The sequence below is a fragment of the Vipera ursinii genome, assembly GCF_947247035.1.
Source record: "Vipera ursinii genome assembly, chromosome: 7".
Classification (NCBI taxonomy): Eukaryota; Metazoa; Chordata; class Lepidosauria; order Squamata; family Viperidae; genus Vipera; species Vipera ursinii.
The window spans coordinates 17,177,692-17,249,780 of record NC_139521.1 but is presented as its reverse complement, the minus strand read 5'-3'; the positions used below and the strand labels follow the sequence as shown (position 1 = coordinate 17,249,780).

At 40.6% G+C, this 72,089-nt stretch overlaps 1 protein-coding gene across 1 annotated transcript; it reads right to left on the bottom strand.

Annotated features, from left to right (window-relative positions):
- Positions 1-42,506: 42,506 nt before the first annotated feature.
- On the bottom strand, positions 42,507-59,937 carry GASK1B (golgi associated kinase 1B). The gene is made up of 4 exons (XM_083368079.1): positions 58,836-59,937; positions 48,821-49,035; positions 46,988-47,214; positions 42,507-43,550 (listed from the first exon to the last, which is right to left on the bottom strand). The coding sequence occupies exons 1-4, from the start codon at positions 59,776-59,778 to the stop codon at positions 43,343-43,345; spliced, it is 1,593 nt and encodes a 530-aa protein (XP_083224205.1). The 5' UTR covers positions 59,779-59,937; the 3' UTR covers positions 42,507-43,342.
- Between the last annotated feature and the right edge of the window lie 12,152 nt (positions 59,938-72,089).

The window sequence follows — 72,089 nt, the reverse complement described above, 5'->3', positions numbered from 1 at the left end:
TCAGTCTGAATCTTACAAAGTATTTTTAAAGTTGTTCTGTTCTCTGGACTCACTTTTTTCTTATTTACTAACACAATTTAAACTACAGTAGCAAGCCTGTTTAGTTTATTTACTACTCAACAGGTAAAAGCACCTAGTTGACCTTGCTTAATGTCAAAAATTTAAGCAGAGCTGGATGTTGTTAGTACTTGGATCAAAGATCACCAGAAAATGCTAAGGCTGTATAAGCTACAGACGTTTTAAGAAAAAAAAACACGATGGCAAATCACTTCCCTACTGCTGCCAAGGAAATTACATAGACGTGTTCATGAAATCACCAGAAGTTGAGCTAAATTCAAGGAAGTCTTCCCTTCATCTATTGAATTGATGGACAATGCTTTTTCTGCTTGATTTCTTATCCATTATTAGTCTTTGTAAACACAGCTGAAGGATTCCTAGAATTGCTTCATCCATTGTTTTTTTTAAATTATTTAAAGCCTCACCACAGCAAGTAAGTATATAGAAAATAAGTTTTTATTCATTGACCTCTATTCTGTCTTCTTTGCCTTTGACTCTCAAAGCTTCAGAAATTTTTTCCTGCTCTAGAAATTTCTATCTGTAAATAAGGCTGGTAACCTAGCAACATGGAGTGAATAATACATCTTCCCTGCTGGGTAACACTGATGCATAATCAAATCATTCCTTTCTATTATTTGAAGCAGTAACATTCGTTTTAAGCTCCACTGTGCCTATTACCCATGCCTACTTAACAAGAAGAGAGGAAGAAATAATTTTCATTTATGTCTCTGAGTTTTCCAAAATGTTTTGAACAACAATCAGTACAAAATGTAAAGATAGGTGTATAGACAGAGAGAGCCCTCAAATCCCTTCCTTACCTTCTGGAGCTGTCCAAACATAACCTGAAATTAAGACCACACAGTGCGGCATGTTATGTAACATAAACTTTCAGCTCTTCTCACAGTTTTTGCCAAACATTCTTTGCTGAGCTTTCCTTTCCATATTTTTCCTGAATCTTTTATTTCCATTCCTGTGTGGTCATTTCCAAGGGCCAAAATAGAGTAGTAAAATCCTTTTTTTTAACACATAATATACAATTCTACAGTTTCATTTGTGTATATCTTTTTATATTGCCAACAAGAGAGAGCAGAAGCTTTGCTTATACTCACCTTATTTTAAACAGCTTCTTTCCTGCTTTTATTCTTTCCGTGATGGTCTTCTGAAAAATCCCAAAACAAGTTTTAAAAAAAAGTTTTGGAAACCACTCTTTTTGCTGATATCACCACCTCTCCAGGTAAATAGATACAGGTCTTTGGAAGGTCAGAGACTGAATTATGGCTTCTGGCCCTGTTCTAAGGGAACAAAACTTTTAACTGCATTTCTCAAACAGAACATGTGGTGAACTAAATTGTTCTGAATTATATTCTTTAAGGAATGTCGTCAGACTCAGTATTCAGGTTGTAAATATAAGTACAACAGAATTCTTTCCTGGCCTTTTTAAAATGAGTGATATCACCCACTTTGATATAGATGAATGGAAAATGGCTGATTCTTACAAAATGCTATCACAAAATTCATCCCACTTTGCAAGATTAAACCAGTTATTTTATGAATTTTTTTAGTTACTTAGTGTAGCATGTTAAATTTTAAACAATCAGATATACAATTCCTGTAAAGTCTATGATGGTTATGACTTTGATGGTTTTTAGTAGCATTTGTGATAGGGGTCATGATCCTATCCATTCTGATGGCTTTCTAAAAGCAGATTTAAGTAAATAATTTACTTGTTACTTGTTTTAAGTGTGCAATAAACTCATTTTGTAAGAGTCAATATCACTCTTTCATGGTAGAAGCGAAGGTACTATCATACAGAGTGATCCAGCATGTACATAGGGACAAAAATCAATGTTCTCCACAACTGAATAGTCATATTTTCATTTTTTTAATCTGTTTGTATCTGATTCCTCCAAAAACATCTTGTTTAGTCGAGCTGTTTAACTTGGCTGAGCACAATCAGCACTTACTGGTTAAATATACTTTATTTCTGATCTTGTCCCATTCCAGTTCAAAGCACATGAGGAGGCAGATGCTGTTTCCAGACAAGAGAAGCAGAACACATTTTTTTTACCTTCCTCCATTATATTTCATGATTCTTTGATGAAAACAGAAGGTCATTTGACAACAAAAAGCCTAGAAAAATGGTATTTTAGAATAGGCTTTGCAGACCCTTCCTACCTACTTTTCATTCTTTGAAGAACTCTTCCTGGAAAGTGATCTAATGCAAAGGACCATCTCTTGAGACCAAATGAGAGCATAAACAGAGCTGTGCTGAGATACTCCAAAAAAGCATTCATATCTGACTGGGCCTCCAGAATCATGAAGTTGGAGTTTAAAGAAGCTAAACAAGATAGCTGGAAGTGCCAATGCCAGTGAAGTGGGATTTTTTTGACTTGCTTCTATTACAGTCATTCATTGCACTATAGAGTGTCTCTAAACTCAATTATTTTCCCCAATTATTTTCCATATATTATTTTCCTCGTGTTACAGGCTATTTTTATAACATAATCATTCTTGTGGATAGAACTGTTTTAGGGTTTTTTTCATAAAAATCACAATATTAGTCTGAATTGTAACCTTCTAAAGCCTTTAGTAAATTCTGAAGGTGTCTCCAGAGAGGCATCTATAGGAGAAGTAAAACAACCAAGATGATAGCCACAACTGCATGATTCAAGATTTGCCCTTTTTTACAGGTGTTGTGTACCTGCCATATATACCAAGGGGCCTTACTTTCGATTTCATGGGAGAAGTCACCTTCTTTACTTTTTTTAGTTTTTTTTGCAAATAGCTCTGTGTTGCTTGATTAATTGGGTGTGAACTAGAGGTGTCCAGCCTTGGTCATTTTAAGACTTATCAATTTCATGGCTGGGGAATTCGGTGAGTTGAAGTCCACAAATCTTAAAGTTGCCAAGGTTGGACAACCCTAGTAACCAATATTATTTTGCAAGGATGTTTGGTTCAGTAAATAAAATGCACACTTGAAATAGATAGTTTGTTAGATCAGGTAGAAATAAATAGCCTTGTTTAAAAAACAAAAGATGGCAGCAAAACAGAAGGATTTCAGTTTGTAGATCACTTGCCTATCCTCTTTTATATGATGGAGTGCATAGCCAATGTTACAGTCTTATTATATTACATTTTTGTATTGCAACATGAGGTATTGGGGGTGAATATAAAACACTATTGCACCACTTGTAATTAATTTAGATACTTAACCAGGATGTCAGATGCAAAAAAATCAAGACCATTCATAAGGTTGCAGTATAGTAGATTTATTCAAGCCTATACTCAACTAAAGTTCAGTCCTAAACTGGCACCAGGTAAAGGTCAAAGGAATTCAGTAGTGTTTGTGGGAATGCAATGACCCTAACCTTATGATCCACCTAACTCGGCCTCTAGCTCACCCCCAGCTCTGCCTGCTGTTCTTCTACATCAGATCTCTTTTCAACCGTGCAATTTCTAAATATAGGCCCAGATTGGATGTTCATCATTTGATTTAAACAGTGGAGTTTTAACCACTTTTAAGTAAGTTTGGCACCTTTTTGGCCCACTGTAACTGTTCATTCCCCCGCATTTATATTCCTGGGTTGTAAAGACTGGCTCCTTGGCGTGTCTGCCCATGCCGATGTTGACCTTCAGTGGGAGAGTTGCCCTTCCTACTTGGAGTAGTGGAAAGCATTGGGTCTGCCCTTTCCAAGGTGGGGAAAACTTGCCAAAACTTGGACCGCCACCATCTTCTGGACCCAGGGCTCCAATTCAGGCGGGCCACCTCGGCATCTGATGGTGAGGTTGCTGGAGAAGCTGGAGAGCCATCCCACCCCACGTGCTCCGTGCCGCACTAATGTAGGCCATAATGAAGGGGTGCCACAAAAAAGAAAAGCAGCCTTTCTCATGTTGCTACTGTCATGGCTGCTTTTTAATACCCCTTTTTATTTAAAGTGACCAGCCTCTCACTTCAGTGGATTCTGGACAGTGAAGGCACAGTTGCTGAAAATCTTCCCTCCTCCTATTTCCCTTCCCCCAACAATGACCCTGTGAGGTGGGTTAGGCCTAGAAGCAGCAACTGGTCCAAAGTCCCCCAGTCGGCTTTCGTGCCTAAGGTAGGACTACAATTTTCATTCTCCTGGTGTCTGGACCAGCAGCTGGAGCCTGGTGTCTGCCTCTGTTTCTACTGCGATTTAGAAGCTGCTGGATTTTGCAAGCCTTGAACTGAAAATGACCCATTTTCATATCCTCATCAATGACGTAGATGAGGGAATAGAAGGGAACTCATCAAATTTGCAGATGACACTAAACTGGCAAGAATAGCCAACACCCCAGAAGACAAACTCAGGATCCAAAAAGATCTTGACAAACTTGAACAATGAACCCTATCTAACAAAATGAGTTTTATTGTGGATTTTAAAGTTTTTACATTTAGGCAGGAAAAATCAAAGATATAAGTAAAGATTAGGTGAGACCTCGCTCAAAAACAGTAATTGTGAGATGGACCTTGGAGTCCTAATGGATGATTACTCGCAAATGAGCCAACGGTGTGCAGCAGCAGCCCCAAAAGCTAATAAAATCCTGGGTTGTATAAACAGGCACAGAATCAAGATCACATGAAGTATCAGTACGGCTTTATAAAATCCTAGTAAGACCACATCTGGAATACTGAAACCAATTTTGGTCACCATACTACAAAAAAGATGTTGAGCCTCTGGAAAAAGTTCAGAGAAGAGCAACTAAAATGATCAAAGGCCTGGAAACTAAAACATGAAAAACGGTTGCAGGACTTGGGTTTGGCTAGTCTAAAGAAAAGAAGAAACAGGGGTGACATGATAGTACTATTCTAGTATTTTAGGGACTGCCACAAAGAACAGGGGATCAAACTATTCACCAAAGCACCAGAGGTCAATACAAGAAACCATCATTGGAAACTGACTGAAGAGAGAAGAAAACTGGAATTAAGGAGAAACGTCCTGACAGTGAGGACAATTAACCAGTGGAATAGCTTGCCCCCAGAAATCGTAGATGCTTCATCACTAGAGATTTTTAAAAAGAGACTAGACAGTCACTTGTCTGAGATGATGTAGGTTCTCCTGCTTGAGCAGAGGGCTGGACTAGAAGACCTCCAACATCCCTTCCAGCTCTATTCTATTCTATTCTATTCTATTCTATTCTATTCTATTCTATTCTATTCTATTCTATTCTATTCTATTCTATTCTATTCTATTCTTTACCTTTTTTAAAAAAAAAGTTATGGAAAAAAATAAAGCTCTAGTCAGAACTGGGGTTTTCATTTTAACATGTTTTTGCAAAAAAGTGCTTAAGATTGATATCAATTCAATTAGCTGTTTTTGTTTTGTTTTATCTTATTTTGGATTGAAACTTGTCTTTTGACATAACAGGATTAGACCAAAATGACCCAATATTTCTTGAGAAAAAGAAATGGTGCATGGCCAACAGGGCTGGGTAGAAAAATATTCTCTATTGAAGTACAAAATAATCTGTTTCTTTAAGCAATCTCAAAGAAAAAAAACAATCTAAAGGAACAAGCATTTCTTTTCTAAAAAGTACACTAAAATGAAAAGAGGAGGTGTAAACTGAGCCAAATACTGTGGTTCTCTATTTTAACTTGAATGACTATTTCCTGGTCTAACCTGTGGTTGCTAAGATGGGTGCAACTCAACAGGTATTCCAATCAATAACATCCTTCTCTGACTGGTTTCTTTTTCCTCCTCTACATTACCCCAAGGTTTTTTTTAATTAAAATATTAAACCAAAGGAGATTAAAAATTGGGAAACCAGGATGAGCTTTATTTCTGTCACCTGCACTTGGAGAACATAAAAGTGCTAAAAGAGAAGGTAAAGCTTGTCTTAAATGAATAAGTAATGAATTGTCTTTGTTTATTCATGAGGAGCATCTCCCTTTGTTTTCACAGATGTTCTCTGCTTCATTTTTCTTTAGCATTGTAGTGCCCCCTAGTGGCTGAAAACATCCGAGATTTCCATTGCTCATGAGGTGAACAGTGAAAACAAAAAAGAACATTTTTGCACAGAAAAAAACAACATAGAAGGATGAAATGCTTTCATCTTCCTTTATTCAGGAGTGGTTTCTTTCTACTTTGCCCTGTCAAGTCTATTGTTTTCTTTTTAAGGAAGAGACTGGTTTCCAATGATGAAAGACTACCATTATTACCACAGTGATTTTTTTTCAGGCATGGTAAGTGGGGTCAGTATCTGGGCTGCAAAAATATAAACATCCACTTGATGATGCAGTTAATATTTTCTTGCAACCCATATTGCAGGGGTGTCAAACTCAATTTCATTGAGGGCCGCATCAGCATTGCGGTTGCCCTCAGGGGGGCAGGTGGGTGTGGCCTGGGTGGGCATGGCCTACTGGGTGGGGGTGGCTAGAGTGCATATGGCCTACTGGGTGGGCAGGGCCAGCTCTACATCGTTTGCATCAAGGGTACCTATGGGGGCCTGGGTAGGAGTGGGACAGATCTGAGGGTCTCTGGCAGGAGGAGGGTCTCTGGGCCAGGGCCAAGGCAGTGGGGGCCGTTCCCTCACTGTTTCCAGGATGGCTTCGCGGGCCGCATGAAATCACTTCACGGGCCGGATCTGGCCCCCGGGCCTTGTGTTTGACATGTCTGCCATATTGGGTCACTTTACTACTTACAATATTTCAGCATGTTGTGACTTCCATAAACAAAAGAACCTGAAAAAGTGGAAAAAAAACATAACAGCAATGCATATTGGAATTGTCAAAGCCATGGCAATCTGTGGGAGACTGGGCAACTGCAAACATTAAATTGTTTAGTGCAGACAGCCAAAATTCAAAGAGTTTAAAATGATAATACCTTTAATTAAAGAATTTTCCCTAACCAGTTTGTGTTCTTTCTATGAACCATTTATGTTCTTTCTGAAAAATATAAGAGGGTGAAAAGGCTGTTCTAATAAGACCTTCTATCAATTTTGTCTCATGGTAGAAGAGCCTTATTAAGGATTCCATTGTTTCGTTGAAAGAAAAATCTTCATCAGGGTCCAGTCCAAGCCAGGAATAAACAACATGGAGACTGCTTTAGAAAGAAGGTTGTAGTTTATTGAAGAGGAGATCCAGACAGAAAGACGGCTCTGGAAAAAAAGAAGTGACCACATGGAGCAGAATGGTGGGCTTTTATATCTTCTGGGGCTCTTGAGGTTGTTTCCTGTTCCTGTCTGAGGCATTGTATTTCCTATGGCATGAACTTTAACCTGAGTCTGAGTGTGCCTTTCTGGTATTCTGATGGTGGTGGGTTAATCCTATTATGTCCCCAAGGTCATATCCTGCTTCCCTGGGGCTGTGGCTGATGGCTGTTGGGATTTTTGGTGTGAGGGATTGTTGATTCTAGGGATCTTTCTTTCTAATCCAAGCTTCCTGACTTCAGTCTTTGAGACAAAATTATCACATCTGCATTTCTGCAGACCTGGTTTCTGTCTGGGGCAGAGAGACTTTTGCGGGGGTGGGGGATGGTTTCTGCCTTTAAAATCCTTTGGGTAAATATACTCTGCCTTTTTAATATTTCCCAAAATATTTCTTTCTCTGGATTCTTCCCACAGTTTTTAAACTTAATTTTACACACACACACACACACACATATATATAGTATATATATAGTATATATATATATATAGTATATATATATATACTATATATATATATAGTAAAGGTAAAGGTTCCCCCGCACATGCGTGTTAGTCGTTTCCGACTCTAGGGGCCGGTGCTCATCTCTGTTTCAAAGCCGAAGAGCCAGCGCTTGTCCGAGGACGTCTCCGTGGTCATGTGGCCGGCATGACTATACGCCAAAGGCGCACGGAACGCTGTTACCTTCCCACCGTAGTGGTCCCTACTTTTCTACTTGCATTTTTACATGCTTTTGAACTGCTAGGTTGGCAGAAGCTGGGACGAGTAACAGGCGCTCACTCTGTTACGCGGCACTCGGGATTCAACCCGCCAAACTGCCGACCTTCTGATCGACAAGCTCAGCGTCCTAACCCACTGAGCCACCGCGTCCCTATATATATATATATATATATATATATATATATATATATATATATATATATATATATATATATATAAAGCTAGTGCTTTCCCCCATGATTAGAAATAAATAAAATAGGAAAGAATGGATAATATTTAGAGCCTGCCTCATAGAAATAAAAGCTGATATTTTTAGTAATAATAGAGAGGCTCTTGAGTGGCAATTCACAAGTTAGCCACCATTAATTTCTTCAAATGATTTTCAGTTGCTTTTGTGGACAGTATAGTATGAAAATAGCATTTTAGTTTTTAATTAGTACAATAATATCTATATAATAAATAATTTCAGTGGCAGCTACAATAATGTGGCATGTAAATGGGTGACTTCGGATCAATCTATCTTAGTACAACCTATTTACCTATTTCAGAGGGTTGTTGTGGGAAAAATAGGAGGAAGAAGGATGATTAGATATGCTCACTGGCTTGAGTTACTCGTAAAACAATAATACAAGTGACAGAAAAATTACATAAAATAGCTTAGCAAAATAAAGTGTTTTGATCTGTCAATGAAGAGTTGAAAGTTGCTTCCATTTCCTATTAATTTTCCGCTCATGGATATCAGAGAACAATAAAATCGTTTTAACCTACAAGTAGAAAGCTACATTCAATGTGTCTGGGATACTTTTTTCTGAACTGGACCTGTAAATAAACACTAATGGCAGACTTTAGCCATGGGAAAGAACTCTGCTGGAGAAAATTGTAAACTGTGAAGTGATAATTTAGAATGTCAGTTTAAATTTGATGTCTAAGTTATGGAAATGTCTCACAAGCAAAAAAAACAACAAAAAACCCTACTTTAACTTCAACATGAAGAAAGTGCCAGGAATTGCAGATTGATTGGTTGGATATGGGACATCTGTGGAAAAAAGAACATTATTCATATAAAAAGCTATAATACATTTTATAACAAAGCCATGGATTTGTGCCTGGGAGAGAAACAGCCACGTAGCTATAACTGCTAGAGTGCAAGTGATGGGACTAGTGATCATCATTCTGCTGTATCCTGAGATGTTCGATGAGCACTAAAAATGATTTCTTTTTAACATTTTCATCATGTGCATTCAGAAAGAGTGTGAGAAATTAATTATTTTAATTAGTTCTAGGACAGAGAGAACTTAGGTAATTTAAGTAAAGTCAAGTTAGATGGACTCACAAGTGAATGAACAAACATACGGTATCCAAAGAGCTCTTGCTAATAACCTAATGTCTGCTTGCAGGAATATTTGTGGACCTTTTTTTCCCCAGAAGGCAACTGGACTGTTTTTCTTTGAGGAAGAAGAAGACAATGTTTCACTTCTCATCCAAGAAGCTTCATCAGTTCTGATGGTTGGGGGATGGAAGGATAGGTTCTGATAGAACGGTGAAGGGAGAATGGAAGGAGTGTGTTTCTTTGCAATCATCTGGTCCTTAGCACTCTCTGAAAGCTGAAATGGCCACTTGGAGGTTTATCTGTGCTCTCAATGCAATTGGTTGTGGAAGCTTGATGGAACTGCTGCAAGGCTACATTGTAAACTGGAGATAGGTGGTGCCTTATTCCTCTCCTTTTATTGAGGGAGGGGTGTTTAATTCTAACATAGATTAGTTCTTTTACTCCACTTTTAAAGCAATGGTTTTCTCTATCCAAAATGTGGACTGTGTGGTCTTCAAAAGAGTGACCTTTGTCTTTCAAATCCAAATGCGTCGCTGGATCTTGTCCTGCTAGGTTTGAACACCTATGTTGTGCCATGCGCTTATGAAGTGGTTGTTTTGTTTCTCTAATGAAAAAATCTGCACACATCTCACTGTATTCTATTGCATATGTCATATTGTCTGTTTTATCCTTGGGGTGGACAAGTTCTGCCTTATTTTGGGGTTTAAAGTGTACATGGATGAAGTGTTGGTTGAAAATCCTCCTGAGCTTTTCAAATATTCCTGCAACATACAGAATGACAACATTGCTACATTTGTTGCTCTCTTCTTTGTTTGTTATGGAGGAAGTTTTAGAGTGGAACGTCATGGAGATCTATCCTGACCCTGGGCTCTTTAACATTTTTATTGGTAAATTTAATGAGGGAGTTGAAGAGCTACTTATAATTTGGCAGATGCTACAAAACTGGGAGAAGTCAGCTAACATTGTAATGAAAGAGGGAAGATTTTTAAAAATTTAGATAGTTTTGAGCAATTTTCTGAAAAGAATAAGATGAAATTTAACAGGATAAATGTAAAAAAAATCTAGATAGGAAAAATATAAGCTATGGGATGGGAAGATATAATTTGGCAATAATACTCATGAAAGGGTTCTAGGTGCCCCTGTTCATCACAGCAAGCAATGTGATACAGCTGCTAAAAAGGCAAATGCTATATTGGACTACATTAACACAAGCAGAGAATCCAGACCAGTGGATTAATTGTCTCATTCAGCCTTGCTCTGGTCAGACGTCATTCGGAGTATCATGTCCATTTCAAAAGGACAGAACTGGAATAAGCTCAAATGAGGACCACTTTTATGATGCAAGCTTGGAAACCAGTCCCTATGTTGAATGGCTAAAGGATCTACAGAAAAGGAGATTGAAAGGAGATAGGATACAGATCTGAAGGGTTGTTGTACAGAAGACAGAATGTATTTATTCTCATTTGCCCCAGAGGAAAGATCAGAACCATTAAGTTAAAACTACATGAAAGGAAATTTCAGCAAGAGATCTGAAGGCAGGGGTGTCAAACTCAATTTCATTGAGGGCCGCATCAGCATTGCAGTTGCCCTCAGGGGGCCGGGTGGGTATGGCCAGAGTGGGCTTGGCCTACTGGGTGGGCATGGCTAGAGTGCGTATGGCTTACTGGGTGGGCATGGCCAGCTCTACATCATTCGCATCAAGGGTACCTATGGGGGCCTGGGCAGGAGTGGGACAAATCTGAGGGTCTCTGGCAGAAGGAGGGTCTCTGGGCCAGGGCCAAGGAAGTGGGGGCCGTTCCCTCACTGTTTCCAGGATGGCTTCGCAGGCCACATGAAACCACTTCACGGGCCGGATCCGGCCCCGGGCCTTGTGTTTGACATGTCTGTCTTAAGGAGTATCTATTCTAAATTATACAAGTGGCCAGCCAGTGTAATAGTTTACTACACAGTACACTGACTTCTTTGTTAGAGATTTTCAAACTGAAGCTGATGGTCAGAGATACTGTAGTGCAGGCATGCCAAACTGCTGGGCCTCGGGCTGGATGCGTCACACCGAAACCACACCCACCCCATTGCCGGAAAAAGTCATGATATGTTGCATGATGTCACAAGTTTGACATGCCTGCTGTAGTGGATCCTGCATTGAACACTTTCAGTTATCAGCGTACTTGAGTACTCTCTACTCCCTTCTAACTCTAGAAGTCTGTGATTCAGTGACTCAAACTGAAATCATTCAGCCAGGAGAGAAAATGCACATAATCCAAGTTCCCACCAAAGCAATGAAACTTGAAGAACTTATTTTGGCAACCTTGCATTTAAATTTTGGCTGCAGTATGTTCTTTTTTAAAAATGCTATTTTTCTTCTACATCACTGCCTTTATCCAAGAAAGTAGGCTGTTATTCTGCATTTGGAAAATAGGACAGAATTAGTAATTATGCTTACAAATCCACCGGGCTTTAAAATGGGTCAAGTAAAGAAGAAAAGTTGGAGGAAAAAACCACAGCTCCTGTAGCAAAGGATTTTTTAGTTTTATTTTGGAAGGGCCTAGACCTTTACTGTTGCTGTTATGCTGAAGCCATCACTCAAAGTAGATGTTGGTATTAACTGCATATTGTAAAAACATTCAACTGATGCAGCCTTGTTTGGAATATACTTCAAATATTCCCTTGTGTATTGAACTGTCATACTTGCAAAAGCCATATGAGCTGAACCATAAAATGTTAGTAATACTAGCTATACTGTTCAAGTAAAGAAAAATGTCATGTACTAGAATGTGCAAAACATTTCAGAACTAAGGTTTCATTTGACCTCAGAACATTGTGTTGTTTAGGTTACCTGACATCCTTATCTCTCTGAATGGGGAAAGGGTCAGTACTGAATACCATGCAAAATAAAATAAAAAAAAGTTCTGGTGCAGCTAATCAGAACCGAAGCTTCTACTTGTGAAAATTGATCACATAGACCAGGGGTGTCAAACTCAATTTCATTGAGGGCCGCATCAGCATTGCGGTTGCCCTCAAGGGGCTGAGTGGGTGTGGCCTGGGTGGGCGTGGCCTACTGGGTGGGTGTGGCTAGAGTGCATATGGCCTACTGGGTGGGCGTGGCCAGCTCTACATCGTTGGCATCAAGGGTGCCTATGGGGGCCTGGGCAGGAGTGGGACAGATCTGAGGGTCTCTGGCAGAAGGAGGGTCTCAGGGCCAGGGCCAAGGCAGTGGGGGCCATTCCCTCACTGTTTCCAGGATGGCTTCACGGGCCACATGAAACCACTTCGCAGGCCGCATCCGGCCCCCGGGCCTTGTGTTTGACATGTCTGACATAGACTGTGATAATGAGTCCTGGAAGACACTCTAAGTCTCAGTTGAATAGGAGAAATATGAGAATAATAGTTCTCATATTTAAGTTGCATTCTTCCAAAGCTCTTGCTATTTTGGAACTCTAGGTGATGAGTTTCCAACTAGATAGAGTAGACACATCTATGCCCGATATATAATTACAGGGCTCTAATTTCTTCCTTCTCCATCCTTCCCTGTGGCCTGTGGGAGGTGGTTGGGATAAATAGTCTGGAATTTGGCAGCCTCCTGTATGAGACCAGGGAAGTAAGGCCAGCTTGGTCAACAGTGAGAATGCTGGCTGAGAAAGGAACCGCACAGTGTTGGGATAGTGGGAGTGTCTCTGAACATTTTATCCTTCTTTATATTATTTTGTATTATGTATTTATTTGATATTGTTTTTGTTTTTTAACTAGAATAACAGAGAATAACAGAGTTGGAAGGGGCTTTGTTCAAGCAGCAGACCCTCTACCAGGTGTCCCCAACCCCCAAGATATGGCCTGTTTGAAACCGGGCTGTGGGAAAAATGGGCAAGTGTGCACGCATGAAGCTCTATTCGTGCAAGCACAAGTGCCTCTGCTCAAGCACCCTCCACTCATGTGAGTGGAGCTTCGTGCATGAGCACATGTGCTTACTTCTTGCACAAGTGGAGCTGTGTGCAGAAGCACCCTCTGCTCGTGCACAAAGCTCCATTTGTGCTAGAGGAAGATGCGTGTGCATGCGACTCACACAAAAGGAGCTGTTCATATGTGCCTGCCACTCACATGTTCCCCCCCCGGTACCAGGCTGGGCTGCCAAGCTGGAAAGGTTGGGGACCGCTTCCCTATACCATTTCAGACAAATGACTGTCTAGTCTATTCTTAAAAGCAGTTTGTTGGTTTGCTTTTGCGTAGAGGTTTATAGAAGGTGAATAGAGTGTTTTGTCCTATTCTTGCCTGGCAGAATTGGCATAAGTGTCTTTATAACCAGACTGCTGTCATGGCTAAATGAAATAAGGAAGTGCTGGGGAAGAGAAGAGAATGAAACTTGATTTCCACATTAGGTGGGTTGGGGGTAGTAATGGATTAGGAGATCATGGTTGCAAATCTTCTGGAGGCAAGTTGTTCCACTGATTAATTGGTTTAACTGTCAGGAAATTACTCTTTAATTCTGGGTTGCTTCTCTCTTTGGTCAGTTTCCATCCATTGCTTCTTGTCCTGCTCTCAGGTGCTTTGGAGAATAGCTTGACTCCCTCTTCTTTGTGGCAATCCTTGAGATATTGGAACACTGCTATCATGTCACCCCTCGTCCTTCTCTTCATTAAACTAGACATACCCAATTCCAGCAACCATTCTTTATATGTTTTAGCCTCAGTCCCCTGATCATCTTTGTTGCTCTTCTCTGCAGTCTTTCTAGAGTCTCAACATCTTTTTTTACATTGTGGTGACCAAAACTGGATGCAATATTCCAAGTGTGGCCTTACCAAGGCTTTATAAAGTGGTATTAACACTTTAAGTGATCTTGATTCTATCCCTCTGTTAATGCAGCCTAGCACTGTGTTGGCTTTTTTGGCTGCTGAAGCACAGTGCTGGCTCATATTTAAGTGATTGTGCACTAGGACTCCGAGATCCCTCTCATAGTTACTACTATTGAGCCAGGTACCTCCTATACTATACCTGTACATTTGGTTTTTCTTGCCAAAATGTAGAACCTTACTTTTTTCACCATTGAATTTTATTTTGTTAGATAGTGCCCAATGTTCACGTCTGTGAAGATCCTTCTGTATCTTAAGCCTATTTTCTGGAATCTATCTTCATAAGCCTATATGCTGGACTTTATTTTTACCTCTGAACATGAAAAAGTATTACCATCTGCAATTCATCATATTCAGATTTCTCAGCCAGATATAATCAATTGCCACCTAATGCTCTGCATGGCCTGACACAATTGAATGGCTTGGTCTGGTTTCTTGTGGACAATGCGGTTGATGGCCTGGTTTAGCATTCACAAGAAGTGATATCTCAGGTCCTTGATGAAATCACCTTCAGCAACTTCTCTCTGCTGCCCAGTCCAGATAAATCCTTGATTTTCTGAGAACCTGCAAGAGATGAATTGGTAGAAATGACACCTTGAGCATAAGTGGAGAACCATTAAGGCTGAGGTTGACTAAGCACAAGTGGATACCGAAGTTCAGGCCAATTCCATAGCAATAAGAGGGTCAAAGCACATTGAATATTTCTCTCTTATTTCATTGTCATCCAACAATCCTCTCCCAGATGGCCAATTGTGTTTGGGTAGAAGCCACCTATTGATTTACCACCTGGCTGCTATGACCAGTTTGCTTGACACTTTGCCAGTAAATTTATTCCAAGTTTCTGTAATCTGGACTCCACTTGGGTGCTGACTTGTATGGGGATATCTTGTGACCAAGTTACCTGCTGGACTTATCCCTGGTCACTTTGATCATACCAAGAGAAACAGCTGGTTATCCCTTGTTTTCAGAAAGTTAAAAGGTCCAAAGTTCAGAAGTGAAGTACCAATCTGATAAATAAATAAGGGGTGGGTAACAGATGCTCATTAGAGTCAGTGGGTCTGCAGATATCTTACTTTATTTTGCTTCAATTTGGGGGGAAACTTTTATTTTTAAAAAATAATCAGAAGCTGTAAAGTAGGCCACCAATTTCTGAAGTCTGGTTTATTTACTCTAAAACAGGGGTGTCAGACTCAATTTCATTGAGGGCCGCATCAGCATTGCAGTTGCCCTCAGGGGGCCGGGTGGGTGTGGCCTAGGTGGGCGTGGCCTACTGGCTATGTCTTAAGCTCTCCTTCATTTTCAGCTGGTTTCAGCGTGGAAGACAAGTGCTAGAGTGCATATGGCCTACTGGGTGGGCGTGGCCAGCTCTACATCGTTCACATCAAGGGTGCCTATGGGGGCCTGGGCAGGAGTGGGACAGAACTGGGGGTCTCTGGCAGAAGGAGATGGGACCGGGGCAAGTGCCAAGGCAGTGGGGGCTGTTCCCTCCCTGTTTCCAGGATGGCTTCACGGGCCGCATGAAACCACTTCGCAGGCCGGATCCGGGCCCCGGGCCTTGTGTTTGACATGTCTGCTCTAAAACCACCTAAGTATTATTTGAATTTTAAAATGTGCAAATGGTTGCAGCCCAGAGTTTGTCTCTTTAGTGGTCCTACGTTAATTGCCCTCTAGAAAGAACGTGGGAAACATCATTGTCAAAACTGAAGAACAGCTAAAATCTAGGTGGCTATGTCTTAAGCTCTCCTTCATTTTCAGCTGGTTTCAGCGTGGAAGACAAGCCACTTAAAGTTCCAGTGGCCTGGAACAGCCCTATGTCTTACAAAATTGAAGACTCTGGATACTTGTAACAATAAATAAAGGTGCCTGAGAAAGGATATGACAGCAATTTTCAAGAATTTGAAGGAGTATCACATGATCAAGATAGGCTGAGATTGCAAGACATAAAATAGTGTTAATATCCAGGAAGACAGATACAAGCTGAGTGTTTGGAAAATCTTTATCCTATTATCCATTAACATTTATTCGTATCCCAGTTAGGAAACTTTTTACCCTAACAAAAATCATCACTGAAAAGAGAAATAGTGGGCAACTTTTCACTGAATGTGTTTAAGAAGGGGCAGAACAACTATCTGTTGGGAATGTTTTAATTTGGGTTTTTGTACTGTGTAGAGGATTTATAAAAAGCTTCTTTACTTATATAACAAGGCCTTCCTTCCTTCCTTCCTTCCTTCCTTCCTTCCTTCCTTCCTTCCTTCCTTCCTTCCTTCCTTCCTTCTTTCCTTCCTTCCCTTAATTATTTCCCCACTAGATGGCATCAGATTTCTAAAGAAGGATTATGTTTGCATTGGCCTGAACTGGAAAATTATTTCAGCTGCTCTAAAATCTTTGCCAAGAACTAGTACTTTTTCCAAGTTTGTACTTAGGGAGCTGCAAATTAAATGTTTGCCAATTGTATCAGCTGAAATCACATAATGCTTCTTTTATTTCCTTTAATAATATGCTGTGCACTGATATCTCATAGTTTAAGACTGCTTTCCAAAACATACACAAATGTGGCCTTTTGTGAGTAAACATGTATTAGTTATATAGTTAAGCATATGACAATGTCACAGAAAAAACATATCTCACCATGCACTAACACACTAAAGGTAAAGGTAAAGGTTCCCCCGCACATGTGTGCTAGTCGTTTCCAACTCTAGGGGCTGGTGCTCATCTCCGTTTCAAAGCCGAAGAGCCAGCACTTGTCCGAGGACATCTCCGTGGTCATGTGGCTGGCATGACTAGACGCCAAAGGCGCACAGAACGCTGTTACCTTCCCACCGCAGTGGTCCCTATTTTTCTACTTGCATTTTTACATGCTTTCGAACAAATGCATATGACTCACCTAAAGTGGACAAATGAGAGTTTGTTAAACTGTTTATTTAGTGACCAGTTTTTCTAATTGCTTTTAAATGTAAAACCTACATGAATTTCTTTTGAAGAATTGAAGAAAGAAAACACCCACTTAAATATCTCTGCATTTAATCTTCTTGGTGAAAAGTAAGCCTATTTATACTCTTCCCAAAACAGAACATTTATTTTAAGTTATCGACTTCTGTATTTCAATGAAGGATCCAAGAACGAAAAGCCACGTGCTTCCTTAAAGATCTATATTTTTTAAATGTACAATCAGAATATACACACATCCCTACTTTCCCACATGAAAGTTCATACAAATTGTGGAACAAAGCATGCCACAAAAGAGTGGAGGATGAATGTTCTGAATTATGGACTACATTTAAAGATATAAATCTTTGGAGGAACTGCCTCTCGTGTCCTGAAATCCCCTCTGAAGCAGAATGATGCAGAACAGGACATGTGCAGCACAAATGGGAACTTGTTTATGCCTGTAAGGATCTGCCCCAGCTGAACCTCTCAGGAAAGCACGACTCTTGGCCCCATGGGATTAATCAAAAGAATTTAAACTGAGAGAAAGTGGTTGCAGTAAAGACAGGCAGAATCTAACTGGACACAAAGCCATTCTTCCCACTTTGAAACCCAACCCCACCCCCCAACCAGTCCACTGGCAGCCAATACAGTGCCGCAAGGTTGTTTTGAGAGCACTGAGGTACAAGTTTGATAACGGGCCATCCTTACTTGCCATTTGCCAACGTCACTTTTGGGGCAGAGGTCCCATCATTGTCTATTGAAAGCTTGATTTTTGTTTGCACTCAGGTAGTTACTTGGGCTGCCAGTTGATAGGATGGGAGCACTGAATTGATTACCTTTGTTTTGGAGCAACTGTATTGTGGCATGCATGACAGTGCATCAGCCAGAAGGTTCTTGTCCCCTGGGATATAACACAGGGTGAAACCAAAATGGTTAAAATACTGCGCCCACCACACTTGTTTAGGAGAGAGCTTGTGAGGGGTTTTCAGGGTCTCCAGGTTCTGGCGATCAGTCCACACTTTGAAAGGTATTTTACTCCCTCCTAAGAAGTGCCTCCAGGAAAGGAGTGCCCATACCATCCATTGCTGTCTCAGACAGTTTCTTGGAGGTCTAAGCGGAATGTTGCAGCTGCCCACTTTCATTTTCCTGTAGTAACACAACTCCCACAGCCACATCGCTTGCATCAGCTAGTATAACAAATGGCTTTGTTGGGTCAGGGTGCTTTAGAACTGATTCAGCTGCAGAAAAACACTTAAGCTTTTTGAATACGGCTTGACATTCCATTGACCAGTTTTAATGGCTGACTGTGTTTAGGTTTGTCCACTCACCTTAGTTTTTAATAAGTTCGTAATGGAGATGGCTGTTTGAAGGAATGAACTGCCTGTAAAAATTGGTGAACCCTAGGAAGCTTTGTAGTTGCTTCCTAGTGCGGGGTGGCACCCATTCCAGCACTGCTCTGACTTTTTCAGGGTCCATTTCAGTCCCCCCCATGCAAGACACGGTAACCCAGTAAGTCTATATTGCTCTGGTGGGGTTCACATTTTGAGAGTTGGGCATACAATTTGGTGGCACGTAATTTCTGGAGGATTGCCCACACGAGCTTCACGTGTTCCGCCTCGGTCTCAGGATAGATCAAAATTTCATTCAAATACACCAGTACTCCTTTGTACAGGTGCTCATGCAGGATCTCATTAATGAATTAAAGACTGCAGGTGCTCCCTGTAATCCAAAAGGGAGCACTTTGAATTGGAAGCAACCCAGTGGGCAATTAAATGTGGTTTTCCCTTCCCTGATCCTCACATGGAAATAGGCTCCCCACAAGTCCAGTATGGTAAAAGTTTTGCCCTTAGCCAGGTGGGCTAGCATGTCCTTCATCAGGGGTAGAAGATACACATTCTCTACACACACCGCATTTAATCTATAGCCAAAGAGGGTTAGACAAAGAGTCCTGTTCTTCTTCTCCATGAAAAGAACTGGGGCTGCCACCCAAGGTTACGCCAGTTGAATGAAGCCTCAGGCTAAATTCTTATCAATGAACAATCGCAATTCTTCAGAATGTGCCCCCATCTGCATCCCTATGGGCTCGGTGGTGAAAGTTGCTAGGATGCTCCCTGCAACAGACCCGTTTAATTGGCAGAATGTGACTGGGACTTTTCGCCTCCTCAGACAAATCCCCAGTTTATCCACCAGTTCTGGGTTCACCAAGAACCTGCTGCAGCCCAAGTCTAATAGGGCTCTTAAGTTGGCTTTGAACCCTGACCCAGGGAAGTTCAGTTCCATGGTAACAGCCACAGCATAACTGGGCCACTTACCAGGGGGTCATTGTTGGAGTCAGTGTCCGTCAACCCCTGGTTATTGTCTGCTGGGTTGGAGTTCCCTCAGCCTTCTTGGGCATTGGGGTGAACTCAACAACCTCTCGCCTTTCAGCACCATTTCTCTGGCCTCTGGTTGCATCTTGGTGGATTTCCCTGTAGGGGTAGAGCTCACTTTCTTGGCTGGATGGCCAGTCTTACATTCTGCAGCTTGGTGTCTCTCTTGGCCACAGTTAAAACAGGTGGTGGATCAGGCTTGAGATGCCTGGGGCTTAGTCACTTCGTTCTTCTCCAACGGCAACCTTTTCCATGACTTTGCTGTGTAGTACTTGTTCCAGGCTTGGTCTATTTCCACTTCCTCAGCCAGCACACACCAGTCATGGCGGGTTGCGGCAGGCCCCCTCACAACACAGGCATTGAACAGATCATCATTCAGCCCATCTTTAAAACAGCTCACAAGGATGTCCTCTGGCCAGTCAAGTTGGCATGCCAGATCGCAAAGCTCCTCAGTGTATTCTGCCATGGCTCTGTGGCCCTGTTGTATGGTCCTGATGTAGTCGCTTGCTTTTCAGTCAGGTAGAGGGTCCTCAAACTGCTGACAGAGTGCTGATAGTTTCTCAGTTCAGGCACGTTCATGTTGTGGAGTGTCACCATCCAACAACCTGCCACTCCCTCCATCCATAGCGTGACACACCTCACCTTGGTGCCCTTAGTGGGTATCTCCAGCCAATATTCCTGCATGTAGGTTAGGACATGGACCAGAAAGAATCCCAGTTGTTGGGGGTCCCCATCAAACTTCGCGCCCAGTGGTGGGGCTTTTCATCTTCATGGGGCCACACAGTACTGAGATGCTGGCCCTAGTGGGCCCCTTCTGCACTGCTCCTGTGGCCACGGTGGCACCAGCTGGAGTTGCTGAAATTCCCACAGTACTACATCCGGTTTAATTTTAAAAAATAAGATAAATTGATTTTAATTAATTTAAGAGTCCAGCAAAAGTCATCTGGAGAATCCAATATTCAATGAATCTGCAAGTGTCACATGACTGTTCTCTGGCTTATGAGATATTTCAAAAAAAATGTTGATCTATCATGCAAAGATTGGGAACTGGTTTTAGAGAACATTTGGTTTCCTGCTGCCACAATCATGAGCTAATATAACAGGAAAAGATTAAACATACTTACCCAGGAAACAGCTTAGGCAGAGCACATAGCTAGAAATAACTTTATAGTGTGAATCAGGCATAACTACATTTTTCTGCGGAAGTACAGTTGCTGTAGATAGGAAATGTGTATCCCTAGCAATTGTATGTCAGTTCTAAGATATTATTCTCCATTTTTTGTGTTCTATAATTTAGTTTGGTGAAATAAAAATAGAAATTCTTTCAAATGAAAAACATAGTAAACTAGCTTTTATTTAGTGATGAGGCATCCGGTGGGCTTGTCTCTCATTGTATAATCATCTCTCCGATGATTTACAGCCTCCCTAGCTTCCTAAATTTTAAATAGAAATTATTGGAGAATTTCCCCTTCTCTTAAAGAAACTTGAACATCCATTAAATCTTTTTCCCATGAACTTGGTGGAGAATTGCAAAAGGCCATTTGTATTTAGCTTCATCTTTTTCATTGTTATCACTTCCTCACCCAGCCTTTCCAATCTGACACTATCGAGATGTGTAAGGTCTCCTTCCAGAAATCTCAGTATTTGACAAGCTGATTAAGAATTCCAGAAAATATAGGCTCCTGTTCATGAATGTCAGCTGATAATCATGTCAATATTACTAATATTGTAATGACTGCTATTGGTTGTTTTAGATTATATTCACCTTATGATTATTCATATTAGTAGCTGTAATAATGGTCCTATTGATAAACTACATTACTAAAGATCCTGTGCATAATTATGTGCTATTCAACAACTTCTCAGAATCTATAGAGAGTTGACAGATCTTTTGTGAGAAATTATTAATTTTTTGTTCTATGTCTCAAGGTTGGAAAGTGTGTCAAATGCTTCAATCAGATCCAGGCATCTTGAAAAGAAGATTAATGTCTTCTGTCCTATTTATTTGGAGATAAATCTCCGCTTTGCTTAGTAATAGCTTGCAGATGAGAATTCATCTGTAGCAAAGACTTGACCCAGATGTTCCTTCAGATAAATACTGACAGGTTCCAGCAAGGTCCCAAAGTGGGAAAAATTGCATCATTAACTGCCTAATGGATATTTAATACTACGTTGTAATTTCTCAAGTGGTTTCTTCCTCTGTGAAAGAAGCTTCTGTCTTAACAACCTATGTAAGCTTTGTGAGGATGTTTGTTTTACATTTCTTTTTAATATTCTGATATTGTTTATAAATTTATTTTATGTTGCAAATAGTCACTATGAGTGTTGCATCTTTTTGAATCTTTGCACAGCCCTGGTTAGAAGGTGGCAGAAAATGCTTGTGCGTGTTATTGTTTTTTTTTAATGTCACACACTTCTCAATTGCATTACAGCCTTGTTTACTGCTTTGGAACTGGAGATGTATTCTAGAAACATCCAACCCCTTCCCAGGGCATGACTCAGACTATCTTACACAAGGGGTTGCCCAACTTTTCTCTGAACACCTCCAGTACCCCAGCTCCAGGACGCAGTTTATTCCACAGGTCCTTGAGTTTGTAACTCTTTATGTAACTTTTCCACCAGTTAGTTCTTGTTCTACTCTTGGGCACTATAGCAAATAAATCCATATTGTTTTCTCTGTGACAGGGCTTCAGATATTGGAATATTGCTATTAACCTTCTTTGGCCTTTTCTTCTTTAGGCTAAACATATCCAGTTCTTTTAACTGTTCTTCATAGTATTTAGCCTCCTATTTCTTCACTGTCTTACTTGGTCTTCTCTGTACCCTTCCGTTCCTTATATCATGGCAAATGAAAGTTCTCTCCTTTGGTCATGCTCCAGGAAGAAGAAAAGATTCCTTTCTTTTCATAACTAATTACAGGCATTGCATTTCCCATTACAGCATGTGACTTTATTAATAGATCTTACTTGTCAATTTGGACTTAACGATCTATCTTTAGATACTTTTAATAGTTTGGTTCAATTGCAGATAAATTCTGAGCTCACTGAATGAGTCGGACTCCAAGTCGAATTTCCTCAAAACATTTTCACAAGAGACATTTAATACAATCTAATTTTTGTCTGCTTAAAAGAGTCTAAAAAGTCAGGCGTGTATTGCCACAGATCTATTCCTCATATAAGTGGTTTAAATAATAGTTAGATTATTTTCTCATGATACTCATGGTATACTGCTAAGCTTGTAAGCCGCCCTGAGTCTTCGGAGAAGGGCGGGATATAAATGGAATTAAAATAAAATAAAATAAATAAATTTCCTTTGTTAATCAGAGTTGATAAAGACTTTAGCTCAATCATATACTGTAAGGGTAGCATATTGTTCTAACATGTTAAAAATGTTTTAGCAAATTAGGAGGGAGAAATGTTACTTGTGTGCTTTTCAAATGAAGTAATACATGATAGAATTCAGTCTGGTGATTTCTTAATTAACAGATATCTTTTCCATAATGCTAGAGAATTTAAAAGAAAAATGACATTCTGGGATATGGGAAGGCAGATGACTATTTCAACTGATTAAACCTTTGAAATTCATATCTTGAAACCCAGTATATTTTCCAGAGAAGTAATTGACAACTTCACAGTCTCCAACTTCCACCCTTTTGTATTTCCTTTTTTAGTTATGCTTCCAACAATTAATCTCTTCCCCCATCTTCCCACTGGCATCTTAGCTTTGTGCATGCAGGGAGATTTAAAACACTCCTGCTTTGAAACAGGCAAACTCCTGTATTATGTTTGAAATGATCCAGGCTATATTAAATGCTCTGTTGATTCTCTGAATTATCAGTTTAAGAAATATATGGGTTGAAAGAGAACAAACAAATGTGCCTACCTAATAATTCATATCCTACTTCTAACTATAAATACTAGGTTAATTAGCAATTACTACAGATAAAACTAAAACTGGCAACTACCTTCAGTTCAATTTTAAAAGGCCTAAGGGAAATAAGAAGATATTTACTTGATCCTGAAAACATATAAGACTTGCAACCAGGCATACTTTATAGAGACCATTTCATAGCTATGGGTCACTCTATATTTTGTTCACCATGAAATTTAGTTCCAAGGTGTATAAAGGAAGATTTATATCAAGGCTAAATAATGTTTTAAATAATTTATCTGTAATTTCTTTCCTTGAAAAGGCAAACAATGTAGTCAAGTGACAATGGGAAAAAGTGACAATGATAAAGATCTCCATTGTCAGGACCACTTTGGGTAGGACATAGATAGCAACATAATGGTACCAATATTTCCGGCAAGGGGATGCAGCTAGGGAGATAAGTTTTTTTCCCATTTCCTTAACTGTCATACAGGAACTATATTTTATTTTGTTGCACAAAAACAATCCATGTCTGTTGCCATCGTAGACCTTGCTGGCTCAGAATTGTGGAGTGAAATTTCAAGTCTATTAAGGAGAAGAGAATGTGGTACTACAGCAATAGAAATAATTATTGGATATTTTATAGATAACAACAAGGATCAAGCAAACGAAAGAATCTTTTTAGGAAAAATCTGTATTATCTATTACCCACTCAATTTCTCTCTTCCACAAGTTTTTTTTTACAGCACTGTTTGCTTTTCAAAGAGCCTTGGTGGAGCAGTGGGCTAATGCCTCCTTAAGTAACACCAGCTGCCTGCAATTAGTGCAGGTTCGCATCCCACCAGGCTCAAGGTTGACTCAGCCTTCCATCCTTCCGAGGTAGGTAAAATGAGGACCCAGATTGTTGGGGGCAATTAAGCTGACTTTGTAATAATGCCGCTTGGGGGGTGTGTGAAAGCCCTAATAAGCAGGCATATACATAGAATGAAGGCTACTGCTAAGCACATTGGTTTGTGCTTAGATTGTAAGCCGCCCTGAGTCTTCGGAGAAGGGTGGGATATAAATGGGATTAAAATAAAAATAAAAAAATAAAAAAATACATTGATCTGTCCATGCATGATGAACCGATGTCCCCCCTCCCCCGAAACAAAACCTCAAGATACACTGGACCTAGGTGAGATGTAGGAATATAAACTGAATAAACCCCTGGGTTTTTTTAAGTATTGACATAGTGTAAATTGGGACTTGGAAGGTACTCTGATTATAAAAAAAACCTACAATAATATAACTCTTCGTTTACCTCAAAACACAAATCAAACTAAATTATGCAAGAATGTTGAAGTGGAAAATTCTTTTTTTCCCCCAATATGAAGCACATTCCAAGTAAGGAGACAGGCTGGCAGTTACAATGACAGGCAGTGGGAAAACAGGACATGCGATGAAATGCATCTACCCTCCCTTCCTTTGCCTGTCTCTTTCTCTGAATGTCTTTCTTTTTCTGGATAAACCACTTCTTTTTAGTCCACTTATTTCTTATTTCTATTAATCCATAAAATATGGTCCATATAATTTCCTCTTTTTAATGGACTAACACTTCAGTGGTGTTTATGTGAGTTGAACCAAGCCCTTTTTTAGGCAGAAGATCAGCAAGCTTCCTATCTTTTTTACCATATTATTTCTAAATTTTTGATCGATAGAAATCCTACAGTATTTAACAAAGTGTAGGTCTTTAGATTTTATCCACCCCTTCAGAAATATGGGTCAATACACATGAAAAGACCCAAAGTACTCAGTTATGAGAGTTATTAATTCATTTATCTTAGTCTCTTCTCAGATTTATGAATCCTTGTTACATATAACAGATGTCTCCAGCTATGCAAGACAAAATTAGATCTGATGAATTATGGCCGAACAAGCATTCTTTATGGGGAATGTTATAAAGAAAATAGTGTTGTAGAATAAGGAATGTGGTCTCTGTGTGAAAATGGATTGCATTTTTATAAATACACTTCTGTGCATGGAATTATTTTATACGCCTGATCCTAAAGAAGAAAGAAGAGACAGCCTTCAAATGCCTGACACAAATAAATTAATGAAAAAACAGCTGTCATACATACACACACACAGACACACACAAACAAACACACCACGATGGCTCAGCAGTTAAAGACACTGAGCTTGTCAGCTGGAGACCTGACAGCCCAGGTTCAAGACCTGAGCTCTGTGCAAAAGGGTGAGCTCTCAGTGGAATCACTTGCCTTCAGAAATTGTGGGTACCCCATCACTGGATGCTGTCAAAAAGAGACTGGACAGCCATTTGTATGAAGTGGTACAGACTCTCTTGATCGACCAAGAGGTTGGAAGGTCCCTTCCAACTCTGTTATTCTATGTTCTATGTTCTACTTGCCCCACCTCCTGCCCACCTAGCAGTTCAAAAGCATGCAAACGCAAGTATGTTAATAGGGACCACTTCAGTGGGAAGGTAACAGTTTTCTGTTCACCTTTGCTGTATAGCCATGCTGGCCACATGACCCCAGAAATTGCCTTCGGACTACACTGGCTCCCTCGGCCAAGAAACAGATAAGCACTGTGCCCTAGAGGCAGACATGATTGACAGGAAAACCTTTACCTTCTTACACACAGAGACACATGCATACACGGAGCATACATATTTATACACACACACACAGAGAGAGAGAGAGAGAGAGAGAGAGAGAGAGAGAGAGAGAGAGAGAGAGTATGTGCACATGTGTGTGTATTGCTTTGGTGCAATAGTTAAAGCAGTAGGCTAGAAACTGGGAGTCTGTGAGTTCTAGTGCCACCTAAGGATACAGCCATATGGTTGACCTTGGGCTAGCTACTCTCTCTCAATGCTAGGAAACAGGCAATGGCAAACCACTTGTGAACTCTTGCCAAGAAAACTGCTGGAAGTCCAGGCAGTCACCAAGAGTCAACAATGACTCAGAATCACACATTGCACTTTTTATTGCTTATCTATTTGATTCAATGAAAAGGTTTGTGTCAGCTGATGTTTTCACAAAATGTGAGTGAAAAGCATCATTGTACCATTTACAAAATATATGCAACTGTATCGAGGAAAACTGTATCACAGAAAATGAGAAACAAAATCAACTGAGATATTTTGTTAGATAAATTTATTATATTGTAAAATAGATGTATTTACAGATATACTGTATATCACTGGGTTTTGTTTTTTCTTTACTGTATTTCTTTGTGAGCTTTCCACAGATCTGAGAGTCAGGTGCATACAAATTAAATGGCAGGTTAAGCTAATATGTAATGCAATACTCCAGAACATGGTTTTGTTCAGTTCTGTTTTGTTTGGTTTTGTTTGCTTAATTGCTTGCTTGCTTGCTTGCTTGCAATGGCTTATAATAAGACATTTAGCCACTTTGAGCTTTGAGTTGAATAGAAAGTAGAATACAAACTGAATGAATGAAAAATGAACATTAGTAAGAGAATTATTATTTTGGTAAACACAAGGCACAGCTTTTTTATCAAAGCTATTAGTCATACAATTAGATTAGCTAAATGCATTTTGTATTTCTGCAGAAATCTTGATATCATCTCTTTGCATGAATTGATACCTTTCCTTTGCATGAATGGTCCCATTTTGGACATATAAACAATGGTATTCATCACCCAAACATCAGAAATAAAACAAATAGTATATTCATTAAAAGGCCCAAAAACCACTGTGAATATCACTGCAGGTTATTTGCTTTAGAAAAAAATTATTTCATAGCAATACTATTGACAAGGAAGCCCTAGCATTTTAATTCTCTCCACCACTATTACCATCAAATGCTATTATTAGTAAGTATAAGTACAGGGTGAAAAAATGTAAGTAGTCATTATGACTAAAAAAACCAGAACAAGTTTGTTCCCATTATTCCATTTGCCAACAATATCCAGATTTTCCTTCCTGCCTTGTTTTGCACATATTTTTCTGGTATGCTGTTAGGTTCTTCATAAATTATTTCCATCAACATATTTCAAATAAGGCAGTCTAGTTTGTTCTGTGCTGTGTTAATAAGAGTAGAGATTGCTCAATTCCCCCATAGACCTGAGGTTTAGCCCTTGGTAACCTCATGGAATGTTATAACACAGGTACTGGGTAAGTTAAAAGAAATTCAATCACAAGTACTTGTATACATTATAAGAAGACCAAGTTTATAAGGTCTTGTAAGTGAGCAAGGAATGGGAGTCCTAGCAATGACTATGTCAACGCTGCTAACATCGAATGTTATTGCTTGACAAGAGATGAAGGAGTAGCTATTTCATATGTTAATCTTGTATATTGCTTTAAGACTTGTGTATTGTTTTAGTTTAAAATTGGTGGGAGGGAAGAGTGGGAATGCACTTTGAAGGCCATTTGTCTCTCTAAAGAAGATAAGACTTTGGTGTTTTTTCTAACTGAAGGGAAACTGATTCTTTAAATTAATTAGAGAATATGATTAATGACAAAATTAGAAAGGTGGAGAATTGTGTTTAATTATATTATTCAAGGGGTTTACTTCTTCAGCAATAAACAGAAAACTTTGTAGCTGTTCAGAATATAAAATATGTTCTGCTAGAAATTTCAGAAACATAAAACACCAGTAATGTAAAAAGCGTACTGATCCTTTAGGACTCCTAGGAAATGAAATTAAGATGGGCATAGTGTATCTTATCAGGTTGTGTCTTGATTTTAATTCCAAGACAGCATATTCCTTCAAAGCTGCTCCTTCTGCTAGGCCATCAGACACTAGGAGGTAGGAATGATAGTATCTACTCTAAATGTTATCCTAGACTTTTTTATATTTAGTTTTATTTTTGTCCATAGCCCAGTAACAGCAATAATGACTTGGTGTAACCTTTTTCTAACTCAATGTCTTGCATAATTACTTTTTCTGCACACATCACAGACAGCACTATTGGACTGCTTACTGAGGAAGATACAACAGGCAAGTTGACTAAGCAGCAGGCAGCCCAGCTGTAATTTGAATAGGCATCATGTGCCCTTGTGTGGTTTTTGTCTTATGACACTATATGCCATTTGGAGCCAATGACTAAGTTGCCACAAAACACTGAAAAATAGAGTTGTTCCAACCAAGAAACCCTTTTGTAACTTTTGAAACTTTCTAGGTCACTTAATGTAAGGAAAAGATTTTCTCATTCCTTACGCTGTAGCTTAATCTTATTCATGAGCTGGTGAATGCCAGCACAGAAGTATAAAATATGGACCAGGGCCCAGATTTAGAGAATATGCATCATTGTCTGTTTCACATATAAATAAATGACGCCACATTAATATAAAGTACTTGTTCCATATTAGCAACTGAAATGTTTATAATGAGGTATTTGCAATCTCCTTCTGAAAACCTTTTGTATCCCTTGTTTCAGCATTTGCTTCTCACTCAGGAGAACAACTAGAAGTAATTGCTTTCTTACTGAAATTAGTTAGGCTCATTCCATGCTGAGCTGTTTGTTCCCTTGCAGTTCAATATCAGGAAATAACCAGCAGTAGTTTTGCAAGGACAAAAATAGCTGATTGGGAATAACGTATGTACAACATGTATGGGAAATTCAAGAGACACATAGTGGGAAATTAATGTAAGAAATAAGAAGTAGAACTATGCAGTTCTCAAAATGAGGATTCATCAGATAAACTGCTTTTTGAATATAGGCCAGAAAAGCAATCTTTACAATTTCATTATTACCCAATTCAAATAATGCACCTCATCCTGCTGTGAATATAGAAATATAACTATGCCTTCTGTAGCAAAAGACTAAAATCTATCATTTTCAGGACAGAGCTGGTTTAGCAAATTAACAATCTGCATCAGTGGGACTTTTGGTGAGGACCTGGTGAAACAAAGACATCCCTGAAGAAACAGAGATGATATTACAGCTGAAATTGTTCGGCAGAAGTAAAATCCAAGCCAGTGAATTCCCTATGGATAAAGGAGAGATAGTGAGATTCTCCCACATATACTCTAGACCAGGGGGGTTAAACTGCTGGCCCACGGGCCGGTTGCATCACACAGAGGCTGCTCTGGCAATGCAAAAATAGTCACAATACATCACGACATGTCACGTGACACAGCGAGTTTGACAACCATGCTCTAGACTAGGGTTTTTCAACCTTTTCACCCATTGTACCACTTTTAGGATATGGCAATATCCGAGTACCACCAGTCGCCTAGAAAGGTGTCAAAAACTTGATGACCAAAAAAAAAGTAAAAAAGTGATGAAGTACAGGTAGTCCTTGACTTACAACAGTTCGCTTGGTGACTGTTCAAAGTTACAATGGCACTGGAAAAAGTGCCCCCGAAGCCACAGCCGAGCAAGACACCTGCCTGCCCACCCGGCAACACTCTTCCTCCTGTCCAAGGTTTTCGTTGTTGTGAGCATTTCTGTTGAGGATTGGCAGCAGGGGGGTGGGGGGTGTTTGGTTTTTATTCCACACACTCCCTCTGCTGAGTGATTGCAGCAGGTTTTGGTCACTTCACATGACCCTGGGACACTGTGACCATCATAAATATGAATCAGTTGCCAAGCATCTGAATGTAAATCACAAGCCCCTGGGGATGCTGCAACATTCCAGCTGATTGGCGCTTCTTCTGGGCTCAGCAGAAGCACTGGGATCAGTGCCGAGCCCCAGTTGGAGCCTAGCACTGATCCTGGCACTTCCTCTCAACCCTGACAGTCCTGCAGCTCCAACCATCTCTTGCTCTGGCTTGTGCAGTGCTGCCACCGGTTCAGCTCATTTCCCCTCCCCTGCTACCACTTTTCTAGGATGGTCGTGCACCACCTACCAGGTGCCAATGTACCACAGGTGGTACCCATACCACTGGTTGAAAAGCCCTGCTCTAGACAGTGGCTCCTCATGAATAGGTGGCTGAAGCTGATGTTTTTGCAATCTGCTTGTTAGTTGAGTGTCTGGGAGTTAGGGATTCCTTCAAAGCTCATAGCATAATGTAGCCATTAAGGGCATAAAATTTTTCTGATCCTCATTTCCTATTCATTTTGGAATTAATAGTTTATTGCTTTTTAAAAATTGAGAGACTCCAGAACAACCGGTTTCATGGTATTCACTGGGTAAGGTTTTTTCAAAACTTTTCAGAAGATTTTTTATTTTCTTTTAAGGATTTAAAAATTCAGAATTAAAACAAAACAGTGTTGATTTTAGAAATTTATAAATGGATTAAAGGTCCAGATGATTTTAATAACATTCTGAAATTACGTATAAGAATTTTTCCTATGAGAAAACTATCCATGTTTTTGCATTCAAAATTAAAGCAACGTGATAAATTGGGATTTTAAACGTTGGAAAGTACAAATCATCAGAAGCAAATAAAGATTATAATTAAAGGGAAGGCATGTAAAACTTAATCTGATAATGCAGACTCGAACAAAGTCTTTATCACTGGATAACTAAGACGTATTTGTGAAAAATGGACTCATAAGTTAGTTTTAGATATCTCTGTCATTATTGATAGATGTGATGCCATGGAGGAGAAAATGGTTTTATTGGGCGCTTTTAAAAAGAAAGAAAAAAGTGAATATTATAATTTTTTTAAAAAAAATGTATCTTAATAAACAGCAAATTAAATGTCCTTTAGTAGTTTGTGAGTATGATCAAAGATTTGGCTTTACTTCCTATTTTCCAGTCTTATGGGCATCACAGTGTTTTTATTCACTAACAAACAAAACAGTCCTTTTTATAAAGTGCAAGAAGGAAGAAAAGTTTGAGAACCCAAATTCATTCTCTATGCAAAAAACACTGACATGACAAATAACATCAAAATGCCATACATGTGTATGAGTATGATAGTGTGTGCATGTATGTGGTGAAATTATAAATTTTATACAAGCTAAGTATATTGAGTATGTATGTTGTTGATGATGGTGCTAATCAAATGAGTTGTGGTGTTGTAATGGAGCCAATTTTCATAAAGAAGAAATGTTGGGTCAATGGTAACTGAAAGCTCTACTGTTTCTTAGTTCCTTTTGAGCTCTGCTGTAATCTCAGTAGAAAAAGGAAGGACTGTATATTGTTGAGTAATTTTAATATAATTACAACTGTTATAATAGAAATTCTTTCTAGAGGCTTATTGGGAAAGCCAAAAAGAGCCATTCATATTGTTAAATATCTCTTTAGCTTAGAAGAAATGAACACTGTTCCAACTCCTTGGGAATACTGTATGGCTATGGAGGTCTCCTAATTAGAATATGAATGTCCAAACATTTCATAAATCATTATTGTTTTTTTATACTAGGATAAATTTATACTAGGATAAAATGCACATGAATGTTTCAGGTTATCGATTCATACATTTCAGTGTGCAATTAACTTTCCTATGAATTCAGTAATTTTTGAAAACCTTATTCTATGATTGCTTTAACAGCCACAATGGTTGGAATAATAAATATAGTAAATAATAACTCATCAACAGCAGGATTATCAATGTTTTGTGAACTCATTTATTGCAATTTCTTACTATCACACCCACACCTCAAGAGGTGAATATATATACTCTGCCTCTTTAGCAAGATGTCTTACCTGATTGCCATAACAATGTAGAAGTAGTCACTATTCTGCAGTTTGGCCTAATAATACTTTTGTCTAGGTAAAGAATTCATAGGGCAGAATGAAGGATGTAATTATTGATCCATAAAGATTGGGAGATGTTTTTAAGTTTGCATGCAGAATGCTCCTGGTTTCAATTTCTGGCGATTCCAGAGAAGACTTTCAGGCAACTTGTCCCTGAAATTCTGGCATGCTACTATCCATGTGAGAAATACTTGTCAAATTGATCAATGGTCTGAATCAGTGTAAGGCAGCTTTCCATGTTTCTAAATGTACCATTTACTCCTCTCACGTGGCTTGTTCCCTTCCAAAAATACCAGATGTTTAGAGTAGTTCAGAGTCTCATATTTGAGTCTTTTGTACTGTATGTCTGCATTGCATTCACACTTAACTGTTTCTGAAGTCTGAGCCTTTTTCAGAATTCTTTTGAAATCTTTGAGGAACACAGAAGAAAAGCAGCTGGACTATTAATATATAATTTGATAATCCCCTCTGTATTTGAGAGCTTTTTTGGGGAGAAGTGTTTTTTAGTTAAAACTGCTAGGATTTTATAAAATAAAATTGTAAATAATAATATGTCCCTCAATATGGATTAATTCATCATACTTTAGTGCTTTCTAATGAAAGTAAATTACTACAACTTGCTTAGAAGACATTGCCTTGTCACAACACAAACTCCTCCCTTATGTATTTGTGTATAATGTTGCAATAAAAGATCTTTCATATTTTGATGTCATCAAAGCTAACTCTGGATGCCTGTGCAATCATGCCAGCTGTGTTTGGCTCAGTGAAATCAAATTTGTCTTAATTTGTATGTATTCAGAAGACCCAGTTCAGTGCCTCTTATGTGTGCTTCGGGAGTTTATTGCAGAGACTGAGCTTCTTCCAATAAAATACTTCCCAAATTATTGCAGTACAAGGAAACATTCATGATATTAACCATTCCATTTTATTATATCACTAAACTTATTTCAGGATTGTCAACTTTAATCTTGGATGGGAGGATGCCTATTCCAAACCCCCAGACAAAATAATGAGGCCATTGAATTAACAAACAGTTGAGCTGCATTGTAATAATGCTGCATAATTTTCTTCCTTGCAAGTGGAACTTAAAAAATATGTAAGTGTATTAATATTTAGGAATATGATGAAGATGTCTTGGAACTATATTGGTTTCTTATTCCTCCCTCAGCATTTTAATTACAAAATATTACTTCATTAAAATGATAGCTGATGTTGCGAAAGAAGGAATAAATATAAGAGCCTTGGTGGAGCAGTGGGCTAATGCCTCCTTAAGTAACACCAGCTGCCTGCAATTAGTGCAGGTTCGCGTCCCACCAGGCTCAAGGTTGACTCAGCCTTCCATCCTTCCGAGGTAGGTAAAATGAGGACCCAGATTGTTGGGGGCAATTAAGCTGACTTTGTAATAATGCCGCTTGGGGTGTGTGTGAAAGCCCTAATAAGCAGGCATATACATAGAATAAAGGCTACTGCTAAGCTTGTAAGCCGCCCTGAGTCTTCGGAGAAGGGCGGGATATAAATGGAATTAAAATAAAAAATAAAATAAAAATAGATACAGGAGAGGTAGAGGCAGAGAGAGAGAGAGAAAGAGATTAATACAAATACAGATCAACCTACTTCCTCACAAAATATATAATTGGTTAAAAGTAAATTCAGAAGATTGAACACAGGCATAAATGTGTGCATGCAAATAACTCATTCATATTGAGTGATCTAAGAATGGAAATGTCTATGTTTGAACATTTTGAAAGCTAAACATAACCCAAAAATAGGATGAAAAAACATGCTGCATTCATTTTGTTTTCTACATCTCTTTTTTTCTATCACAATTAAATTTCCTAATATGTATATTTTGTAAGTAGCTCTTATTCCTCAAGAAAAACTGTTTAACACTGTCCATCTAGTCATAGTGAATAAGAATCTGTGAATCAGAAGCAGGTTGTGGTAAAGAACAGAAAAAAATAAGATGGTACATCTACAGGTGTTTTTGGTATAACATTTATCTGAGTGGGCAGACAAGCCCTTCTTTGCCTTATAACGGATAATGGTACTGAGTTTACCAATAAGCGTTTTGTAGCTCTGTTACAGAAGGCTGGCATTGAACATAGGTGTTCAGCTCCTTACAGACCACAACACAATGCGTTTATTGAGTGACAAGGGCAAACGCTGCAGGCTATGGCTAGAACAACGTTGTCTGATTCTGGGTTACCCAAAAAACTTTGGGGAGAGGCGACAATGTGTGCTAACCACATCTTAAACATTGTGGTTAATTCCACAACCGGTGAATTACCATATACACGCTGGCATGGTAGGAAACCTGATTTGGGTTACTTACACACATTTGGAGTCCCAGCATGGGTTCAGATTCCATCACCACTGAGGCAAAAGGGACAACATAGAGCAAAGAAAATGTTTTTTGTTGGCTATGAGTCCAACCATAGGTCATTTAGGTTTGGGGAACAAGGTACCACTAGCGTGTACTGTAGTGCTAGTGCTAGTGCTAGTTTTCTAGAACACGTTGGTTGGAGCAAGCTGGAGCAGGAAAGTGTTGGTGTTGATCCTCTCGTTTTTAGTGATGCCCCTGATACTGAAAGCAGAAGTGAGGATAAGCCTTCTGTAACCGTAAAAGAGGAGGACTCGATAGGGGAGGTAGAGGAGGTAGAAGAGGAGAGTCCAACACCAAGTCCTGTACTACCTAGACCAGGGGTCGGCAACCTGAAAAAGGAAAAGAGCCACTGGGAACTGGTTCCATCACACATAAAAAAAGTGGGAGCTGCGTGCGTGCGTCCATGCACGTGCATGCACAAAAAAAGTTTTGTGCATGCGCAAAATGGGTTTTTCTTGTGCATGCACGGACGCGCACAGTTGCCATATTTTTTATATGTGATGGAACCGGTTCCCAGTTGCGCGACGGCGACGCCCCGTTTGCAGAGCTACCGCCTTCGGCAGCCTGCAAACGTGCCACAACAGCTTTCCCAAAGAGCGGCGCCGCTGCCCGTTGGCGCGGAGGTGCGCGTGCACCACTCCAAAGGTTTTGGGAGGTGCGCGCGCACCTCTCAGAATGGGCAGCGGCGCCACTTGTTGGGAAAGCTGCCGCGGCCCGTTGGCACAGCTGCAGCTTTTGGCAACCTGCAAACGTGCCGCGGCAGCTTTCCCAAACAGCGGCGGCGCTGCCCGTTCGTGCGGAGGTGCGCGCGCACCTCTTCAAAGGTTTGGGGAGGTGCGCGCGCACCTCCGCCCATTCGGAGAGGTGCGCGCGCACCTCTCCAAACGGGTGGTGCCACTCTCCATTTGGAGAGGTGCGCGCGCACCACTGCCTGTTCGAAGAGGTCCGCGTGCACCGGGCGGATGGGAGCCGCAGGAGACGGCTCAAAGAGCCGCATGCAGCTCCGGAGTCGCAGGTTGCCGACCCGTGGCCTAGACACTCGACTCGTGATAGGCATCCACCTGATAGATACGAGGCTAGTATTGTGTGTCAGGTGAATATAGAGCCTTCTAACTTTGATGACATTAAACTGTATCCTGCAAAGGATCAGAGTGCATGGAAGGCAGCAATGGATAAAGAGTTGAAATCCTTGCAGATATATATGAAAATGTTAGACTTCCACCAGGAGAGCGTGCAATTGGTTGCAAGTAGGTCTACAAACTGAAGAGGGGTGTAGATGGGACTGTTACCCATAAGGCACGTTTAGTTGCTCAAGGATTTGTTCAGTCAGACAAGGACTATGATGAAGTGTTTGCACCTAGTCTGAGACCTACTACGTTGAGAGCAGCATTAGTTTGGGCAGCTAAAAATCGGTACAAAATAAACCATGTAGATGTAGAAACAGCATATCTGCAAGTGCCTTTACAACACACTATCTATATAACAAAACCACTAGGTGTAAAAACAGACCAGAAAACTGATTGTTGGAAACTAAAGAAGATTCTTTATGGCTTGAAGCAATCAGGATATGAATGGAACAAGTGTATTGTAAATGAGTTAGCTGCAATGGGCTTTGTTGCCAGCATCGCAGATCCATGTTTGTTTAAGAAGGAAGATAATGGTGTAATTTCTTTGTTGTTGCTATTTACTGACGACATAGCAATTATTACTAAGGCTGAACAGGATGCAACTAACATCGTTTCTCAATTGCAAAAGAAGTTCAGGATTAGAAATCTAGGTGAAATCAATCACTATTTGGGTCTGTATATTGTGAAGACCGATAAAGGTTACAAGATATCGCAAGCTGGAAAGATAAGCCAACTGCTGAAGCGATACAACATGGAACTCTGTAAGCCTGCCTCTGTAAACGTGCCGCAGCAGCTTTCTCAAAGAGCGGCATCGCTGCCCGTTCGCACGGAGGTGCGTGTGCACCTCTCCAAAGGTTTGGGGAGGTGCGCGCGCACCTCCACTCGTTCGGAGAGGTGCGCGCGCACCTCTCAGAATGGGCAGCGGCGCCACTTGTTGGGAAAGCTGCCGCGGCCCGTTTGCAGAGCTGCAGCTTTCGGCAGCCTGTAAACATGCCGCGGCAGCTTTCCCAAAGAGCGGCGCCGCTGCCCGTGCAGAGGTGCGCGCGCACCTCTTCAAAGGTTTGGGGAGGTGCGCGCGCACCTCCGCCCATTCGGAGAGGTGCACGCGCACCTCTCCAAACGGGCGGTGCCACTCTCCATTTGGAGAGGTGCGCGCGCACCACTGCCCGTTCGAAGAGGTCCGCGTGCACCGGGTGGCTGGGAGTTCTTTTCATGTCGGTCATGAATACATAGGAATATTCTTTTTAGTGCAAGTCAATGTTATTATTGTTTTCAAATAATGGGAGTTAATATAGTATAATACTTTTGTTCACCCAGAAATGCATGCAAAAGAAGAAAAAATAAATATATAGAGAAACTAGTCTGGTGTCAGTAACTGCTCAGAAATATATGCTTGAAACACAGACTTCCATTTATAGACAAGGGGACAAAACATTTTATTTCAGAAAGAAATATCATACTTTTTACATGAATTATTTAATATTTACATTCAGCGTAACTCTCCTGATGGTGTATGATTAAAGATAGCAATTGGTATACTTTAACATACTAAAAGGACAAGGCAAATGAAGATACTCAGAACATTATGATAAAGCAGTATAAAAAGGTTGGTTTTATGCTGTCTTGCTGATTCAATCCATTTCCTTTTTTGTGTAGGTGTTCTCACTCATTCCAGCTGATTCATTAAATCAGTGAAATTCCATAGATGCTAAAAAGGATCAACCATTTGCAAACATATATGAGTACTTTACCATATTATATCATGCAAACTACTGTTTTTTCTGTAAGACAGGAATCTATAATAGAAAATTCTTACTGCTAAGCAGTAAATATATTTCAAAATTTCTTGGTAACCACTTTTATTTTGTAAAAGTTGTTAATTAATATAACATATTAACGTGAAACTTGCCTACAGGGTTATACAATTACTACACCTGGGCCAGTCAGACCATATGTCCCTGCTTTTAGTACCAGCATATACTCCTCTTAGGAAACAGGCTCTGGCCACTATAAAGACTGTGAAATTCTGGCCTGAAGGCACCTCTCAACAGCTGCAGGACTGTTTTGAGAGGACAAACTGGGACATCTTCAATCATCCAGACAGGAGGAGTACACTGCAGCTGTTCTGGGCTATATTAAATACTGCACAGACACTGGATAAATGCATCCAGATTTATCCCAACCAGAAGTCTTTGTTGACTAAGGAAGTCCAGCGTCTCCTGCATGAAAGAAACAATGCCTTTAGGTCTGATGATGGGGCAAAATATAGTGCCACCAGAGCCAGCCTGACGAGAGGCATTTGGCAGGCCAAGGCAGATTATAAGAGGAAGATTGAAGATCATTTTCATAACAATGACGCAAGGCAGGTGTGACAGGGGATCCAACCAATCACCAACTATAGACTCAATAACATCACTCCTGTTGACTGGGCAAAGGAGCTGAATCATTTCTTTGCCTGCTTTGAAGTGAAGCCATCAGAGGCAGCTGTACCACAGCCACTAGTCCACCACAGCCCTCCCCTCACCATGGAGGAGCATGAGATAAGGAGTACCTTAAGAGCTGTAGACTCAAGGAAGGCTGCTGGACCTGAGAGCATTTCTGGCCAAATGCTTAAAGATTGCATAGATCAGTTGGCTGAGATCTTTACCGAGATTTTTAATTGGTCTCTATCCCAGTCCACTATTCCATCCTGTCTGAAGGCCTCCATCATTATTCCACTGCCAAAGAAGTCCTATATTAATAGTCTCAGTGATTATAGACTAGTAGCACTCATCCCTATTATCATGCAGACACATTGTGTCCTCCCTCCCTTACACACTCGACAGTCACCAGTTTGCAAACAGAGCAAAAAGATCAACAGAGGAGGAGGCCATAGCCATCACTTTCAATACTGCTCTAACTCATCTGGAACAGCAGAGGACCTATGTAAGAATGCTCTTTGTGGATTTTAGCTCTGCATTTAACACCTTCCATACACACAACCTCAGACTTTCACATTTAATCTGCCTTTGGATTATGAAATTCCTGTCTGGCTGCTCTCAGAGGGTTAGATTAGGCAATTATATCTCTTCAGCCCTTATTCTTAATATGGGCTCCCCACAGGACTGTGTGTTGAACTGCCTACTTTACACCCTCTACACTTATGACTGCACCCCCACTCATCCTAGCAATATTATTGTTAAATTGGCAGATGATACAACAGTGGTGGGGCTTATTTCCAAGGGGATGAGTCTGCCTACCAGGATGAGCTGGAGCGATTGCTCCGGTTACATACACACACCTTAACGTGAATTCACTGAATGAGCGAAACGGGAAAAATGTAACATTGCTATTAAATCCCAACATGACTCCCATGGAAGATGCATAATGGAGGGGCAGGCAGCAGCAGGGATCCAGCCTCCCTCTTCCTCCTCCCAAACTCATTTGTGATGAGCGCGCATACCCACCAGCTGCCAAATGAATCTTGGTCTTCCTCTGCAGAGACATCTTCAGCGCCTTGTTGAGGCTGTGGGGGTTTGTCATGTTGCAAGTCTGCTCTCTGCTCGGTGCCTGCTAAGGGCTGGTCAATGGCAGAGAGAGTGGTAGCCTCACCATGTACTCATCACTGGCCTGCTCCCACGCAAACCCTCCTGCTGACAGTGCCGAAGCGGCAACCACCATCACCACTGCAGCTGGTGTCTTTGGCTTCCCCACTCGTTACAGCAGGAGCCGAGCAGCTCGGGGGCCCCGTGTTGAGTGTACTTAGATGCTCAGCTGCGAAACTTCAGGATTTTATCTGCAGAATGCAGTGCAAATTGGAGTTGATAGGCCCTGCTGAGAAGGAAGATTGTTTGGGTACTTGGCGCATCTTGTCCTGTAGGCTGGGCTAAGCACTTGCTTTGGCAATCCTAGACCAACCCTGTTCCCGCTGGTTCCCACAATCCACGAACTGGCCAGGCCGTGTTTAAAGGCAGCTCTTTAAACATGGCCTGCAATTCCCAACCTGGTCTGGGAGTTGTGGGAGCTGTAGTCTAATACAAACCAGGAAGGTTTCCACAATTGTTTTTTGCATTTTGGGAATATAATCTCTATTCCCACAGAGTAATCCTCAAGAGGAGGACAGATCTATGGCTGCTGTGGAGAAGTGGTGGGACATAAGTCACCAAAAGTGAGTGTGCGATAAATTGTACAATCGTTTGATTGGCATTATGCAGTGGTGCCTTCAAGATGTCTAAGATGGCTAACCTCTTTGGAAGACTGTTTAAATCCAAAGTCTATAATTAACTAAAAACATGACCTGTTTTAGTACCAGTGGTCTTCAAAAAGAATCTGTTTGTTGGCCCATGGACTGTTGCTTGTGCAATTTCTTATTGCCTTCTATTTTCAAAAAGTGATAAAGGAGCAGGAATTAATTGTGTTCTGTTCAAGCAGATCCAACCTGTTCATACAAAATCAAGAGTAGCACTTCCTGAGCTCAGTTTTTGGCTGCATCCTTAGAAATATGTTAATCTTTTCTGCTGGAAGATCAGTACTACCACATAGTGATGGGACATGGGCAGCCCAAGAGCCAAATAGGAACAGTAAATTCAGGAGTAGGTGCTTGGCAAGATTGCCGAGACCAGCAAAGGGGTCAGTGTCCCATTACCTTGCACACACTGTTTAAAAAACCAGATGCCACTTAAGAGAGCCTTATATGTACAAGTTTATCCATATTGTTATTTACTTTATTGCAGAACATAAACGAATGATCGAGCCAGTACTGAAGGACCAATAGAGATAGATTTTTCTTTAATTTAAAATTAATATCCATCTCCATTGGCCCTACAGTACAGGCCAAATTAAATTCAATACAAATGAATTAATTATCAATAAGTAAAGCAAAGTAGCTTCCTATAATGAATCTACATTCTAATTTCCTATTCATTCAATTAATCAAACTTTCATATTTACATCACTACACTTGGAGATGAAAAAGATGAATTTCCATACAGATGAGCATTTGGAATCTCTGTCTCTCTGTGTCTCTCTGTCTCTGTCTCTCTCTCTCTCTCATATCTTTTGCAAAGTGGAGCCTTCTGAAGGTATCTCATATTATCTTCTAGGCAACCTGCTGCTTACTTTGGATTGGTTTCCCTACGTGCCTGGAAAATCAGTACAGGTCCTGAAATCCAGTATTTATTTAATTAATTAATTAATTTTATTTTTATTTATATCTCTCCTATACTATTTTTACAAATAGCTCAAAGGAGCGAACATATCCAACATACCTTTCTCCTCCTATTTTCCTTACAACACACCTGGGAGGTGGATTGGGCTGAGAGAGAATGACTGGCCCAAAATCACCCAGTTGTTTAATCCTCTATCACAGAGCCCGTTCTGTGGGCATGCATGTCATGAGCAGGGTGAGCGATGGAAGTACCAAACATGTTTTTGTACTTTGGAGAAAGGGGGAGAAAGGGAGAGAGAGAGAGAGGAGAGGGAGAGCGGAGGGGACAGAGGGAGGGAGGGAGGGAGGAAGGAAGGAGGGAGGGAGGGAGGGAGATTTGGAATGAGAGGAAGGAAGGGCCTGTGGGAAGTCCTGCCTTAGCACTTGGCCACCAGAAGCCCTGTTGCCCTTTCACCATACCCTGGTGGTCTCCCATCCTATTGCTGAGAATGCTTTGGTTACAAAACCAGGTCTCCTCGCATGGAGAGGGAGTGGGCCTCCCTCTGACCCATGCACTTTGCCCTCCTGCACCCACCATGAGCAACCTGGCCAAGGAGAGTGACCATAACAGCAGCAGTCTCGAGGAGGAGATGAGCGCAGCTGCGCACCCCCACGGGGAAGTGCGGCTGGGCTAGGCAGGGCTGTGGGGTCCTGATGATGTGGGAGCTCAAGGACCAAGCTGGGCATTTGACCTCTGCTGCCCAGGGCTCCAGGCATTCTGTGTCACCATCCAGGGACACATCCCTGCATGGCCTGAGAGGGACGGTGAGGCTCCTCCTGTGGACCATGCCCTGGCCTTTGCCCCAATCCCACCCCCCTCTGCCAAAGACCCTCAGATCAGCACCAGGCCCACACAGCCGCTCCTGACGTAAGTGACATTGAGCTGACTATGCCCACCCAGTAGGCCACACCCATCATGGCCACGCCCACCCAGTGGGCCATGCCCCTGAGCACACCATAATGCTGATGCGGCCCTGGCACTTTGCGATAAATTAATGAGTTTTTGGGTTGTGGTTTGGGCACTCAGGCTCTAAAAGGTTCGCCATCACTGGTAAATATGATTCTGGATGACTGACATTATGATGGGACTACAAATGTGTCAAGATCTTTCCAGAGGTCTGCAACTTTGCTTCTGAAACTGTAGTTAAGGAAAGATATGCAGAATGTTCTTTTATGGCACTTTTTTCCTATTTTAATAATAATAATACCAGTTTAAAAAAAGAAATTGAAACTACCAGAGAACAAGATAAGAAAGGGCAGAGGAAGAATTTTTTTATTCATTTTTTATTTGGTCTGCACAGAACTCAGAATGGTCTAAATGATATCAGGGGAATTCTGCCAGTAATTCCACTGGCGCTGCAATATTCTGACAACTGTAATGCAAGGATGCATTTTTTTGGCTTGGTGATGTATAATGGGAAAATGTGAGGCCAGAAGGAATGTATGGTAGCAAAGGAGCTATATTTCATACATCATTCTGAGCCAACCAATGAGTATTTTGGATATCTGCTATGATCACATACTTATTCAAACATTCAAATAAACAATTTTTTAACATTTGCATTAGATATATACTTAGTTGTATGACATATATGTGTCAAGAGTGAAAATTTGACAGCTACATGCCTCTATGTTTTCATCTTGCCATTAGAGTAAGGGGGGAAATGTTGCTTTCAAATGGGTTAGTTAGAGAAACGAAACCTCTCCAGTTCTACAGAAGCTTGCTGAGAGTCAGCAGTATGGATACCTTTCAAGGACATTCTAGCAGGTGTGAAGAAGATAGCAGAGAGGTCCCATAACAAAGAGAACTTGTTGACATGAGCCACGTGGACATCAGGAGGGGTTGGCTGGGAAAGTCATTGTTATATGCCATGGTCTCATGACTTGGGACTTTAGAGTTAGTTTTTCCTCGCCTTTACCAGGACATGTATTCAATAAATAGTAAGCTTTTCAGAGATGAAAATAATCCTGGACTTTTATTTGGATACTCGAGCTGGAGGTTGACAATATGTTTATAAATTTAACATTTTTGTAATTACAAGAAAGAATTTAGTGAGTTTACTAAACAATATTAGAGCTGAATTTAAATGTCAGCACTAATTGAGGTCAATTATTTTCACTGAGAAAAAGCAAAAGCCCTACTAGATTTGCATTTTAACTAAGCAAGTATTTGCAACTATCATAAGAACCATTTCAGAACAATTCAGTGAAATTAATAGAGAATTGCAATTTTTGTCATAAGTGTAATGTTCTCTCCGATTGTTTTATTTTATTCCCAATAAAATCAAACAAGCAGAGGAAAATCTTTAGGGATTTTTAGGGATCATCCCTGTTCCCATATTAAAACTCATCCTATTCAGCAGGTTCCTGCAAAGTTTATGTACCATTTTCAGGTAACTGGAGATTAGCATAGGAGGAATAGGCAAAACTAGTCTTCTTTGCACCAATGTCTGAATACAAATATCTGAATACATACAACCATGGAGGTAAGGATGCTTTTATAAAACAAAAACACCTTGGGATTCCATTAACAACATCTATTTTAAAAAAAATATGAAGAGCAACATGTATTTTTAAAATATGAAATCTTATAATTAATTCCTGTATGTTTGATGTTTGTCAGAATAAATGTATAAATAAACATAAACTTCATTGAATTTGCATTCAGCCAAGTATATAGAATTACAACATAAATATATCAAGAAATTTTTCATCAGTCTCTCTCTCTCTTTAATGATTCAGACTCATTCTTTCATTGGATATACTTTTGCTCCATGAGCATTAATGTAGGTGAGAAGTATTTTGGCTCTCTGCTCAACAACATCAATCAACTTTTCAATGCCTTGGCGCCCTCCTTGACTATCCCAAAAAATTCTGTCCAGGAACAATGACTGAAGCAGTTTTTCCCGCAAATGGTGACTTTTCAGCACAGAAATGGCAGATTCAGGGAACCTGAAATTGAATAAACCCATGCAATTTAATTTAAGTACTGCATTGCTATTTCATTTGCAGTAGCGAAATTATGACCATACATAAATGAGGCAAATTTTGGGCAGTCTACATAATGCAGGTAAATCTAATGGGGAATTGAGAAGCCAGTAGTAAAATAATAAATTTCGCGAAAGAGTTCCCTATTTTTAAAAAACAAAGTAAAATGAATACAGGCAAAGAAGCACTTTGTAGAAAAATCTGCCATCAGATGGTCAACAGCAAAGGGCAGGGACTAAATATAATACACAGAGACACCTCAGGAAAAAGATCTGGCAAGGGTATCTATGTCTTCTTATATCTGTGAATTTTCAAGACACTCAGTCTCTCTTCATGTATTAAATGTTACACAGCTCTTTAATTTTATCCCCTGCTGCCCATTTATATTTAAAAACTCTTTTTCATGTATGCTCAAATATTAATTATTCTGAATATCTGATATCTGAATAGATATTGGGAATCAAGCAGGTCCATATCACAACCAGGATTAAGGGGCATACTGTACCATCCCTGCTACAGGAACAGGTCATATATTTTATAAATCATGGGGGTTTTTTCCATTGTAAAGCAACTGTGGAAGTGCCATGGTAAGAATGCAGTATTGCAGGCTGACCCTGCACATTACCAAGAGTTCAATCCTGATTCAGCCCTCCATCTTTCAGAGGTCAGTAAAATGAGGACAATAGGTGGGGACAATATGCTAACATTTGTAAACCATTGAGAGAATGCTGTAAAGCACTACAAAGTGGCATATAAGTCTAAGTCCGTGGTGGTGAACCTATGGCACGCGTACCACAGGTGGCATGCAGAGCCGTTTCTGTGGGCATGCGTGCAGCTGCTGCTGCCAGCATCTCATGCAGGTCCATTAGGCTACCACCGCCCAGAGCAGCAGCCCCACCCAGCACAAAGGAGGCAAAGCAGCCGGAGAGCAAGCCCCGCGTAGAGGTGCACGCCCATGCCTAGCAGGCAAAAGGCCACCCCAAGTGGGGAAAGCTGGATCCCCATTGGCGTCATGGCCCCCCAGGCCCAGCAGAGACAGGGAGGAAACACGCAATCCTGGCTGGGACTGGGGGGCCATGGCGCCTATGGGGATCTAGCTTTTCTTGATCTGGGTGGCCTTTGGTTGCTGGACGTGGGCGTGCTCTACCACCTCTACCCGGGGCTTGCTAGCTGGCCATTTTGCCTCCTTTGTGCTGGGAGGGCCAGGCCTCCAGGTGGCAGCGGCAACCTAATGGTCCTGTGGCCCCCGGCCCAAATCTGCCTCACGCATGCCTTGCCTAGCACTCCTCTCCTTCCATACCCGCCCACCCAGAGCCCGACCAGGGGGACCACAGCCGCCCATGCTGTGCTGCCCCACCCCCGCCAGCGCATGCCCCACCAGTAGCCACTGCTGCCAGCACAGCAGCAGCAGCAGTAAGAGCAGAAGCAGCCACCTCTTGCGACCCAGCTGGTAGCTTGCCCACTGCCTGGCCTGCCTGCCAGCATGGAGTCCCAGTGCGACTATTTCATGTATTTCCTGACTGTGCCCTTCCCGGCCCACGAGGTACTCCTGGGGGAGCCAGGCCAGTATGGGGCCTTGCCCCAAAGGAACCATCTCTATCTGGGCAAGATGGTCTGCTTCCTGCTGGTCCTGCAGTGGCTAGCATCAGCCTGGCTGGCAGCGGCAGTGTTGGAGACAAGGCCGTCCTTGGTGAAGCAGCAGAGGACGGCATGGCTGGAGCCAGAGAGGCGGCCACCAATGAAGCATCTTCCAGGAATGCCGGGTACTCCTGACCACAGCCACAGCACCCCGGGAACAACTGCAGTGGCCATCCCCCCCAAGGAGCCTATCGTGTCCACCGACGAAGTCATCTTCCCACTGATCATTTATCTGGACAGGCTGCCCCAAAGCACCGTCAAAGCAGCACGCCATGAAGAGCCTGGCTGATACAGACAAGGCAGGAGTGCACACAGAATCCGGTTTTTTCCTTTGACAGCAATGGGGTTAGGGTTGCTGCAGATGATCAGAAGTGCCGCCGAAAACAGCAGAGTCTGTGTGCACATCTGCTATGTGCTCACCCATCAGCCGTGCTCTCCCTGCCTCAGATCAGCTGCAGCATGCTGTGGAGAGCAAGGCTGATGCGGGCTAGGCAGGCTCACAAAGACACTCCGCTTTTTTTGGTGGGGCTTCAGTGCCTGACTGGCTCAGCCAATTTCCCTCTTTCTTCTCCCTGTTCCTCCTCCTCCTTTGACAGTGGTGGGATTTGGGGGATGATCAATCCCCATTTGTGGCATGGCTGCCAACCAATCACCACGCCCTCCTCTCAGGAGGGCAACATCAGCAGCCAATGCCACAGCAGGAAAAGCAGAAGGCAACACCACCCACCAGACCTGCCAGGCAGCTCAGTAACTGCACTTCTCCTCAGCTCCAGGAAGCTTGTGCAATGGAAACTTGACGTTGAGGGCCGTGGGGTGCTCACTGAGGGAGATGCTACCAGTAACAGAGCTGGGGAAATGGGCCAGGTGGGGGGAGCTGCAAATGCCGCTGCCCTGAGGCTTGGCATATTCACCCCCAAGCAGCCATGATTCCCCCTCCCCAGCCGGCCAGCCACCATCCCCTGAACTACTCCTTGCCTAGCTGGCTGGCTGGCACAAAACCTCACCACTCTTCTCCTTGGCAGTGGCAGCCTAATGGACCTGAGCAAACTGCCCAAGGTACAGGGGGAGGGGGAGGCAGGCAATGCAGCAGCTTGGGTATCTCAGCTCCGTCCAAGTTGAAAGCAGAGGCACAGCAGCAGAATTGCTCTCAAACAATAAGAGCCATGTGTGTTGCTCACTCATGTGTGCCGGCCTTGTTGAGAGCAATCCCACTGCTGTGCCTCTGCTTTCTTCAACTTGGATGGAGGTGAGGAGCCACTGGTGGCCACTTGAGTGGGGAGGACAAGCTTTGCTACTGCTGTTGGGCCACATCTGGGCTATGCCCTGCTGCTGCCTTCACCTTTGCCACTGGGTGTGAACAGCAGCGGGGCACTCCATCCTGGGGGGAAAGCAGCAGTGGCCTAACCTTAACCCCCATCCTGCCCCCTCCCTCAACTCGTCTCACCCTGAAGGACGAGCCTCCTGCCCACCGCCCCACCTGCCAGAGACCCCCTGGATCTCCCCCAACACTGCCCGGCCCCCACAGGCATCCCTCCCCTGGAGCAACATCGAGGTGGCCACTCCTACCCTGGCCATGCTCACCCAGTCTGCCGTGACCACCATAGCCATGTCTACCCAGTGGACCCTGCTCACCCGGCACCCGACAATACATAAGTGGGTTTTGGGTTGCAGTTTGGGCACTCGGTCTCTAAAAGGTTCGCCATCATTGGTCTAAGTGGACCATATTTTAAATCTGAAATGCCTTTACTAGAAAATGAACTTACTCATTAATGCCTTGTAATATTTTGAAATCCAGATTATCTTCACTTCTGTCAAAGAAACCTTTATTATGTATAAAAACCAAATGCCTTGGGTCATTCTTTCTCTGAATAATGTGAGTCAAAGCTATGTTGTCTTGGTCATCACATTGCCGATTTAGCCCTTTCTGGACACAGGAATCCTCTTTACGTGGTTTGAATCCACAACAGTTCTTATCCAAGCGATGATAGATCTGAAATTGAATAAAGTTTCATTACCATCATGAATTATGGACTCCTATAAACAGTTACTTTTTAGGTTTATGGGGCGCCACAAAAATGCATATAAAACATGGACCATCACAACTGCAGATCTATGAAAAAGTATTAAGATGAAACTCATAATCACTAATCATATTGGCCACAGCAGAGGTAGCTTAAATCTGTATTCATCCCTCCCAGTTTTATAATGATTTGCCTGTTGGCCCCACGCTTCTTTTCCTCATGGACACAGTCTATAACGCTTCCACAACAATGTGAATACAGGTAGTCCTTGACTTATGACCCCAACTGAGCCCAACATTTCTGTTGCTAAGCGAGACATTTGTTAAGTGAATTTTGCCCCATTTTACAAACTTTCTTGCCACAGTTGTTAAGTGAATCCCTGCAGTTGTTAAGTTAGTAACACAGTTGTTAAGTGAATCTGGCTTCTCCATTGATTTGCTTGTCAGAAGGTTGCGAAAGGGGATCACTGCAACCATCATAAATATGAGTCAGTTGCTAAGCATTGAGAATTTTGATCATGTGACTACAGAAATGCCACAACAGTCATGTGAAAAATGGTCATAAGTCACTTTTTCGGTGCCGCTGTAACTTCGAACAGTCACTAAATGAACTCTTGTAAGTCGAGGATTATCTGTAATGAGGTGGTCAATAGCCGGGGTCTGCCCAAATATTATTGGCCCCTTCAGGCCACTGAGAAACATGTTCTATACTCTGGTCACTTCTACACCTCCTGACTCATGAAGGATCAATCAGGCATTACATAAATTACCTTATACTGTATATATCAATTTAGGTTTTTTGGTTTTTTTTAAAGGTAGTAGACCAGTTTTTAAACACAAGCACTTTTTCTACGCTACACAGACTGTCAGTTTAAATGGGGAAAAAGAAGCTACAGTATTTCTTCCAGATATATGCTTCTGCTTCTGTCTCAAATGAATGAAATACAGATTTTCTATTAGATTTTATGTAGCCATGCTATTTTCTGTGCTCTGTGGAGTACTTATTAACACTGCAGGCCATAAGGACAGAACTGGACTCCTTGGACACTTCTCTCCACTACTGCCACTTGCAACAAATCACAGAAGAGACACATGCTATTAATCTGTTCAATTACACTTGCGAGTACTGAATTCCAGATGGAGATAGCCTAATTAACAGATCACATGACAGAAGGGTACCAGTAAGGAAGAATGGAGTAATTTGACCTGTTACTTAGACAACTTGAGTAATGGCTAAAATGTTCATCTCAGATACCTTGTACAGTTTTTGAATAAGAAATAGCTCCACCAAATGTCAGAAATGCACTTAAACATAGATGTGTGGCGTTATAAAATAAAAATATGTAGGTCAATGGAACTTTAGGTCACAGATTGTTCACCACTGTTTTAACATCTCTTCTAAAACGTAATCCAACACCTCATTACCATTTTTCTTGCAACAACCACAAGAATTTCTAATAAAATTACTGTGTGAGTTGGTCATATAAATTAAAAAATGGTTTACTTCTTTTTAAAAAATGTGCTGCTGAACAACTTATATACTATCAACAGATCTCTTTGGACATAATTTTCTCACCTGTAAAAGAAAATCAAGAAGTGCCATCTTGGACCATTCATGGTAATGAATATCTGTACATTCCCATTCTGCTTTGGGGACTTTGTTATTTTGCCAGCACTTTTCTTTTAGTTGCTTCTTGTAAGATCCCCAGGTGAGTCTCAGTGAAGAGTGTGTCTCATTGTCTGTCTGAGCCAAGGAGGGATCCCAAAGAATGACAGGGCGTGGTCCATCATCTCAAGTAAAAACATTTAAAACACCAACGTGAACTGTTAAGTGAAATTTAGACTGTACCTAAGACTTATAATCCTTGGTTATTCTTTTGATATTGTCTAAAACTGAAATAGTTTAAAACATATGTTAGTAAAGGGGCCTAATATAGATGTGGTAAGAAGAAAACAAACTGCCAATCATTTTATTTCCCTTGGTTAATATGGTTATATTCCACATCTAAAGAAGCCATTCAAGTCAAGGAAGAACCCCAGACATTTTAATTGTTTCCAATACCAGCTGGCTTCTACCTACAAAAGTGCTCTGCTTCAAAAGAGTTCTGATGCTTGAGAAGATTTATTAATGAAATTAGAAGTAGTTTGGCCAATTTGTTCCTGATATATATCTGGGTAGCTTATTCACATATTGCAAAACAATATTTATTTATGAGAATGAAACTATGTATGACCAGGCGGTGAATATCAACCTATACCAAATAAGTCTACATTAGTGTCTTGAATGTTTTAGTTTTTAAATGGATAGAATTCTAGCAAAAACATATGCATAAAATATGTGTGGCTGTACTACTTTCAAAGAGGAACCAACAGTGAGAATACAAAAAAATCAAAACAGTTCAAAACTGCATAATTAGTGTACAGAATGGTCATGCATAATTTCAGTCACATTATTTTAAAGATGTTGCTTGAAGTGGCATCGGTGTAAAGCAGCTATGCCTTCTCCTGGTATCAAAATTCTTTTACGTTCCTGTACAACTCAAAGCACCCTTTGGAGAGCAGATCCAATCTACTGCAAAGCCCTATCTCTGTATGTCCTGTGCAGGTCAATATGATGATCATCTGCATGCCATTGCAGAATATAATAATAATAATAATATTTGCAAGAAATACCATTTGCCTGCAAGCTAGAACTGGGACCACAAAATAGAAAAGTAATTTTAAAAAATGGAGAAGTTAAAGTGCTCTGGGACTTTAGAGTTCAAACAGATAAGCATCTGCCACATAAGATCCGAGACTTAACAATTATAAGAAAGACAAAAAACATGGACAGTGGACATTGCAGTACCTGGAAACCATAGCAGAGAATACAAATTACAAAGACTTACAAATAGAATGATAAAGATTGTGGCAAAAAAAAACCAAAGATAGTACCAATAGTAATAAGTACCTTGGATGCAAACCCCAAACACCTGGAGCACTACTTGGCATTGACAATTTAATTGACAATTGACAATTTAAATTGAACACCTTACATCCTGGAATAATGTCTTTTACACCATCACACAACATATTGCTTTTTTTGTATCCACTATACAAACTGTAAATTCAATTACCCTATATTGTCAATTCTCTGAGTTCACTGTATACAAATGCATATATTTAAAAAGAGGGAATATCTCAAATTTGGATGGGAATGGGACAACCAAATCTAGAAATTGAAATATATTAAGCCATACTAATAAATTCCAAAACATGAGAAACTGAGAGGAATAAAAATGGCTAGATTTGCTCATCTCTAATGGTAAGAAGAGATGCGGGTTTTGCTCATCTCATATTTCAGAAGCTAAATAAATAGATACCTCTGTTTTATGCTTTTTTTAAACTAGTGATCACATGTTCACACACCCTTTCTGATTGCTTCACCCTTACAGTTCTTTTTCCCTCCTGCAAATCAAATATAAGTGGTTTTCTCAACACATATATCCATTCTTGCTTTGCAAAAGCTGATTTATCCTGTGCAGCCCTTCCTGTTTTCCTATGCATTCTAGATAAAAGGAAAGGGGAGGAAGAATGGATAATTAATGTGTTATTTTTATCCCTTAAAATGTCATTTGAAAAATGGAGTGAAGGTGAAGTACGGGAAATGAGTGTTATTCATGGGGAACAGACTTCGTAAATTCTTTCCACCATAACAATGCACATTTCAAAAGCTTTACTAAAACAGGCTTCCCATTGCTACTATGGAATCCTTCCCCTTCCCCCATCCAATCTTATTATTTAACGTACATAGAAAGGGCCTAAAAAGAACCAATTCCAACCCCCTGCTCTAATGCTGGTCAGTTTCAGATGAACTTATAACTAAAAGAATTAACACATGCAAAACTACTGGCTAAATTCCCATCTCAAAGAATATTTATATTCTAATGAAATAAACCCAGAGCTTGAGGCAAGCATTTTAAATCCTGAATTGATAAACATTTTGCAGCCAAGAACCTCATCTTTTTATTTCTTTTATTTTCTGGGGGATAAAAGCATGACAGCCACATAGTGACTTCACTGGAGGATTAGAATCAATATTTTAAATCCTTCTTTGGCTTAGGGGATAGGGTCCCCTCCTCCAAATATTTAGTACATTTTTATTTCTATAAAAGAAGTTGCTGTCCTAATTTGTCAGAAAAATCTGGGGCTAGGCTCAGACAAAAAAATACATAGGGCTACACATACAATCAGGAAATCCTGAATTGCCCACTCTTACTTTAGAGATCCTCTAGTCCAGGGCTTTTCAACTTTTTCACCCATTGTACCACTTTTAGGATATGGCAACATCCGAGTACCACCAGTCGCCTAGCAAGGTGTCAAAAACTTGATGACCAAAAAAAAAGGGAAAAAAGTGATGAAGTACAGGTAGTCCTCAACTTACAAGAGTTCGCTTAGTGACTGTTCGAAGTTACAATGGCACTGGAAAAAGTGCCTCCCAAGCCACAGCCAAGCAAGACACCTGCCTGCCTGCCCGGTGGTGCTCTTCCTCCTGTCCGAGGTTTTCATTGTTGTGAGCATTTCTGTTGAGGATTGGCAGCGGGGGAGGGGTGGGGTGGGGTGTTTGGTTTTTATTCCATACACCCCTCTGCTGGGTGATTGCAGCAGGTTTTGGTCACTTCACATGACCCTGGGACACTGTGACCGTCATAAATATGAATCAGTTGCCAAGCACCTGAATGTAAATCACAAGACCCTGGAGATGCTGCAACATTCCAGCTGATCGGCACTTCTTCTGGGCTCAGCAGAAGCACCGGGATTAATGCCGAGCTCCAGCTGGAGCCTGGCACTGATCCTGGCGCTTCCGCTGAGCCCTGAGAGCCCTGCAGCTCCAGCCATCTCTTGCTCTGGCTTGTGCAGTGCTGCCACCGGTTCAGCTCATTTCCCCTCCCCTGCTACCACTTTTCTAGGATGGTCGCGCACCACCTGCCAGGTGCCAATGTACCAAAGGTGGTACCCATACCACTGGTTGAAAAGCCCTGCTCTAGTTTAGTCTTCTAACTGGGCATCAATCACACCTGTCAGCCATGCTATAAGAAAGTCAAGAAATCTGTTGTTTGAGAGTCCCTGGAACTAAGAAGAAATGCTGCTTTTATTGCATTGATGGAAACAGTAAAAGGGGAAGTCTATCCTATCCTAAACATCTTCCACCTTTCAATATATAAAATACATCTTTTTATCCTATGGAAGCCTGTCCTAGGTTTTATCTTCTAAATTGCTGACCAGCAATAGTATCTTACATGACTGTAGCCAGTGATGGGATTCAAATGTGTGAACAACTGGTTCTCTGTGTGGATGCTGCTTCCAGAAGTCCATTCTGGGCCTGGGCAACAAAAAATTAGCTACCAGTTCTGCTGGCTGAATCCCATCACTGATTTTAGCCAACAATGGAGCCAAAAAGTCCTGACCCAGGCTTTGAGAACCTGGTGGGTAATGCAAAGTTAGCAGCAAATGTTTTGGAGTGACTAGTTTGGAGATAAATACCACATTGATGAAATACCAGCTATTTTTTGCTTTTGCGGGTTTCTGTCTCCATAGCAACTTAGTACCTTGCCTACACTTTCTAATATTAGAACTGCAAATTTGGTATATTCTGGCACACAGTTATAGTTTGTTGGAGGATAATGGCTTTCGGAGCACTCCCATCTGTTTTTTATTGAAGTGCCAGAAAGATTCCCCAAGCTGACTTTTGCTTTATTGGTTTAATGGTTCATTATATACAGATCTCATTTAAACATGATTAGGAAATTGCAATAGAATCCAAAAGTTAAATTTTTCTATCCAAGTCCAAAATGTACATCAACAAGTAGCAATGCTGGACAAAACAAGTTGTTTTGTTTTGCACAACTTTAACCTTTTGGAAGTGTCTTAGGGCTTGTTTTGATGAACAATCCATACATTTTTATATGCAGTTTTTCCTAGTAATGTATTTTGTATGCAGTTAAAGTGTTGCACAAAAGCAAATGCACTCTGAGCTATGGAAATTGAATTCTCTCACATTCCAATCTGCTTTTAGGAGAAAATGTGATATAAATTTAACAAACCAATTTAACCAAGAAATCCTGGATACACTGTTTAAAATCAGAAAATTATATTATGAAAAATAAAGTGGCAAAAGTTAATTACCTTTTGGTTGTGCTTTAATTTGGGCCAGTTCATATTAAATTATGAAATGAACAAATGTATCTTTTATTCTAACAGAATAACACAGAATTAGAGACTTGGGTAGCAACATAAGTAAAATAAAAATGCAAAATGAACCAAAAAGCAATTGCCTAATTTCTGACCCAGACAGATAAGAAATTGTAAATGTGATATAGGCAAGCCAATTTCTCTGAAACTGATAGAGAATGTGTTATGATTTTCAAAAGAAAATACTAACATTCCAAATTATTATAATAATAAAAGCCAAATTTCATCCAATGGATTATTTGACTTTTTCTAAAACTGGAAAGAGAGAGTATGAATTTCTGTGAAGTCAAGTACTATATTCTGATGAAGTCCCTCTCATTTTTGCCAGAGTGAATAGTGAAAATAGTCCCAGGTGAGCTCCATTCAGGCTTATCCCATTGTTCCCTTCCAGGCTATCAATAAGAAATCAATAAAGTCAGCACAACTGAAGTGAGAGAAAGTGCCTTTTGCAACAGGGAGCCAATGGAAGCAAGATGCTGAATATGGCCATAGATCAAACCCTGCCTATTTGTATAACATTGACCCAAAGGAGTGGTACTTTAATCTTATGGTCTTCTTGCCCCTGCCTATTGTAGATGTCCCTCATTCTGGCATGATTCTAAGAGGCATTGGTGTGGGCATGCCAGTGCATTAAACTAAACAAGTGGAAAAATTACAGAGAAAACTAATTAATGAATATAACAGTGCCAACCAGGAAAAATATCCCTTGTGGCATCTGTTCCCACCCACAATGACAAAATACGTATCACAGTGCATAGTACATTTATACATGAAATGACATTGCAAGAAATATGTAAAAAGTAGAATTTACCTAATAAAATTACAATGCACATTTCATCATTTGTGCCCCCTACAAATTCCTGTGACTATCTTCTGAATTTTTTCTCATCAATTATCAGTTTGATGACTAAAAAGTTGCTTTCAATTTTTCTTTCAAAGAAGAAGAGAATTAGGTGAAATTCTCAAAGTAAGAATGTGGTTTTGCTCTTATTTAGTACAAAGTAAAGGATGCTTGTAAATATTCTCACCTAATATTAAACCAGAAAATCAAAAACTTCTTTCACAGAGGAAGAACTTTTTTGAAAATTTGCAAGGTGGGTTTTGATACAGCTTTAGAACACCATGACAATATTGTAAACTAGGCCTGAAGATTGAGGCTCATCAAACAAAACTCTTGTTTATCATCACTGAACAAAGCAATTATATTAAAGCTGTGGCTAAGCAAATGATAGTTCACTAACATTAAGACATGTGAGAAGAAAAACTCAAAAGGCATAACAAATAAAAAGGCTTTTCAAACACATTTATCAATACTAGCATTTCATTGGCAAACTGAACAAAATTATTGGTTCTGATGAATGGCACAAAATAATATTGGAGACATAATAAAGTTTTTCATTACCCCTAACCCTAACCCTTATATTAATTAAACTGATGTAACCTTTCAAGGGTGCAGGCTGGAACACTATAAGCACGTTTCTTGTTCTTGCTGCTGCTTACCCAGCACATAGGGAACAGGATAATTAGTTGAGTTTCTACATCTGTCTGTGTCAAGTTCTCATACTCCATTGGTATAAAACCAATTACAGAGCAAGCAAATACATTGAAAATTAGAGTAAGATAGTCATTTACAGTTTCAAAAGAAGGTTGTTCTGAATATGAGCTCATTAAATAACCAGCCTTTCAATTACCTCAATTGTGTATATATGCATTCTTCCAAGGCTTATACATATGTATATGGGATTATAGAGCTTATACACAAATGTATACTTTACATAGACACACACACACACACACACATGTGCATGTAGGGGTGCAAGACCTGCTCACAGGAAGGAAAGTGATTGCCAAGGTCAGAGAAACAAAGGATCTGATAGCCTGCAGTTCAGAATACTTTGCATACTCTTGGCATTCTCTGATTTAGAGCTATATAATCTGCCACAAACACAGGATGGGAGCATCTTAAAGATTAAGTGTGGATATGCGTTATGCCTCATCTGAGAATACTGAAACTGGATTTCAGTATTCTTGCCAAGCATCTCTATATAAAACAACAGAAATATTGTGAGATTTAAATATTTAACAACATTTTAAGAGTTTGTTTTTAATTAAATTGGGACAATCATGCCCCAACAACCATGTTCTCTATTCCCATTTTGCTTGCTACAACTAGTTTATTAAAGCCTGATTTGTTCAGTTTGGCCTTTTTTGAAAAGGAAGATCTTCATTCAGCCAAAACCAGATGTTAGCCTAAGGACACAATTCTCAAGTTTGAAATAAATATTATAAATGGCTTTGAAAGTCAGAACTGCAGTATACTTCCTCCCCTTCTCATCTCCAAGCCTTTCTAAATTTTGGTCTGCCAACAATAATGAATCTTAGAAAAAAAACGTTGTTGGGACTTAGCTTTTCTTTGTGATAAAGCAGCTATGTCACAGGACAAAGTGAAATAATTTGGTGATTTAAGAGGTTCACTATTCATTTAGTCAGTGACTAACCAAAACATTTTATTAGCAGATCAAACATGATGAGAAATTCAGACAGGAAACAAAAGGTGTAAGCTCAAGTTATCTTAAGGGAGGCTTCCACAAAATGAGTGATACCTTTAAGATGCTTACTGTGTGAAAGGGTAATTTGGCAGCGCGTTTATCTTTCTGTGTCCTTTCTATATAGAGATAGGTTAATAGTACATTGAGGTGTTAGTTCCAAGCTTTATTTGTATTGGCTGCTGCTGTTTTAAAGATGCTGGATTTTAATATGGCTTTCATGTTTATTACTTTATATAATGGTAATTGCTTTATTTTGATTTTTGTCATTTTGAAGTTGATCCTGTGAATAAGAGAGATTTATAAAGTAAATTAATAAGCCACATTTATTCTGATATAGAAAATCACAACATTTTAAGGAAAATAAAAGAGATCCATAGAACACTGGGCAAATGTGGATTTATTTATTAAAGCCACTAATATTCTCATTCAGTCTGGCTTTCTGAATAAATTTTTATCTTAGAGATATAAGGTAGAAATACCTAGATAAATAAATAGCACATTCCTAAATAAAAGTGTACAAAATTAATCCCATTAATAGATTTATCTCTAACTTGTCACATAAATAACCACACTGGCATAAGATTGACAAATTAAAGATAGACTATAAAACCCTAAACAGATTGGGAGATTTGCCCATACTCATTGTAAGAAATGAAATCTTCCAAGAGTTGTCATTAATTTGTGCTGACATATTTTGCCATTATTTTTCCCAGTTCCTGCCTACCTAGCAGTTGGAAAGCATGCAAATGGAAGTAGATAACTAGGTACCACTTCAGCGGGAAGGTAATGGTGTTCTGAGCGCCTTGGCGTATAGTCAGGCTGGCCACATGACCACAGAAGGATCTTCAGACAATACTGGCTCCCTCAGCTAAGAAACAGAGATGAAGACCGCCTCCTAGTGTCAGACACGGGGAAAACTTTACCTTTATTTTGCATAGCATAACTAGCTCAGATTGGATTTTAAGATCCAAAACAGTAAATTGGGTTTCCCATTTTAATGTTATTTGCAGTTAAGAAACATCGTAACAAGAAATTTATGGATTTTTATGTGTAAACCACCCAAAATCACTTTACATAAGATGGACAGTATAGAAATTTAATAAATATATAAATAATAAATGAAATAACAAAAAGGAAAACTGCCGCTTTTCCTCTTGAACATCATCACCTAGCAACAGTTCTCTATCTCTGTAGAGAATGAAAAAGGCTGAACTGTCCTTTTTGCTTCTTGACAATCACAAATGCTAATGCAGCCTAAAAACAACTGTTAATATGATTGCTCAAAGAGCAATTTACAAAGGGCCTCAGACCATGATTCTCTATCCTGCACCCTGAAGTCAGAACTACTTCATTCTCTTCACCAGCTTCGCACCAGTAAAACCCTTCCCTAAAAATAACAGATGTATAATGTGACTTCTGTACTTTTAGAGCCTGGATATTTTTAAAAGCTATTAAGAAATCACTCAGACTATTGACATTTTCAGTGCAGAGACCCATAAAGTGACATTAAAACATAGACTACTTTTATATTTGCTTATATAGGAATGTTTTCCTAGTCAATTTCTCCTAGTTTTCTTTGCCTTTAATAAAACACACACTGGTTAGAAATTTTACATAAAATAGCACTGTGACCACATTAGGAAAGAATCAGTACAGAAATGGAGAACTATTTTCAGACTCTTTCAAGCAAATGTACTGCAGCCTTCTCTGATATAATTATATTATGACTGTTGCTCCAGTTGAAGTCATAGTTCAGCAATAAAGTGGAATATGAAAAGGGGCATTCATTTTGAGATTTAAAAATTAAATGTGCACAAGTTAGGTCAGTTATAAGTTTAGTGCTTATTGGGCAATGCATGTTATATTATCTTAGTGAAACATAAGTTTAAAAGATGAGAAACAAATGCATAATTACATTATAAAATCTTATTGAAACTATTCTTTTCTAGAAATAAATTCATTGGTACAGTCAGAATCCACCAAAATTATGGTTCATAATATTTCAGTCTGACTATGATAGAAAATTCCAACACTGTACATTCATGGTTGTTTTTTAAAATAAAAAAATAAAAGTATAAAGGCACTGAAAAAGAACAAGTGTTTCATTATATTCTTTACTTTGTCAAATCACGATGGGCTGTTTGAAATAGAATTGCACTGTATTATTGCAATTAAATTTAGCATACAAATCACTAGGTAAAGTTGTTTGGCAATCTCTGTTAAGAGCACTGATTTATTCTGCACTTTTGCAAAAATCTCACATGTGATAGAGACTACATAGCTAAAATATTAGATGACATATATGCCGTGGCAGCAATATCTGGCCCATACTTTTCTTGCTAAACCAAATTTTGCATCCAGAATGTTAATGTAATCTGAGAACTTCATTCTCTCCTGAACAATTTTCCTTTCTTATAATACATGAATTTTCATATCTGATATGGATAAAACATATCACCTACCCACTCAACACTGCAATCATAGTGTGACATTTGATAAACTAAGAAAATTAATTTAGTTGAATATTTGAAATTTTGATTACTCAAGCAATTTATATTGTGATTTGACTGGGCAGTAGATACAGGCAATCTGAATCCTTCCAGATGTTTTGGACAGTAACTCCCACAGCTCTTGCCATTCGATATACTCATTGAGGTTGAATAGAATCAGTCAAAACTCTGGAAGGCATCAAATTACCAACTTCTGCTGTTGAGTATTTAAAAACATTTATTTCTTGATGCTACTGAAAGATAAAAGCTTACTCTAAGAGAGAATGTTCCTTTTTTCCAATGCAGAGAGTAAATTAATTACCTTGTACAAATTCCAACTTTCTGCTTATGGTGGGCAAAGTCCGATTCAGCCTCAGGATCCTGTCCAAATGGAAAGCAAACACTTCACTCATGTCAAGTGGTCTCTTGATGATGCCACAGTGACCTTGGCTACATATGTCTTCTTTGACTGACTTATTATCAAGCTCTGTTCTCCCAAATTCCAGAAGTATTCCATGATGAGAAGGCACTTCTTGGATACTATTTATTTTGGAATCTGCCATATAACGCATACTTAGGATGTCCTCTTTACTCAGCCAAGATGGTGGACTCTCACTGTACATCCTGATATTGCTGTCCTGTACATTAGTTTGAACATTTAGGCCTCTTATAATTATTTCAGGTCTCCAATGCTTTATATTTTGAGCCATTTGTTTTTCTTTCTGCTGTTGTTTCTGCCTAGCTTTCTCTGGAACTACTGCTCCTTTCCTCTTGTTCATAGATTTGCCATAAAATGACTTACGTTGGATTGTGCCATCCCATGAGTTCTTATTCCCATACTGCAAAGGCAATACTTGCTTCTTTCTTTGCTTGGGCTTCACAGTGCCTCGAATCTTAGCAGGTTTCCGTTTCTTGGACCGCAAAGTGATGTATACCACATTAGGCAATATTGATGTGTTCTTTGTCCCCCTCTGAGAGTTTTCACGGTCAGAAAATGACCAGGTGCTATCCATTGGGATTTCAGAAAAATGAGGCTGAGCATCATCTTGAAGATTCCAAGATTTTGCTCTTGATAGTCCTTTTCTGTTTTGTGGTACCACACGACCTACTTGACTGACAAAGAAGCCCAAATATATCACAAAAGCAGTGCCCAATAGCAAATTCCTTCTGGTCCTTGAGCATTTGCAACTCCAAAGCAGCCGAAGTGAGCGCAGAGGACAAAAAAGCCAGTTGATAATTTGGCATGTCTGAACCAGGAAGCTCATTTCTCCAGTGAATCAACATGATGAAAGTAGTTTAAGAATCCACTGGTCGCCAGCTAGGATGCTGCTGCATGCCTTCTAAATGACCAGATGTCTCCACCTCTTTTTACAGCTGTTGTGTGTGTGTCTCTCTCTGCATATACACATTGAAAATGCCAAACAATTGTAAGTGTTCAGTTCTAATGAATCTGACAGCGTACTCTGACAGGCTGTTAAAATCTTTCAGCCACCTCAAAGGGTGTGATTGGGTTCAGTGAATGAATGGAGTCGGCTGTATAAACAGAGTTAACTGAGTCACAGTCTGGGGGTCCCTTCTGGGCTGCTGAACTGTTAGAGGGGAAAGAATGACAAATATCATTTTACAGCCATCATTACCCACATGGTTATTTTTAAACCAGGTATATCTCTTCATTTAAAGACTACATCCAGTAATTACATTCCCAAAAGGAAGAAAAGGTTGGAACTTCATGTTATGTATGTCAAATTAATATAAAACTATAAAAATAACCCTCAAACATAGTTGAAATTTCTGTTCATATTAGTTCATATTACTAACAACATTCAGAAAAGGGCTTTTTTTTACAACTTGATAGTTGGTATATCTTTTTCCTATGCTCGTGGCAAGAAAGATATATAGAAATCAACTCACTGTATTGCTTCTAGTTAACCTGAAAATATATTTCATTAATCAGCGAAGGACTATGTAGGAAAATTAACTTTATAATTATATAAGATTTAACTAAAGGAGAACCTCCTAGTCAGGTAAAAAGATGTACATTCTTGGGTTGACATTCATTTAGGCATTCGTTTTTTTATAAAGCAAAAATTCTTCCTTTTTTCAATGGCTAGATTTTTTTTAATACAACAATATTACATTGCAAACAAAAAATATAAACAATTGCATGAGTAAATTATATACGTGTATATTCTATTCTGAATGCATCCTCCTAATTCTAAAAATATTATACTGATGTGTTCACATAGCACATCTGCAAAAAATTATAAATCTTATAAATGAACATAATTTTCTGGTGCTACAAAAACTCAGCATATGAAACAAATCTTTTACTTATAACAACTATTATTAAAATAAAGCTTAGAATAATCTTACCGACACAGTTGGCCCAAATCTTAGCTCAAAAATTTCTAGCAGTAATGAATATTAGCAAAACCTTTAAAATGTAAAGGAAGCCATTTTTTTTCCAAGGAAAAAAATATCCACTAATTGGACAATACTTTTATTAAAATTGAATAAAATATTACAAAACAATAAACAAGTTTTTGATATTTTCCTGTGTTTTATTTCAAAATCCTGATGCATGCAGTTCATTTATCAAGAAAGTTCTGTTTGAGAAACCTCAGTCCAGTTCCACATTCCTTCTACATATTCTGATCATCCCAGATGGGTGTTCCTAGTTGACTGCCACAAACTTATATGAACTTTTCATTTCTTTTGAGCTATTTTAATTTCTGCAATGGAAAAGCCTAGCCTGATGTCTTGCTCCTAAAACAAAACACTAAATCTATGTAAGTTTTGAGGGCCCCCTAGTGAACAAAATCAGAATGGTTTCACACCATCATCTTTACTACAAAAGAAAAACAACTGATATATGTGGCTACAAAATTGAGCATATTTCTTGAGACACATCAGATTAACTTTAATGAATTTATTGAATATCAGTGTCCCAAAATACTTACAATTTTAAAATTGTCAATAGAGAGAAGCAGTAGAGAGAGGAACAGAACAGAGGCAAGGATAACTAGAAAACAATGTGATATTTAATTAAATGAGAAATAAATAATCGGGAGAAGAGGAGGCAATGGGCAATTGGGAAATTTGAGGAGAAAAATGCCAGAGGAAATTGTACCTGACCATAAATGTCTGCTCTGCCGAAGGTAGCTATTCACAAGGCAACCATTTACCAGAATGAAAACTGATGAGAGTTGCAGATCATCTGCTTGTCCATCTCGCGACTCTCTTTCTTTTTCCAGGACATGTAGATATTTTTAACAAGATTTAACAAATATCTTTGGAGTGTATCCATGCATCATTTTTACTGAACTTATTCTTGTAAACAAAATTGATGTTGAAAGCACAAATCCCAGTAAATTCCCAGCATATACAGTAGAATATCAAGGCCAATGGGCAAACTTAGTGAGATAACAGCATTCCAAGAATAAAGGTGAACACAGAAACATATGGTACAGTTTTGGTAGAGTTTCCTATATTGTCTAGAAAATGGGGAACGTGTGTTAACTTCCATATCAAGAGTGTCTGTGGACCCTATACTATGACTTTACTGCAAAAAATAATATTTAGAATGTATTGGATTCTACTACATTTGAATAGAAAAAATCTAAGACATCATCTTGTTACAGATGTAGTAAGGATAATACTTCTTTAAAGCACATGATTTTACAATCTCCTATTCTTACTAAATATTGTGAGAAGGTAATGGATTAATTAAATAAGACAGTTCAACAAACATTAAATTTTTCAGAGGATAATATTCTCTTAAATTACATACCTATTGCATAGAATTTGACATCTGGACACCATAAATGGATTCTCTGTGCCCTTACTATGGCCAAAAGACTAATACTGCAGCATTAGAAAGATGTATGGCTCTGTTCACTGAATGGATTGATAACCTGATTTCAGTGCCACCTATGAACGCTATAGATGTAGATTTTGGACAATAATAATAAAATTGGAACATTTATACAAAATATAGTTAGCTGAAGATGAATAATAGTCATAAAATGTATTAGAAATAAATATATATGTATCTGAATAATATTTACATTAGATAAATGTAATCCAGCTACCCCCTTCATGCCCTTTCTGACTTGCAAAGCACCTCCCATGCACCTGTAGGCACCTTTCTCAACCTACATTGCCCACCCATGCATCTGCATGGCATCTCTGGCATACACCTACCATCTTTCCCAACATATAATTCTCAAATCGTTGCTTGATAAATGAGTGGGAGAGCAAATATGATTAAAAGATAGAAATGGAAACAAAAGAATAACAGAGTTGGAAGGGACCTTAGAGGTCTTCTAGTCCAACACCCTGCTCAAGGAGGAGACCCTACACCGGGGATGTCAAACTGCTGGCCAGCGGGCCAGATGCATCACGCAGAAGCCGCACCCACCCCATTGCCGGCAATGGCAAAACAGTCTCGATAGGTTGCATGACGTCACATGATATCGCAAGTTTGACATATCTGCCCTACACCATTTCAGAGAAAAGATTGTCCAATGTCTCATGAAAAACTTCCAGTGTTGGAGAATCCACAAGGCAAGTTGTTCCACTGGTTAACTGTTCTGTCAGAAAATTTCTCCTTAATTCCTAGTTGCTTCTCTCCTTGATTGGTTTCCATCTGTTGTTTCTTGTCCTGCCTTCTGGTGCTTTGGAGAACAGCTTGACTCCCTCTTCTTGTGGCAACCCCTGAGATATTGGGAAATTGCTATCATGTCAGTGATATACTAGACTCTTCAGGGGAATTTAGCTAACATACAAAGATTCCTACTTTTTCATTTGAATGAACAGATTTGAATCCTCACAAATGTTGGTTCGCAGACAATGTGTCCAGTCAGTAACACTGATAAACTTTGTTAACATGATATTTCTTAACTGGGTTATAGTAACTAAAAACCCTTTTTTCCTCTTCTCTCTCATTTCAAAAGGAGAAGGCAACAAGTATCAGTAGATCATATTTGAGAGAAGGTACTTTGGCATAGGAGCACATAAGTATCAAAATTTGCATTTTAAACATTCAGAAACAAATAGGTAGCCAGTAGCGGTGGCTCAGTGTGTTAGGATGCTGAGCTTGTTGATCAGAAGGTCGGCAGTTTGGTGGGTCAAATCCTGAGTGCTGCGTAACAGAGTGAGCGCCTGTTACTCGTCCCAGCTTCTGCCAACCTAGCAGTTCGAAAGCACGTAAAAATGCAAGTAGAAAAACAGGGACCTCTACGGTGGGAAGGTAACAGCGTTCCGTGCGCCTTTGGCGTCTGGTCATGCTGGCCACATGACCATGGAGACGTCCTCGGACAAGCGCTGGCTCTTCGGCTTTGAAACGGAGATGAGCACCGGCCCCTAGAGTCGGAAACAACTAGCACACATGTGTGGGGGAACCTTTACCTTTACCTTTTTAGCATCTTAAAAATGGCAATACCGTACAAACATGTATTGTACAAATAGAAATATCTTGCAGCTCCTCTGCACAGGACCTTGAGGGAGCCCTCTGCACGCTTCCCTCGATGTAGGAGGAGCCCCATTGAGGACTAGCCACTGAATGCAGTTGGTCACCCCATTGTGAATCCATCTGGTGCTGGTAGTAACTATCCCACACTGCTCTGTCTTACCAAGAAGTAGGCTGTGGTCTGCTTTCTCAACTGCTTTACTCAGGTCTAAGTAAATGATATCCATAGCATTTGTCAGGCACAAATAACCAGGAACAGAAGTTGACTTCAATGCACTAAAAGTTTAATATGTGTTACTTATACATCCAAGTATCTGTGTTTTGTTGAAGGAGGCCATAGTCTGCAGCACCACAGCTCTTTCCCAGTCCTCTGGTGGTCTCACTGTACTCCAAGGATGGTGAAATATTATGTTCCAGGGCTCCAAGATCAATCCTGCGAGCTCCTTCAGGACCCTGGGAAGTAACCCATTTACTTCCACTGATTTGAACTGGTCTGAAGCGGATAGCCGTCTTCAGATCATCTCCTGGCCTATCTTGAGTTGCATTGCTCTTCTGTGTCCTGTGGTGGTGGTGCCTTTCGTAAGCTCTGCAGATTTTGACAGACCTGCACATTAATGGGACTAAACAGCCATTTCAGGAATGCATGACACAACACCAAAGAACAAACTCCGCAGGACAAGATTCGGCTGCTCGTTTGCATCTGCAAGAGGAGAGTCAACTCTGCTCAGGACAGTAAGGTTGACATTCTGGAAAGATGACCACTGGTTTGAAAGAGGAGTCAAAGAGGCGATCTGGATTAAAACTGAACAGCGCTCTCTCTAATTCTATTCTATTCTATTCTATTCTATTCTATTCTATTCTATTCTATTCTATTCTATTCTATTCTATTCTAATTCCATTCCATTCCATTCTTTCTCCTGCTCTATTCTATTCTGTTCTGTTCTATTCGATTCTATTATCCCTCTTTCCATTTTTTTTTCCTCAATGTATCACAGTACCTTATGCCAGGACTTCTCAACCAGTGGTACGGGTACCACCTGTGGTACATTGGCACCTAGCAGGTGGTACGCGACCATCCTAGAAAAGTGGTAGTGGGGGAGGGGAATGAGCTGAACCAGTGGCAGATGGCTAGAGCTGCAGGGCTGTCAGGGCTCAGCAGAAGCGCCAGGATCAGCGCCAGGCCCCAGCTGGTGCTTGGCGCTGATCCCGGCACATCTGCTGAGCCCAGAGGAAGCGCCAATCAGCTGTAATGTTGCAGCATCCCCAGGGTCTTGTGATTTACATTCAGATGCTTGGCATCTGTTTTTGACACCTTGCTAGGCGACTGGTGGTACTCAGATGTTGCCATATCCTAAAAGTGGTACAATGGGTGAAAAGGTTGAAAAGCCTGCCTTATGCAATCATGCTGGCTTTGTCTGGGGTCTCTTGTTTCTCGTTCTCTGTGATAACTGTGTTAAATTGCTCTTTTCTAATTTCATTTTTCAGTTTCACAAGCATTTTGAGTTCTTTTCCCCTTTAGATTTCCATGCATGGAATCCTTCCTGAACTATCTCTTAGTTTGCTGACAACGCAGTCCTTCCAGCTGTCTGTTGTGACTCAGGGTCAGCCTGTGGGTCCGACAGCCGGCTCCGATGTATCGGAGGACTCAGATGTGGGGGAGGAGGGAAACGAACCGGCTGATGATGATTTGGAGACTTTGCAGAGTCCTCAGCCGGGAACCTCTGCTCAGCTGTGTGAGCCCGAGAGTGCGGAGGATGATGACCCACAGCTGGCCCTGTTCAAGGACGCCCGACGCAGGAGGCAGTCGAGCAGGGACAAACAAAGAAAGGCTATGGGACTCCTCGGGAGGAGGCACAGGGAGACCACGCCCTGAGCTCTCTATAAAAGGAGTGTTTGGGGAGGGGCTGGTTGCTGAAAGCAACTCTTTTGCTTGAGAAGATAAGCTCTTGTGTGTTTACTATTAAATCTTGGCAGAAGCCTTTTAGCCTTGAACGCTTTCCAGTCTCTTCTTTTGATTAGGGGTGCGAGAAGAGGGCTGGTTCAGAACACTGTCCTGGGAGATCCCATACCTGTATGCCCCCTGATTCAGGTGACTCTGAACATACAGAGAACCCTCCCTAAATGGCCCCTAGAACTCTCCAAATGCTAAGAACAGACCCTCAAAGTGCCAATGACTGGATGGCTGCAAAGAATAGAACTCCTTCAATTTTCCACTAATTGATTAGAACTGGGGAAGCTTCTTGGATGAGAAGTGAAAAGTTTTCAAAGGCAAAAACCAAGAAAGTCCAGTTGCCTTTTGAAGAAAAAAAATCACATTTGGGACAACCATGAGTTTGATGATTGAGAATCTCCAGAGACTCTGAGCCTTAGCTTTCCTATTCTATTCTGTTTTACTTATATGTCCCTTTTTCTGTTTTGTATACATTTCCATTTTTCCCCCACCCTGTTTGTCACAGTGCTTTATGAAACTGTGCTGGCTTTGTCTGGGGTCTCTTGTTTCTCTTTTCTCTGTGGTATTGTGTTAAATTGCCCTTTTGTAATCTCATCTTTCAGTTTCCCAAGCATTTTGAGTTCTTTTTCCCCTTTAGGATTTCCATCCATGGAACACCTTCCTAAATTATATATTAATTTGTTGAAATCATCTCTCTTAAAGTTTCAGACAGTAGTTTGACATTGTTCAGTTACTGGTGCCTGCATTATGTAGAATTCCAGTGTGACCTGATCCCTCTCCCCCAAAATTCCTGCAATTTTAATCCCCTCCCTCATTTCATCTCTATTAGTAAGATGTAAGTCCAGGATAGCTGGACCCTCTAGTTCCCTCCTCTATCTTTGGATGACAAAAGTCAGGGCCCTCTTTGATCTCTGACTTGGTCCAGAATTTGTCTCCCAATGGATCTCAGAGCAGTTAAAATCTCTGCTACAGTGGTGTGTTTCCTGAACACATTAGCTAACTCATTAGCAAAAGGTTCATCTAGGCATGTGAGTCTTGGATGGCTGACTTTGTGTTTCCTTCCTTGCTACAGTAAAAATGGTACCTCCCTCAGCAGCAGTAACTGTGAGAGGGATCATGGAGTCCTAGTGGAAATCACTTAAACAGGAACCAGCCATGTGCTGCAGCTGCCAAAAAGGCCAATGCAGTTCCAGGCTACATTAACAGAGGAATAGAATCAAGATCAAGGTCGTGAAGTGTTAATACCACTCTATAATGCCTTGGTAAGAGCACACTTGGAATCCTGCATCCAGTTTTGGTCCCCACGATGTAAAAAAAGATGTTGAGATTCCAGAAAGAGTGCGAAGAAGAACAAGAAGGGTGATGAGGGGACTGGAGGCTAAAACATATAAAGAACTGCTGCTGTAATTGGGTATGCCTGGTTTAATGAAGAGAAGGATGAGGGAAGACATGATAGCAGTCTTCCAATATTTGAGGGATTGCCACACAGAAGTGGGGGGTCAATTTATTCTCCAAAGCACTGAAGGCAAGACAAGAAGCAATGGATGGAAACCTATCAGAGAGAGAAGCAACCTAGAACTAAGGAGAAATTTCATGACAGTGAGAACAATCCTATTCTATTCTATTCTATTCTATTCTATTCTATTCTATTCTATTCTATTCTATTCTATTCTATTCTATTCTTACAAACTGCTTTGTAAGCATGAAATAAGTGGCATTGCATCCTTCCCCCTCTGTGGAAGAAGGACTGTTCAGTTTTAATCCAGATAGCAAGAAGAGGAGAGGAGAGGAGAGGAGAGGAGAGGAGAGGAGAGGAGAGGAGAGGAGAGGAGAGGAGAGGAGAGGAGAAGAGAAGAGAAGAGAAGAGAAGAGAAGAGAAGAGAAGAGAAGAGAAGAGAAGAGAAGAGAAGAGAGAAAGGAGAGAAAAGAAGGTAGAAGAGAAGAGAGTAGAAGAGAAGAAAGTAGTTTAGAGTAGAGTACAGTAGAGTAGAGTAGAAGAGAGTAGAAGTCTTTGACTCGTCATTCAGACCTCTCTGTCCAGAAGGTCAATCTTGCTGTCCTGAGCAAGGTGACCCGTGTCTTTCAGGTGCAGATGAGCGGCCAAATCCACACCCCAAGGGGTTCATCCTCCGGGGTGTGCCTGCATCCACTGAGAAGTTCCTCAGTTTCCCCAATGTGCAGGTTGCCCTCCTTCTGTGCGGATGGCAGTGGAACTTCTCCTGGAGGAGGAGGAGGAAGAGAAGCTGGACAAGTCTTCAGGATCCTGTCTATTGCTCTTGCCGGGTCACTCAGTGTGAACCTCTTGGAAATTTCAGGCAAGTGTTTAAAATCAGCTCCTTCTTCCTTTTGACCTGAAAGGGAAAAAAGTCAGTTTTATTAATGGCCCCATCGCCTCATCAGTTCTCATGAATAAAGTACAGGCATCAGGCCACAGAGACGTTTACGTCATGAACCCTAAAACCAATTTCCTCCAAGAAGTACGATGTCACCATCCATCCCACGTTACATCCAGGTTTACCTTCCAGGGGAGATTCGGGGCTGCATTGCAGATTCCTCTGATGCTGTAGAGTTGGATGAGGCTGCTGCAGTCATTAAGCAGGACCTTCAGGCCAAAGAAGATTCTTTTCATCAAAGCTTTCTCCTTCTTCTGGAAGGACCTGCTGATAAACTGAGGGGAACAAGAGAGCAGGATGACTTCCACTCTAAGGAAGTGGCTGTTGACCGTCAGGACCGACACAAAGAGAGAACCTAAGACCCAGATTTGAAATTCTGATGTTGGCCCCCCCTCCAGGGTCACATGACCGAACTTTGCATGCTTGGCCAACCCTGACTGCCAAGGGCTCTTCAAAGGCTCTTAATAACGCCACCGATGGACTCTACGCTCAAGCAGCTTCAGGTGTCTCCCAGTTGCGCATAAACACATGGCTTCTCTTAGTTTCCAATATAGTAAATAAAGTCAAAATAGACAGAATGAACTGCTTCCATAAATTCCTTACTTAGATTATCCTCAACTATCGCTATCATTTGATTTTACAAGTTAGATAGATTAGGCTTAGCAGCCTCAGTTATTGCATAATTTGCACTGATTAGGGTTAGGATTCCAGGAACTGTAATTCAAGGCGAAAAGCTAGTGATGCACAGTTAACAATTCTACACTGTATCTCAACGTTTTACCCTGAGGAACATCAATATGTTTCTAAGAAAACTAGAATTCTCTCATTAATTTTTTGTGTGCACATCCCTCATGAGAAAATGGTTTATCCAAAATAGGTTGCCTGAGAGCAGATAAACGTGCACAGGCAAGTTAAACATCAACTCAATATTAAATCAATATTAACCAGCAACTCTGTTTCATGAATGTTGCACAGGTACATTGTGTGAAGAATGCATTCAGAAATATCCTTGTATTCTAGGAAGGCAACCTGTGCATAAGATTAAAGAACACCTATTTTTAGGCTGCGTAGGGGGAAAGGAACGCTTCCCCACAGGACTCTTCAGCACTTTTGTTTCAAGGACTATCAGAGGAATCTCTCTCTCTCTCTCTCTCTCTCTCTCTCTCTCTCTCTCTCTCTCTCTCTCTCTCTCTCTCTCTCTGTGTGTGTGTGTGTGTGTGTGTGTGTGTGTGTGAATATTTCCACTGTGAAAACTCATCCCTTGCCTTTAAAGATTTTTCATAATTGTCCAGGAGCCTGAAGAACAGGACGGAGCCAGCCTCTTCAACCAGGCTCTCCAGGGCTAGGAAGTGGTAGCCAAGGACCAGCAAGCTCCTCAGATGGCCCTCTGATACCAGCACCTAAGAGGAGAAAGCAAACACGAAATACATTTGCCCCAGATATCAACTCCTTCTAGAATTAGGAGTTGACGGGCTCTTCAGAGGAGCTCCAGAGCTGTGGGTGCACTCTACACACCCACGCTGGAAGTCCTGAAAAGCCCCTATTTCCAACCTAGACTTAAAGTAAATAACGCCCTTCTCACCTCCCTGCCCTCCACGTTGTAACCCTCAGTGGGGTGCTGATCAATCCACTAAGCAAACTCTTGTAAGTCAAGGACGACCTGTACTTCATCATTTTTTTTCCTTTTTTTTTTTTTTTGGTCATCACGTTTTTGACACCTTGCTAGGCAACTAGTGATACTTGGATGTTGCCATATCCTAAAAGTGGTACAATGGGTGAAAAGGTTGAGAAGCCCTGATCTAATCTATCTCCCTTCTACTTCTATCTAGCTGTGTATCTATCATTCTCTTTTATAAACTATTAGTAAAGTGACAATCCAGTCGAATAAAATTGCTCACCTTGCCACTGAAGGGAAGAAAGAGGGAAAAAAAGGAAAAGAAGAAGAGAGGTGAACGTTTGCAATACGCAAGGGTTTCCTACACACTAGCAGGGATCTTACTGCAAATCCTAAACCACAGGGAACCCAGAGGCTGACGGGAGTCTAAAAGAACCTCAAGCCAGCTACTCCTCTATGAAAGGCAACAGATGGACTTATGAAAGGTAGAATGTCTCCTACCCAGAGACAATAAAAAGGCTGTGGACCTTTGGACAGCCTGCCCGCTCTTCAAAAGGAAACCTTTTCTGAGCACTTTCTCAGCCCTCCGAAGTCCCCCTTTTTCCCCCACAATGGGGCAATCACTCCACTTCTAACTCAGGGCACCTATGGGATGCTAGCCCTTCCATGCTTCAAAGCCCAATTCCCCCCTCCAACTTGCAGAATGCCGGATCCACAGAGCCTTTGCAAGGGGAAAGTGTCACTCACAACCTGCTCCACTTACTGCCAGACAGCTGTCAACGATCCACTGGGAGTGACTTGAGCTTCCCCCTCCAGTTCTCTGTGACATCAGGCAGGTGTCATAAAGCATCTGGATGACCTCATGATATCCCTGCAATGCAGCCAAGTGTCTGCTGGTCCCCAGTCTCAGGCTCTGAAATTAAGTCCCCTCCATGTAGATACCCACCGTTTAGTTGCTCTTAGTGGCCGGAATATATCTGAACATGGATCTCCTTGTGAGTCCTTCTCCTGGAGAAAAAAAGCTCTTTTTTCCGGCTGCTTTAGTCTACTTCCGGCTGCTTTATTTCCCCACATGAAATACATCCTTCCTTCCTTTCTTCTCTCCTACGTGTGGACACCCCCTCCCTCTCTCCTATACACTGACACACATCATCCCCAGACATCCATCAGCTTTTATAGCCAGCCTCACTTTGCTGGCTGGGGAGAGGGCTTAGAGAGGCTGAACAACCACTGCACAAGTGCTGGCCATTTTTTAGGCAACCCAAGTTCTGACAGAGATGAAATAGATCAGAGTCTCCCTCAAACCTTTGCAGCTCAAATAAAAGCGGATGGCATCTGCATGGAGAGGCATTGAAACTGGATTTAATTAGGAATCATAACAACCAGAGACATAAATGGCATTGGCAAACAAACTGTAGCTTCTTCCATTCCAATTTCAAAAGAGTGATTTACATGCGTGTAAGAATCATTACCTGTAACAGTGTTTAGGCTAAACACGGTTAGTGTATCCTCCACAGCAGGGCTTTTTTTTGTCATAGAATGCACCGGAACCTTTTTCCAATGGATTTTCCAGAGTTGCGTTCTTTTCCTATTGTTTCCCTTCCTATCCTCTTTTGTTTTGAAAATGCCCCGCTGGCGGTATGGTGCACGAGGGGTTCCCTCTGGCGCTGTCTGCCTCCTCTAGGAGGAGCCATGAGGTGCAGGAGCACCACAGCCAGAGCATGGCTTGGTTGGCTGGGTTGGACCATGTGGTGTGGAAACTGTTGGTGGCGGTGGGAGACACATAAACATGGAGGCCATCTTTCACAAGGGGGTGAGCGAGCCTTTTGCCTTCCCTTACAGAAGGTGGGGTGTGAGGTTAAAAAGATGGAAGTTTGCACAACAGCGAAACTTTGCTGTTTCATTTCCTTGGGTAGTTCAAAGGCTGGGATGTCTACGAAAATCTCTTTTTAGTCTTTTGTACTTTATATTCAAACTGCAGAGGGGAAGAATAAGAATAAAGCCAATGTCTTGTGATTTTGAGGCATTTTTATTAATAATAATATATATTAAATATGTATTGGTCAGATGTAAAAGTAGACCTACAGTATGAGGTTTAATCAGATCTATTTATTAAATTGGGTTTAAGTTAAAGGTAAATTAAAAGT

Bases quoted from the DNA above. Each gene is read 5' to 3' on its own strand.
- GASK1B (XM_083368079.1), bottom strand. From the start codon at position 59,778: ATGAGCTTCCTGGTTCAGACATGCCAAATTATCAACTGGCTTTTTTGT. The intron at 47,215-48,820 runs GTGAGAAAATTA...ATTCAATTTCAG, and splicing joins TTCTTGATTTTCTTTTACAG to ATCTATCATCGCTTGGATAA. The intron at 43,551-46,987 runs GTAAGTTCATTT...ATTCAATTTCAG, and splicing joins ATATTACAAGGCATTAATGA to GTTCCCTGAATCTGCCATTT.